The 62463-nt window shown below is 46.9% G+C and overlaps 1 protein-coding gene across 2 annotated transcripts; it reads left to right on the plus strand.

The window, feature by feature from the left end:
* The first annotated feature begins 17223 nt into the window (after positions 1-17223).
* LOC142496584 (lens fiber membrane intrinsic protein-like) lies at positions 17224-37428 on the plus strand. Of its 2 annotated transcripts, none has more exons than XM_075603249.1 (5): positions 17224-17340; positions 31629-31836; positions 33274-33420; positions 35842-35970; positions 36574-37426. In XM_075603249.1, exons 2-5 carry the CDS (start codon positions 31665-31667, stop codon positions 36630-36632), a joined length of 507 nt encoding a protein of 168 aa, XP_075459364.1. In that variant the 5' UTR covers positions 17224-17340; positions 31629-31664; the 3' UTR covers positions 36633-37426. The 2 variants fall into 2 exon arrangements, with proteins under 2 accessions (XP_075459364.1, XP_075459365.1); XM_075603250.1 differs by having other exon boundaries at positions 17237-17340; positions 31609-31836; positions 36574-37428.
* The last annotated feature ends 25035 nt before the right edge of the window (positions 37429-62463 follow it).

Below are 62463 nucleotides of genomic sequence, written 5' to 3' on the forward strand. Positions count from 1 at the left end.
GTCAATGCAGAAATGCCTTAAACTTGCCTTAAACTAGCCAGGTTATACCCAGCATGTAACCGGGCTAGTTTAAGGCAAGCTTTAGAATACTCGTTGTCTCGTCTGTATGTTGTTGTTCCTGTTTTGGTCCGAATTGCTGGGATTTGAGATTTAACTCTCAGACCTCTGAATTTGTTAGCTAATAATCTCTCCGCTTTGTTGCCCTTATCACAATAACGTTGGTTTGTCCTATTAGTTCTCTCCCTACTTCATCTAGCTGAATTTTCTTAAGATCTAATCTTGTTTTTTTATTGAGGGGTTCTTTTTGTGCTGTTGTTCTAATTCAGTTAATTTATCCAATATTTCTTTGTGTTGTTTTTGTTTATCTTTTTTCTTATACCGCTATAGAGATAAGATCTCCTCTAATAGCCGCCTTATGGGCCTCCCACAGCATTGCGGGAGAGGACACTGTGCCTTTGTTTATTGAGAACTATTCTATGAGTTTTTGTTTGATTGATCTCTCTATGTCGGGCGAATTTAATAGAGAGTCGTTTAATTTCCATGGATATCGATTATTTTTACTAAAGGGAAGAGAGAGCACTAATTCAATAGGAGCATGGTCCGACCAGGTTATTGTTCCAATGTTCGACTGGGCGGATGCCTGTAGAATATCTTTGGTACCCAGAAAATAATCAATCCTCGAGTAAGACTGAGCTGAGAAAAACGTATAGTCCCTCCGACCCTGGTGTTGAGCTCTTCAGATATCCATGAGTGAGAAACTCTTCTTTATACCCTTCAATGCTTTCTCATACTTCTGAGTTATTTTTGAATGGCTAACACCGGAGTTGTGGTTTTATCTAGATCGGGGCACTTATCATATTCATATCCCCCGCTACAATCATAGAATTTAAATCTTCCTCATCTAGTGATTCTAGTACGTTTTTTTAAGAACTCTGCTTGTTATTCGTTGGGGGCATATGTGAAAGGTTGAGTCCCAGCCTTTTTATTTAAAGAAGCAGCAGCATCAGACCCTGGGAAGAAGGAAAGAGGCTTTTGCTGTTCTCTGAACCTTCTTTTTATTAGGTATTCCACATTCAGGTGTACAACAACCTGTTCCCCCAGCGCGATGTCTCCTGCCACAGAGTAGCCAGCAATATCTGCATTAGAAAGTTTGCATCCTTTCACTGAAGTTCCACAGACATCCTCATATCACATAGCAGCACCAAGGAGTGCAGAAAGAGATGAACCTCATATCACATAGCAGCAACAAGGAGTGCAGAAAGAGACAACCTCATATCACATAGCAGCACCAAGGAGTGCAGAAAGAGACATCCTCATATCACATAGCAGCAACAAGGAGTGCAGAAAAAGAACAACCTCCTATCACATAGCAGCACCAAAGAGTGCAGAAAGAGACAACCTCATATCACATAGCAGCACCAAGGAGTGCAGAAAGAGACAACCTCATATCACATAGCAGCACCAAGGAGTGCAGAAAGAGACAACCTCATATCACATAGCAGCAACAAGGAGTGCAGAAAGAGACAACCTCATATCACATACACTGGCGACACACTTTATTCGAGCTCGGCTAGTCCCACGAATTCGGGTATACCCGGGTGTATTGAGGTTTGTGACTGTTTTCTGCCCGAGTGCATTGAGGTATTTTCCAGGCAGGGATTGAAGCATTTTATTCCCGCTGGCTGCAATACTGCACAGTATATATATATATACTGCATTACAATTCATGAATTTATGGCATCTGGTAGACACGCGAAGCATTGCAGCCTATTAAATCCTAATCATTATCATTTAACAGATCAGCCGCCCGTCAGCCAGGCATGAACCCAGGCTGGGAAGGCAAACGCAACGGGGCTTGTCAGAGGTGAGGAGCGGCGCATTCCAGGTATCTGCCAGGTACATACTGGGTATTTGCTCGAATAAAGTGTGTCGGTGCAGTAGCAGTACCAAGGAGTGCAGAAAGAGACAACCTCATATCACATAGCAGCACCAAGGAGTGCAGAAAGAGACATCCTCATATCACATAGCAGCAACAAGGAGTGCAGAAAAAGAACAACCTCCTATCACATAGCAGCACCAAAGAGTGCAGAAAGAGACAACCTCATATCACATAGCAGCACCAAGGAGTGCAGAAAGAGACAACCTCATATCACATAGCAGCAACAAGGAGTGCAGCAGGCCCCAGGGAAAGAAACCTCCTCCCTTTTATTACTGGTTAATTAGGACAAAACCAAATAAAGTAAATCACACAGGGGAGTTGTCTCCCACAACTTACACAATTAGCAAACATAATACACTTCACACAACATACAATTTTCTATAGCAAGCCCCAAAAAACAGTACCTTTCACAAACATCCCATGCATGTCTTTTCTCTGCAAAATAAATGACATTCAGTATCACTACTTTAATTCCCCACCCCCCATAACATGGTATAATCCACCCTGGATGGTATGCAGGAAGGAAACGCCCTTTTCCTTTTTAACAGAGACTGCCCATGGCTGTGTAACATCAAACTGTGTTTAACTCCAACCAGACCTGTATTGTACTGACTGACCTCAGGACACCACATTAAAGTTTAGTAAAGTTTCAGGTAAAGGAAACAAAAAAGATCGCTGGACCCAGCAAAAAGCAAAACAGAAAGAAAGAAAGGTGGTGCACTTGATGCCAGAAAGCAAACATGCATTTAACTTATACAGTACCATAGTACAAGCAGCCCTGTCACAGCATATACATTGAGTAAAGTTATCGGCGCCCCTGAAAGGGATCCTCGAAGGATTAGAAATCTGCCTTTTGGGTCAGTTATGATTTTACTGGCTATGAATGGAATATTATTTTTAAATAAAATGGCTACGCCTCTTTTTTTTTTTATTGAAAAGGACGCAAAATATGCTTGGGAGAAGATATGTTTAAATGTATTTGGGGGGGGGGTGGTGTTTGTATTGAAGTGGGTTTCCTGCAGGAACAGAATATCTCCTTTTGGTTTTCTTCAGTTCCTGCAGTGCTAGTCTCCTTTTCCTATTTGAATTAAAACCTTTAACGTTCATTGATAGTGTTTTTATTGAGGTTCTACTTGACATTTTTTTCCCCTTAAAGGTAGTTCTGGGTATAGCCACTTTCCCAAGGTGGTAGACTATTATTTTTAGTGGGCGGGCCCAGTGTGTTTCTTACGTTTTTGGATATAGATATAAAAAAATGCGCGCAATCTCAATAAAGTCCCTTGATTCAAAGTAGGTGGTCTCCCTCTGCAGCTTTCACTCTCCCGTGATCGGTGGAGTTGGAACGAAACATGTATACAAAAAGAAAGCGCAAAAAGGGAAAAAAACCTTCATGTGATGCTTCTTCAGGAGGTATCATATGACGCGAAATGCGTAGAGGCGACGTCATCATGCGGCGGGGAGCGGAAGTGACGACGAGTGCTCAGCCAGCTGCGGTTATTCCCTTACCTTGCATGGAGTGCGGCCTCTGTCCGAATCAGAAGTAAGCTGTGGTAACATCCAGCATTATCCCAGGGCTGTTTTTTCATGATTAGACCGAGGACCTTTTGATTGAGGGACCCCCCATTAGTGCTGTGTTATTGTGGTTTTTGGATATAGGCACCAGGGATGACGTATCATATATAACTGGGGGTCGAGCACAACAAAGGTATGGGGAGGTAGGGGGGGGGGGCAGGAAAGGACAGAAGTGGGAGAGAGAAATAAGAGAGAAAAAGAGTGGGGTATTTAAGACCCCTTAATCTGTATCCTTAGTCACCTTTTGTGACCAGGAGTTTGGGCTTATTGCCCTAGGGAGACTTCCCCTGCGCACCCTCCGTGGCTTTTGCACCTGGAGTCCGCCCACCATCCTCCAATTTTTTAACAAACAAACCAATTCTTAACTTTTTTTTTTTCAACCAAAAATGTTTTTATTGGGCACATGGTACATTCATTACAGTGGCTGCCAACTCAATGTCATACATACATGTAACCATGACTACTCATTTTTTATATATGAACCACAACTGACGTACTGGGGAGACGTACTGACGAACAGGACCATAGACAAGGAACATATTGGAAGGGGAGTGTGGGGGGGGGAAGGGAGAGGGAAAGTGTAGCAGTCCCGAGGTGTTTTCGGTTCTCCGGAGCATCGCAGGAAGAGCCCACTGTTGGTGGCCCCCAGGATGGGGTATCGATCCGAGGGCCCCGACCTTCATCTGCCCCTGTGACTATACTGAGGCTAACCATCCAGCCCATCCACCTGTCTGACCTAGCGTCGAGTCTCGTTTGATTAGTTTGTATACGTCTATCTAATCTAATATCTCCCCGCATCAAAGGAGAATGCGTCAATGACTATTAAAGCAATATGTTAGAGGCACTGACCCCTGGGATATCCATTTGGGCCAACCAAGGCGTCCAAACTTTTAGGAAATTTGTGCCGGTGTCGTTAACCAGACTCGTTAACTGCTCCATCCGACAGACATACCAAATTCTATTCCTGATTTGTGGGATATTGGGTACCTCGGGCTGCTTCCACAATGCTGCGATTTCACACCTCAGGGCGGTTGCAAAATGTGCAATTAATTTGTGCGCCGATCTGTTTAGCTCCGGGGTGCGTCTGGCCAGCAGAAACAACCAGGGGTCCAAAGGGATCGTGCGACCGAGAATTCTCTGAAGCCAATTCCTGATGTCTTCCCGTAATGGGATTAACTTGGGGCAACCCCACAGCATGTGCAGCAAGTCTGCCTGTTCTCCACATTGTTTGGGGCACAATGGGGAGTAATTTCTGACAAACTTAGATAATCGTATTGGGGTCAGGTACCATCTCATGAGGACTTTATACGCATTCTCCTTTAATGTGGTGCATATAGAACTTTTAGATGCTGCTGTAACGATATGGTTCCAGTCCTCGTCCTCTAACGTCTCTCCCAAGTCCCTCTCCCAACTGGTCCTGTAACTCAGCACCTCGTCTTCGTCAGTCGCTGGGGAGACTACCTCTCTGTATATACCTGACATAAGTCCACTGGTATCTGTCCCTCTGGAGTAGAGCTGTTCAAAGTTAGTGCGCTTAGGGCGATTTGGGAATTTAGAATAGAATGCTCTTAACTGGAGGTATCTAAAGAATTCTGAATGTGGTACTGCTTTTTCAGATTTAATTTGCTCAAAAGATTTTATTGATATTCGTCCCTCCAGGTGTAATAGCCGAGTGTAGCCTTTCTGTTTCCAAATTATAAAGTCTTTACTGTGCAGGCCCGGAGCGAAGTCAGGGTTCCCCAAAATTGGGGTCATCAAGGAGTGCTGCCGTGTAAGGGCAAATCTATATTTGCTCTTGTCCCATACTGTTAACGAGCTGTTGACCGCGGAGAGCGGGTTGCTTATGGTTTTATGCACCATTTTTGGCAGCCACATTAAGTCTTGTAGTGCCACCGGGGCACAACAGTCAGACTCCAGTTCCACCCAGCGCTTTAGTCTCGGGTGGGTGTGCCACTGGGTAATTTGGGATAATTGAGCCTCTCTGAAATACGATAACAAGCATGGTACCGCTAACCCTCCTCTTGTTGTGGGCCGAATAAGTGTGCTAGTTTTAATGCGGGGTGTTCTATTACCCCAGATGAATTTCCCCATTGCCGACTGCAGCCGGAGGATGTCTTCCCTAAATATAGGGATCGGTAGGATCTGAAATAGGTACAGAATTCTGGGGAGGAGATTCATTTTGAGAGTCTGGATCCTTCCGATCCAGGATATGCTGTACCCTGCCCACTTCCGGAGATCCTCCTTCAGAGTTCGTATTAGTCTGGGATAATTTGCTTTATATAGGGTGTCAAATTGCTTCGAGATATTTACCCCTAGGTATTTAATGGAGGAGGTTTGCCATTTAAAGTTAAAGTTCACCGTGATCAATTTTTCAGTGACTTTAGGTAGATTTATGTTCAAGGCTCCTGACTTTGCCTGGTTAATTTTGAACCCCGAGATTGCATTAAACTCCCCTAAAATACTGAAGACATTTGGCAGAGAGGTGAGGGGCTGTGATATTGTTAGTATCACGTCATCAGCGTACAGAGCCACTTTATGTGGCTGCTCCCCAATTTGGATACCTGTTATATTTGGGCTAAGGCGAATATGTGCTGCGAGGGGCTCGATGCATAACGCAACGAGAAGGGGGGATAGAGGACATCCTTGTCTGGTGCCGCTCTGAATCAGGAATTCCCCTGACGGGAAGCCCTGGTGCCTGACCCTCGCCGTCGGCCCCTGGTACAGAGCGAGAATTGCCTCCAACATTCTCCCCCCCAGGCCGAACTCTCCAAGCGTCTCTCTCAAGTAGGGCCAGTCGATTCTATTGAATGCTTTCTCTGCATCTAGGCTAAGCATCATCGACGGGATATGTTTCTTTTGTGCCAGATCTACCAAATCTATGATCCGTCTAGTGTTATCAGATGCCTGTCTCCTACAGATGAACCCTACTTGATTGGGGTGGACCAACCGCGGCAACAACTGGTTAAGGCGATTAGCCAGTAATTTGGAGAATTTTTTTGTGTCTGAATTAATCAGAGAGATGGGTCTATAGATTTTACAATCCGCTGGGTCTTTCCCCTGTTTGTGAATCACAGAGATAGATGCCTGGAGCATCGAGGCCAGGATGGGGGCACCGTCCATAAATGAGTTACACAATTTTAGCAGGTGAGGAGCTAGCAGATTACGGAATTTTTTATAATATAGATTGGAGAAGCCATCTGGGCCGGGGGCTTTGGATGCTTTCAGTGATTTCATTACCTCCAGAAGCTTCTCTATAGTGAAGTCTGCCTGTAGTGCGTCCCTCTCCTCTCTGGACAATTTAGGTAGTTTGGCCTCTTTTAAGAATGTCTTCAGGCGAGCCTGAGTGGTAGTATTGTGGACCACTTTCGCTCCATCATAAAGGGTCTCATAGTATGATTTGAATTCCTCTACTATTAATTTAGGGTCCGAAGTGAGATTCCCTTGTGCTGTCTGAATTGACTGAATTTGGGAGACCTGATTTCTGTCTCTGAGCTTATTGACAAGTAGTGTATCTGGCTTGCTTGCCTTTTCATAAAATTTCCGCTTGGACCAAGACAGCTCCTTCTCAGCACGGGAGGCCAGCAGTAAGTTTAGTTTAGTTTTAGTGTCTAACAACTCCTTAAGGGTCGTTGCATTTTTGTTATCTTTGTGAAGGGTTGACAGGACCGTCAATTCATTTTTCAATTGCATAATTTTTGCGTCCTTTTCCCTCTTCCGCTTGCACGCTATCCCAATGAGTTCTCCTCTCAGAGTTGCCTTATGGGCTTCCCAAAGGGTGGACTGTGAAATCACACTTCCCGTGTTCTCCTGAAAGTATACCCTGATTCTATCCCCCACTTTTTGTGAGATTTCGGGGATTTTTAACAATACATCATTGAGTTTCCAGTTCGCTCCTGGTCTGTCAAGACTGAATTTCGTGCACCGCAGCTCAATCGGCGCATGATCTGACCACGAATATCGTGGATTCCCGAATGGGAGATCTGTGAGACCATTCTGCTAGACACAAAGAGATAGTCTATCCTACTGTATCTGTCGTGGGGGTGGGAGTAAAATGTAAAACCTTTTTCAGTGTGGTGTTGCTCTCGCCAAACATCTAATAGATTATTGGTTCTCAGTCATCTGTTCCATGCTGCCCTAACTGTTGACCGGCTGTGTCCACCTGGGGTGCATCTATCGAGCAGAGGGTCCAGAGTCTGATTAAAATCTCCCCCTAGGATAATGCTCCCTTGTGCAAGTTTTCTGAGTACAGAGAAGAATCGCTCTAGGAAAGCCTCTGCGTTGTCGCTTGGGGTGTATACATTTGCAAACGTGACAGGTTGACCCCGTATTTCCCCTATGACAACCAAAAATCGACCGTTCTTGTCTTATTTGACGGTTTGTACTTGGATTGGCAGTCGGTTATGGAACAGTATAGCTATCCCCCACTTTTTTTTGTTGGCAGAGGCTGAGAACCATGTTTTGTATTTGTAGTCAATGTATTTCGGGGAGCTGGTTTTAGAGAAATGCGTCTCTTGTAACATTAGGATGTCGACGTCAGTCTTTTTATAGTCCGTCATAGCTAGTTTTCGCTTCCCTGGGCTATTAAAGCCTTTCACATTATGTGAAAGGAGTACAATTTCTCTACTCATGTGTAGTTACCCGCATCTCTCCTTGTCTGTTGGCTCCCTGAATCTTCTGGGTACGTGGGTACTCTCTAACCGAGGGGGGGCTCTCCGGGTTTCGGCTCATACTTTCAGCGTCCTGTGACTGCAACAAGGGGATACAAGGGGAGACACACTGGGGGAACACAGAAACACACATCACAACACATGACAAAACCTTTAATGAATGTCCGGCGACTGGGCGAGAGCAAGCTCCCCCAATCGCCTTCATTGCCCCTCCTGGGCGTTCAACCTGGGCGGAGTCTGGGATGGCCCTCCATCCCCCTCTCCCGCCCCGATTGGCTGGCCTAGTTGGGACTTTCATGGGCCACATGCAGGGTTTCCCCCCTGCGCCCAAGTGGAGACCCATGCTCAAGGCAGTCGCGGAGGACAACACCCTCCCCCCCCTCCATCGCCTGAGCTAGTCTTTATTGTAAAACAACACTTTATAATTGTTATTATAACTGCTAACCTTAAACTTTAATCTGAGAACTTGCCAGTTATCAACTTCCCTTACCCTCCCGTTTTCCTTCCCTTCGCTACTATATTCGTAAGCTTCTGAGCTATAACTCCCCGCTGCCCGAAGGTCATATGCTACCCTGTTCTAATTATGCTCCTATATATTTTTGTGTGGGTGGCCCTCTTGTGTTCCTATCTGTCTTATGCGAATATCCTTGGCCCGCTGTACCCTGGTGGGGGGCTATCCCATTTATCAATTGCCTTATCATTCTGTAGCCCGTGTCTTTTATTGTCTCTCGTCCTCCCTCCTCATCTTCTTCTTGCCGGTGCTCTGTGTATCGCCATCGCTGCACTCTTGGCCCTTGTCCGGGGCCTCGGCTTCCTCCTCCTTATGGCTCTCCCTTGTGCCCTGAATGCTGCCGGGTGCGCCGCGTGTGCCGCCTCCTCTCGCAGGACACCAGCGGCTCCCGTCGCCGTCTGCCGACGTCATCCGATTCTGCTCCCATGCCCCCTCCAAGATGGCGGCCGCTCCACTTCCTGTGACGTCCTTCCAGGGGACGCCATTTTCCTTAGTCAAGCCCGTGAAAGAGGACGTCCTCTCATCTGCTCTCGCGCGGGGTAAGCTCCGCTTCCTTAACGAAGCCATGCGGTCCGCCTGTTCCAACAGCACCATTATGGCCGGCGTGCGTTCCACTGCCATCGGCCATTTTCAGCATCAGGTAAGGGTTGGTAGCTTTGTATTTTGTTGTTTTTTCTCCCCCTTCTTTCAGCCGGTGCCCCGGGGCTCCATCGGGTTGGGGCCCACGTCGGGTTTAGTCCTTCAGCACAGAGTCAGGTATTAGCTGAGGGTTTCAGATCAGGGAGGAACTTTATGGGAGTGGCAATATCTCGTTCTAAAACAGGGTAAACCGTAACCCAAACTTTCTGCTCTTGTGGAGGTACTGGCGTACCCCGCAAATCTCTTCTGGAACTTCAGGGTCGCGGTTTGGTTTGGACGGGCCGGCTATCCTCCATTCTGGCTCCTCCTGTTGCTCCCTCCTGGGGCTTTTTGTCGAGCCCTTCTTCACCCCCAGTTTATTCAAAAAGTCCTCGCTCTCCTCGATCTCTTTCATCGAGATGGCCTTCCCGTTTTTTATGACCAATAGGCCAAACGGGAAGGTCCAACAGTAGCGTATTGCCCGGTCTCTTAGTAACCTGGTGACGGGTTGTAATGCCCTTCTCCTAGCCAAGGTGACCGGGGAGAGATCTTGGAACAGCTGCATCGTGGCTTCCTCGAACCGGCAGGAACCCTCAGCTTTAGTGCTCTTGAAGACCGCGTCCCTGGTCTTAAAGTAGTGCAGCCTGGCAATGACATCCCGCGGCTGCTCCATTGCCTCAGGGCGGTTTCTGAGGGCCCTGTGGCATCGGTCCATAGCTCGTTCAGCTTCTGGGAGGTCGGGAAGCAATGTCGCCAGCCATCTGGAGACGAACCCCTCCACGTCTGTGATAGCCTCAGGGATGCCGCGAACTCTTATATTGTTGCGGCGATCCCGGTTTTCGGCATCTTCTTGCCTGACTGTTATCTCGGATATTTGGGCCTGCATATATGTGGCTCTTTTGTCCGCTTTTTTAATTTGTTTCGTTGCGGTCACCATCTTGTTCTCAAGAGCCCCAGTCCGCTCCCCCAGGCCCTGTACTTCTTTCTTCAAGTCCTGCAGCCCGACATGGATCATAGTCTTCATGTCTTGGTACAGGCGATCAAAATCACATCTGCGGACTGGCATCTGTGCTGGCTCTGCTGGGGGGTCCTCCTCTCATTCCGAGTCAGAGCCCGCGGCTGATTCCGGCGCCATTGCTGCACCGGCGCTCCGTGGAGTGGAATGGCCGAGGTATTTGCGTAGATCGCCCTTCTTCTTTCTAGGGTTCAGCGGGGCCATCTCGGGGGTAGCCGCCGCCGTGGTTGTATATTATTTTCAGACTTTATTTAAAGCTTGTGCGTCGTTGTTTTACACTGTTAGTGGAGGTGGGGGACGGAGCTCAAATCCTATGCTGCCATCTACTCCAGCCTCGCGCATGCGCCTCAAACCAATTCTTAACTTTTGATAAAACATTTTCTAATATAGGAACTAAAGTAGAATCTTATCCCCCAATTGTGTATTTTTCCAACTCTTTTTTTTAACATAACTTTTTTAACTCTGTATTTTCTCTTGATTTAGGGGCTACATCGATCTTTCCCTCGGAAATAGTAGAAACCCTCAGAAATAGGACAGGGGGGGCGGAGGAGGGATGACAGGGGAGAAGGGGGCTCCAGGGAAGGGATACAATGGGGAGGCTGGGAAGAAACGAGAGTGACGAGGATGGGGAAGCTTGGGGTTCGGGGTAGGGGAGAGAAGAATGGAGAGGGGAAAGAAAAAAAACGGGGGGGGGGGGTGAGGGCCAGGATGGAAAAGAGAAGGGGGAGGCCTGTGGAAGAACCTAGGTAAAAACATCACATTGCTTTTGAAGTATACCTCAATGTGCTCTATGCAATCTAAAACACTTATAAAAGGGGGAGGGAGGGGGAGGAAAAAGTCTTTATTTTTGCTGCTTTAGTGTCCGGATTGTTTAGGGGGTTACTGAGCCTGAGTCCGGGGATCACCGCAGGAAGAGACCTTTACTCCTCAAAATATACTCCAGTCTGGCGAGCCCACTCTTCTTTTTTTTTAAACCAAGGAGACTGGGTGTGAGCTTTGAGAAATCCATTATTTTCCTTCCTGTGTCTTTACGGGAAGACTGTGGCGCTTTCAGCATTCACTGGTTCCACGCGTGAGGTTGGAGCGCCCTGTCGTGGATCCTGTGTCCTTGCTGGATGTTTGCGTCTTGATCTCTTCCCCTCCCTCAGTGGCGATTTTCCCCCTCGTTTTCTAGTTCTGAAAGGTAAGTGTGGCCGGGGAGGTAGGGTTGGACTGATGTGTATTTTTGTCACATTGGAAGTAGCTTTGGGCATCTTTGTCTGTTTTTTGTTGTATACATTTAGCCACGACCACTAGCACTTTTGACACTTATATACATACACTAGCTGAGAGACCCGGGACCAAAAACCAAACCCCCGTTTCCCCTCACCACCCCCCCCGTTCCACCTCATCACCCACCCCCCCTCTTCCCCTCACCGCCCCCCCCCCCCTGTTCCCCTCGCCACCCCCCCAACCCTGTTCCCCTCGCCCCCCCCCTGTTCCCCTCGCCACCCCCCCCCTGTTCCCCTCGCCACCCCCCCCCCCCGTTCCCCTCGTCTCTCTCCGCCTCCCCCCACCCATGCGCAGCTGTGGTCCTTCCCCCCCCCTGCGCTGCTCCGGTCCTCCCCCCCTCCCCCCACACGCAGCACACAGTGCCACACACACCGTGACAAACACACAGTGTCACACACACACAGTGTCACACACACACACACACACACACACACACACACACACACACACACACACACACACACACACACACACACACAGTGTCACAGATTCGACACACAAACACACACACACACACACACACACACACACACACACACACACACACCCAGTGTCACACACATACACACACACACACACCCAGTGTCACACACACACATACATATAAACACACACACAAATGTCCTCCAATGGGGGAGAGGTGAGGCCAAGCGGTGGGTGGTAGTGGTGTGACCGGGGGGAGGGGGGTTGGTGGTGGGGGAGAGGTGAGGCCAAGTGGCGGGTGGTAGTGGTGTGACCGGGGGAAGGGGGGTTGGTGGTGGGGGAGAGGTGAGGCCAAGCGGCGGGTGGTAGTGTTGTGACCGGAGGGAGGGGGGTTGGTGGTGGGGAGAGGTGAGGCCAAGCGGCGGGTGGTAGTGGTGTGACCGGGGGGAGGGGGGTTGGTGGTGGGGAGAGGTGAGGCCAAGCGGTGGGTGGTAGTGGTGTGACCGGGGGGAGGGGGGTTGGTGGTGGGGGAGAGGTGAGGCCAAGCGGCGGGTGGTAGTGGTGTGACTGGGGGGAGGGGGGTTGGTGGTGGGGGAGAGGTGAGGCCAAGCGGCGGGTGGTAGTGTTGTGACCGGGGGGAGGGGGGTTGGTGGTGGGGAGAGGTGAGGCCAAGCGGCGGGTGGTAGTGGTGTGACCGGGGGGAGGGGGGTTGGTGGTGGGGAGAGGTGAGGCCAAGCGGCGGGTGGTAGTGGTGTGACCGGGGGGAGGGGGGTTGGTGGTGGGGGAGAGGTGAGGCCAAGCGGTGGGTGGTAGTGTAGTGGATGGTCCTGCTAAGTGAGATTCCTAATCCAAGTGAGGGCAAGAGGTGCAATGTGAGGGGTGGGGTGAGGGGCGCGCGGGGTGCGTCCGTGGCCAATGACACAGAGGGAACTCAGGGCCAATCACACAGGGGGAAGACATATACACACAAACATTATGTGAGACTTATAGATATACATATATATTATGTGGTAATGGTTGGTGTTTCTCAGAGCTTGTTGGGTATCTGTGTGATTATTAACAGTGTGCAGCTGGTCTCAGCTGCTTATCGGAGGGTAGTGGCCCCTCCCCCCAAGGTTTAAGCTTGCCTCTCCCCACTTTCCAAGTTGGCAGCTCAGTTTCATTTTGCCAGGTTACGACAGATCCAATGTGATCATTCTTCCTGTAATTATACAGATTAATAAGAATTGTAACCCAGGGAGTGTTAGGACCTGCTAACGGTCCTGTCTTGAAGTTGGCTGCAGGCTTAAGACGCTTTGGCCAAAGGGTTAAATTAAATGACTCTTTTTTCAAGAGAATATATAGGTATTGCACTGTGTATTTGTGTCACATTGGAAGAAGCTTTGGGCATCTTTGTCTGCTTTTTGTGGAATATTATTTGTAATGAAGTAGGAACACTCCCATGACTTCCATGTACCGCCTCGGGAGCCCGGAAATCCGTCTGCAGAGGGGAAGCGACACTGAATACAAACAATTCCTCGGAGTACAGAGAGAACCAGTGTGCTCTTTTTTTTAAGACCTCAGGAGTGCCGGTTCTTCCTTTACTCTGAGGGATTGTTTGTATTCAGAGATAATATTACACAGCAAACAATTATAATAATCTCTTAAAGCACTAAATATTGCCATGGTGCAACAATACAGAGCGCAGTCTTTAAGGGATTCCATGTTTAGCTGGTGCACACACTGCCCCACTTGAGCTCTTAAATTGACATGATGAGGCGGCTTGGATGTGATGTGAATCAGGGTTATAACTTCAAAGCTGAAGAGACAGCTTGAGTCAGTGCTTGGCTTTTTGACCACACTGTACTAAAGGCAAAACTGTCAGACTTGTAGCCTGTTCAGGGATTTCCTATCTAGCAAAATATCAGTGAAAGAAGAACTACCCACGTAGGACCCACACAGTCAGGTGGAGCAGAAGTTTGGGGAGATTCTCCAAGGGATATGTCTGAGAGAGTTGGAGACAGTTGGAGAGAGAGAGAGAGAGTTGGAGAGAGAGAGAGTTGGAGAGAGAGAGAGTTGGAGAGAGAGAGAGTTGGAGAGAGAGAGAGTTGGAGAGAGAGAGAGAGAGAGAGTTGGAGAGAGAGAGAGTTGGAGAGAGAGAGAGTTGGAGAGAGAGAGAGAGTTGGAGAGAGAGAGAGTTGGAGAGAGAGAGAGTTGGAGAGAGAGAGAGTTGGAGAGAGAGAGAGTGTTGGAGAGAGAGAGAGAGAGAGAGAGTTGGAGAGAGAGAGAGTTGGAGAGAGAGAGTTTGAGAGAGAGAGAGTTGGAGAGAGAGAGTTGGAGAGAGAGAGAGAGAGAGTTGGAGAGAGAGAGAGAGAGTTGGAGAGAGAGAGAGAGAGTTGGAGAGAGAGAGAGAGTTGGAGAGAGAGAGAGAGAGAGAGAGAGAGTTGGAGAGAGAGAGAGAGTTGGAGAGAGAGAGAGAGAGAGAGAGAGAGTTGGAGAGAGAGAGAGAGAGTTGGAGAGAGAGAGAGTTGGAGAGAGAGAGAGAGTTGGAGAGAGAGAGTGTGACGGTAACTTTATGACAGGCTATAATAATACACCAAATAACTGGGTTGAACTGAACGAGGCTTAGATATAATAAAGTATATTTATTCCTTAGGTGAACACGGCAATATAGTACAATTAACAGACAAGAAGGTAATACTTACTTAGGGGTTGGGATGAAGAAGTATCAGATAGCAATTCTCCAGCGATCAGGTAACAATCAAGATGTAATCAGAAGACAAAGACTGTAGGATTGTCAACAGGTTATATACTTTTGCAAGTATAACCAGCCTCACACTGATAAGATCTAAAAGGTTGAAACATTTGGCCGTAAAGTGGGCAACAGACACTTTAAAATATTACCTATTAGGCAGGTCGTTTACGCTTATTACAGACCATGCACCCTTACAGTGGATGCATAGAAACAAAGAAAAGAACTCTAGAGTTACCCGCTGGTTTCTATCATTACAACCCTTCAACTTCACAGTGCAGCATCGGCCCGGCATACTGCACGGTAATGCGGATGCACTTTACAGAGTGCACAGTATCAGAGCATGAGCTGCTTCACTCGGTAATGTGAGAAAAGCGTAAATAAAAAACACAGTCTGAGGTTATTTTGAAACAGAATAACACGTGAATTTATTCAAGTCAAGTGCACAACGGAGACAGCTTCAAAACAAAAGCTCCCTAACAATAACACGGTATGCCATATATTTATACCCTAAAACCTAAAGCTCCACCCCTTTATGGGGGGGGCTTGCACGTCACGAAACATTACCTCATTTTGTAATACATAACAATACTAAAGCTGATGTCATTTTGTAATACATAATAATACTGAATAACTGTATGTAAGCTAAAAATCATTAAGGGGTTAAATGTGATGTCAGTTCTGCCACTTGGCACATTGTATGGGAAACAGTTTATCTTAGACTCTGAGCTTATCTCACGGGTTCTCACAACCTTTGGCCTGTTTACACTTTCAATTTGAAGCTGATTGGATGAGGAACGATCAATAAAGTCAGCTAAGAGCGAAAACATTCCTTTCTCTGCTTCACACGTTTGTTTATACAGAAATGAAACACAGAAATTAAGACTCACAGAGACAAGACAAGATGGCGGATTGAAATATTCATACAAAATGGCTTCATCCTAAATGCTGTTATGTTGTTATGCCAGACCCCCTAATGTCTCAACTTTGTCAAATGTTACGCTGGGGAGGGGGATATGTGACAGAGTCATAGATTCTGTATACATTATAAGGTAAGAGGTGGCAGTATGCCTGCTTTCCAGTATGCGAGGAGTTAACCCACTGATTAGGAAATCCACAGGTGATCCTAATTAAGTAAGCGCACCTGCTTTTAAAAGAGGAAGAGGAAATGCCTCTAGGGCAGCAGTCTCTCTCAGACACTGAGAGAGGACAGAGGAGAGCTAACAGACAGACAGACAGACAGACACAGGCTGCTCATATTTATGCTTTCCCGAGGGGAATAAAGCTCCCAGGTAAGGAGCCAACTGGTGTTACTGAACATTGTTGGTCTGGTCTAGATTAGCTAACCAGCCAGGTAGGTAGACTAAACTTTTGTTTAGTTAGTTCCCCTAACGGGGATAGGCTTTTGGTTTGATATTTTTTTTTACTTAAAGGGACAGAGCACCCATTGTTTTGTTATATTTTTGGACAATTTAAAACCACCAGCATATTATTTCACCGGAAGAATTGTGTTGCCTCCTCAATAACCACGGTCATACTGCCACAATATATTCTTATTTCAGGTTATAACATAGCAGGTGCTTCCATAATAATATGTCTAGGAATTAGCATTTATTTTATTATGTCGTTCGGGGTGAATAATTTTCTGGCGCATTTTTTTATGTTCACAATTCGTTGTCTACTCATGACCTGGGCTGCAGTCAGATTATGTATGAAATAAATCCACTATTGTATGTCACCTCTATGTCTTTTTTCAACCTCATCTACCATGTAACCTCCTGTCAGTTTCTCACCTTTCTGGTGCCATTATTATTGCAAGGACATTCAAGGTCAACATGAGATATACCTGCACAGAATCTTGGCAAAATCAAAATGAGTACTGGTGGCTGGGTGAACATTTGGAAATGATTCCTTCAGGTGTACAGATAAGAAGGAAGGGCAGCCCTCCATCAGAGATTCAATTAAATTCCCTGGTAAAATGGAGTAGCAAAGGAGGGAGGGGGAGTAGGGGGTATGATACCTTTTATTGGACCAACAAGTAGCTGATATGTTACAAGCTTTCGAACCTCTCAGGGTTCTTCATCAGGTCTACCCCCACCCTGAGAGGTTGGAGAAGCTTGCACACTAACTACTTGTTGTTCCGATAAAAGGTATCATATCCCCTACTCCCACTCCCTCCTCTGCTACTACATGGAAGAAAGGACCCAGCGACCGACTCTTCTTTGCTGGTAAAATGAATAAACTCTGCTATATTTTAACACGAGACAAAGGAGTAATTCACACATCCTCTCACATAGCCCATCAAATCTGTTAACAGTAATTAAGAGTAACAGCAGCACACGGTCAATTCTTTCAACTAGAATATGTCTCCCATAACTGGTAACCAAGCTGAGAATGGAGGAAACGCCATGAGTCACATTGGGGTTTGTATAAGGGAGGGGGAGTGTGACTATTTTTTTTTTGAGTGTTGCGTCCCTTAAAGTAGATATCCTTTCATACCCGTCTTCACATAGATCGTGTGATACAGCAATATAACATTATCTGGCAGACCGGTCAGGAAGCAGACACACGTGCAGCTCTCCCCTTTGAAAGGTAATGATAACCGTTTCATATTGTTAATGTTTCCTTGTATTTCTAATCGGGCTCTCAGTACTTCTGCAAAAACGCTGTCATTTTACCATGGGATTTAACTATTTCTGTGCTGGAGGAGCCTGCAGTGCATTGCAAAGAAATGTGTTCCTGCCCCTCTAGTACTGAAGTGGTTAATGGAATGAGCAGTGATAAAATACTAACTGCTTTTCACTACCTCTCGTCTTCCTCGTTTTCTTCCATTTTCAAGGTTGCAGCACTTTGCACAACCGGCTGATATTTGTAGGTTTCATGTCCAAGTGCAGAATGCAGCAGCCTACGTTAGTGTGTCATAAATAAAGGGGTATTTACCAAACTGGTGGGGGGCATTTAGCTGTTGCTATCGACTTTTACTCCACTTAGGGAGGCGCTACGAACTGCAGTTGTCAATTTTATTATGACATTGGGCCATGTGAAAAGACCCATTCTGAGGTGAAGGGAGGCGAGTGCGGGAGGAGGAGGTGGTGGAGGTGGAGTGAATTATGGTATTTTGTTTATGGCCAGCAAAAGATAGAAGAAATGAGTCCATGACGGCTATCTAACTGCTCCTATTAACACCCTCTACATTGCAAACAAACTATTGTAACATCACCGACACATTCATTGATACACTAGACATGTCGACTGCTCGGGTCAGACGAATGGGATAATGCCACATATGTCCTTCATCTCCAAATAGAGATGCTTGGGTTAGAATGAGTTGCATGACCATTTATTCAACAGAATGACGACTCCTGCTTATTTATACACAACTCGGTGCACACGCAGAGGGGAAGGTTTTCCAACGGGAGTAACCAAGGTGCCTGAGGTCTTTAAAATAAATGAAAAAAAATCATATCTCGTTGATGGCATCATCCATTACCATGTGGATAACGCAAGCTTCACGTGTTTCCTTCAATGCACAGATATTGTCAGAGGATTGCCAAAACCAATTGGAATATGACGGGGTAGAGCTATGTGTGAAATTGCAATAAATTGGCATTTAGAAATGAGCATATGGAATGAACACCTAATGATGCTCTTATTCTGGTTATTTCCGTGTGCTGCCTGTAGTGTTAAAAAGTGACTCAGAAACAGAAAGATGATGTAGCCCATCCCGTCTATACCGTTACTAGTTTGTTAGTCGCACAGTGGTAAAACCTGGCTTCCTGTCACTGCCGTGGTTATTGGGGGTCTGCAGAGTACGCACATATACTCAGCATGTGGTTTTCACGGCTGAATTTCCTTTATAATGATACGTTCTGCCTTTGCACATACACACACATATTGCTATCGGAACAAACCACAGCGTGTTGGCGTGTGTGCGATACCCTTTCCAAGCTACAGGCATACACACCCCCTGCTCAGGGAACCAGATACTGAGTGTTATATATCCCCAACATAGTGACAAACATCAAAATAAACCTCTAACTGAACATCCAAATAGAAAGATTGTAACTATCATTTCTTTAGCGAACTTGGCGAGGGCCATCCAAATAAAATGATAGTTTCTTTCCAGGCAGTGTGTTCCGCTCCCAGCCGCAGTTCCTTTGTCTGTCCACCGGGTGTGCTGCTGTTTCTGTCTGCTCTGGGTTTTCTTCTGTCTGTCCCTTCTTGGGTTCTCCTGTCCTCTGTCCCTGCCTGACTTTTATAGTTTCCTGTTTCCTGCTCCTCTTTGCCTTTTTGGTTTGTGTGCCTGACTACCTCTGCCTGATCTGATCCGTTCCTCTATTTGTCCTGCTACATATTAAAAGGTCCTTGCCTACAACTGGCTTGTAAAAAAGCACGTTCACTATGCTGCCTTTGTGCTACCGTCTGCTTTGCACAAGATGCTGGAAAGAAGAAGCAGGTTACGACTGAGAAGTGTAATTCTGATCCAGTCATTCTACCATGCTCACGTGGTCCGAACCAAATTCCTTGTTATGGAAGCCGTCGCCATCAAGATTCAGTCTGTGACTAGAATGAAGGAGATATAACCGCTATCGCACAATGAAAAAAGCATCACTGGTTATTGAGTGGTGTTCCCGCCTGAATAAATGAATGTACCGGAGAAAGAAAGAGGACACGGAATACCGTCAGAGCTGGTGAGACCTCCGTTGGTGGAGGCCAAGGTTGAGCTGCTGGAAATCGATAATGCTGAACCAGATGCAGACGGTCACGCAAGCAATAAGGAAGAGATGACAGCACAATGCCTGGGGAAATTCGTGGTCAAACTTGTGGAAGATGAGTTTGCGCGAAAAGGCCTCTGTGGGGTTATGGAGAATAATCTCCTCACTGATTCTTGTGGAGCACCTGATGTACCCGTTGCTGATTCCTATGTCTCTATGAGGAGCATAAATGCACCCCTCCTGGATTTCTCGTCAGCACCTGATGTACCCGTTGCTGATGCCTATGCTCCTGAGATAAGGATAAATGCACCTCTCTTGGATTTCCTTGCAGAGCCTGATGTGCCGTTGCTGGCTCCTCGAGCTCCTGCTGTGAAGACAAGCGCACTTTCTTCTGTTTACCCATCAGTATCGGATGTGTCCTCTGCTGAATCTGTAGCCCCCACTGCAAAGACAAGTTTGAAGCTCATGGATTCTCTGGCTTTTGTGTTAATGCATCCTGACACTCAAACTGTTCCAAGAGAGAATTGCATCCTTCTATCGGCCTTGTGATGGACTTATATAGCCTGTGCCTGTGGAGTCCCTTCTGCCTATCAACAAACCACCAGACGTGAGCCACCCAGAGTCGGCCTTTCATCATGGTCTCCCTGAAGAGCCTGTGGGATTGTCCGGAGAAAGCTCCTGAAAAGGGGTAGTAATTGTCACAGTAGACCAGCACTTTTAACACTTATTTACCTTTATGCGATCATTCACTGGACAAAACAATGTACTGTAGTTGAATAAAATCTGGTTTATTCAGGTGAAACCTGCAGACACACAATACAGATAGAATACATACTTACTGGGGGTCTGGAGTCAAAAACTAGACTCAAATTGGTGCAGGGGCGTCTGCTTCAGAAGGCTTACTCTGACTGGGACCTTGTTTCGAGATTCCTGGTACTCTTTCCGGCAAGAATACCCAACCGCTACCGCAACGTTAGATTTGTAGAACTTGGCTGCAAAATGCAGGACTTAGTCTCAGCTAGGCAGGCTTTCCCAGCTCCATAAAGGAAGCCGTTGCTCTGCTATTCGCAACAATGCAACTTTGAAAAAGCCCACCTGCGCCTCACCGACTCAAGCCTCAAGATGGTCTGGTTCTCTGATTGGGCCGTCTCCTTACATCCACTCCGCTATTTAGATGCCCAGGCTAACTGTATAGGCATTACATATGTAACATGGTAGTTCATTCTGCCTCTCTCTCCCCCCCTATCACATAAGCCCTAAGCAGTCTAGGCTGTGATAGGCCAATCCTGTGGACTTTTGACTCCCCTCATGCTCCCTTCTGAGTGACAGAGGTGTGGTGGTGATTCATGGCCTGTGTTAGCCTATCTGGTATAGGAACAGACCTTGAGCCCACCCCTTCTGGTTCCTCAGGAGGGAAGAGCCAGATTTAGAGGAGTCTGTGTTCACCCTTTGTAAGAAGCGGACGCAAGTTCCCTCATCTCCCTTCTTGGGAGTGTGAGAGGCCAGTCAGGCCGCAAGGCAATAAAACTTATTACGCTGCTTTATTAAATATATATCCCTTGGGGAACCTTATATATGTGTGGGGAATGGATCTGGGATACTTGGGCTCAAAAACCAGCATTCTGGGGGGACACCGTGTAACCCCTGTGTAATTCACCTCGCGTACCCGCAGACCCTGCCTGCACGTCGGGGAGAATAACGGGACTACCGATAACTTTGTCCCCCGAACTCCTACACAAAATCTAAATACATTTTGACCCAAATATCCCACCTAAAACTCCCTCTCCCTAAATACCATGTTTATCGGATAAAGGGAACAGGTAAACCACAAAACAGGTCAGGTTTTTCCTATACGTTACATTGGACTTCCATAACCCACCACGTCTTTATCTACGGATGCGTACCCGCAAATCGTACACTACTTGCGCGTTAAATATCAGTACTACCGGTATCTCCGGTCAGCAACACTTAACCTCCTGCTCCAAAGTCCCAGAGGCCCTGCCGCTATTCCCTATAAGGGACCCTATCCCCCCCCCTGCCGCTATTCCCTATAAGGGACTCTATCCCCCTGCCGCTATTCCCTATAAGGGACCCTATCCCCCCCTGCCGCTATTCCCTATAAGGGACCCTATCCCCCCCCCCTGCCGCTATTCCCTATAAGGGACCCTATCCCCCCCCCTGCCGCTATTCCCTATAAGGGACCCTATCCCCCTGCCGCTATTCCCTATAAGGGAAGCTATCCCCCCCTGCCGCTATTCCCTATAAGGGACCCTATCCCCCACCTGCCGGTATTCCCTATAAGGGACCCTATCCCCCCTGCCGCTATTCCCTATAAGGGACCCTATCCCCCCTGCTGCTATTCCCTATAAAGGGACCCTACCCCCCCCTGCCGCTATTCCCTATAAGGGACCCTATCCCCCCCCCTGCTGCTATTCCCTATAAGGGACCCTATCCCCCCCCCCTGCCGCTATTCCCTATAAGGGACCCTATCACCCCCCCCCTGCCGCTATTCCCTATAAGGGACCCTATCCCCCCCCCCTGCCGCTATTCCCTATAAGGGACCCTATCACCCCCCCATGCCGCTATTCCCTATAAGGGACCCTATCCCCCCCTGCCGCTATTCCCTATAAGGGACCCTATCCCCCCCTGCCGCTATTCCCTATAAGAGACCCTATCCCCCCCCCTGCTGCTATTCCCTATAAGGACCCTATCTCCCCCCCCCGCCGCTATTCCCTATAAGGGACCCTATCCCCCCCCCCTGCCGCTATTCCCTATAAGGAACCTATGCCCCCCCCTGCCGCTATTCCCTATAAGGGACCCTATGCCCCCCCTGCCGCTATTCCCTATAAGGAACCTATCCCCCCCTGCCGCTATTCCCTATAAGAGACCCTATCCCCCCCTGCTGCTATTCCCTATAAAGACCCTATCTCCCCCCCCTGCCGCTATTCCCTATAAGGGACCCTATCCCCCCCCTGCCGCTATTCCCTATAAGGAACCTATCCCCCCCCCCTGCCGCTATTCCCTATAAGGGACCCTATCCCCCCCCCTGCCGCTATTCCCTATAAGGGACTCTATCCCCCTGCCGCTATTCCCTATAAGGGACCCTATCCCCCCCTGCCGCTATTCCCTATAAGGGACCCTATCCCCCCCCCTGCCGCTATTCCCTATAAGGGACCCTATCCCCCTGCCGCTATTCCCTATAAGGGAAGCTATCCCCCCCTGCCGCTATTCCCTATAAGGGACCCTATCCCCCCCCTGCCGCTATTCCCTATAAGGGACCCTATCCCCCCTGCCGCTATTCCCTATAAGGGACCCTATCCCCCCTGCTGCTATTCCCTATAAAGGGACCCTACCCCCCCTGCCGCTATTCCCTATAAGGGACCCTATCCCCCCCCCTGCTGCTATTCCCTATAAGGGACCCTATCCCCCCCCCCTGCCGCTATTCCCTATAAGGGACCCTATCACCCCCCCCCCTGCCGCTATTCCCTATAAGGGACCCTATCCCCCCCCCTGCCGCTATTCCCTATAAGGGACCCTATCACCCCCCCATGCCGCTATTCCCTATAAGGGACCCTATCCCCCCCTGCCGCTATTCCCTATAAGGGACCCTATCCCCCCCCATGCCTCTATTCCCTATAAGGACCCTATCCCCCCCTGCCGCTATTCCCTATAAGAGACCCTATCCCCCCCCCCCTGCTGCTATTCCCTATAAGGACCCTATCTCCCCCCCCCGCCGCTATTCCCTATAAGGGACCCTATCCCCCCCCCTGCCGCTATTCCCTATAAGGAACCTATGCCCCCCCCTGCCGCTATTCCCTATAAGGGACCCTATCCCCCCCCTGCCGCTATTCCCTATAAGGAACCTATCCCCCCCCTGCCGCTATTCCCTATAAGAGACCCTATCCCCCCCTGCTGCTATTCCCTATAAAGACCCTATCTCCCCCCCCTGCCGCTATTCCCTATAAGGGACCCTATCCCCCCCCTGCCGCTATTCCCTATAAGGAACCTATCCCCCCCCCCCCTGCCGCTATTCCCTATAAGGGACCCTATCCCCCCCCCCCCCCCCCCTGCCATTCCAAGCTTATAACCCTACAGGGGACATTTCAATGGGAACATAGGTACAGGGAAACATAACAAGGTACATTACTAGACCCAAGAGCTGACTCTCAGCTCTTGACACGGTTTTTAGGGGCAGCCAGCCGGGATTCACCTTTATTATGAAGGCTGGCTACCCTCTACCCTCACAGTAATGTCTGGGACTTTCTAGACATTACACTCTCAGCCACAGTTCCTTTGTCTGCCCACCGGGTGTGCTGCTGTTTCTGTCTCCTCTTGGGTTCTCCTGTCTTCTGTCCCTGCTTGCCTTTATAGTTTCCTGTTTCCTGGTCCTCTTTGCCTTTGTTTTATGTGCCTGACTTCCTCTGCCTGATCCGATCCATTCCTGTATTAGTCCTGCTACATATTGAAGGTCCTTGTCTACAGCTTGCTTGTTCCCGTTTGTCCTGCTACCAGTCCTGTTCGCTTGTCCTGTCCCTGCTGCCTGCCCTGGACTCTCGCCTGTATCCCCGACTACGATGCCTGTGCCCTGCTGTTCCAGCCATCGAGGTCCTACCTGCACCTGGAGTCCGTGACACAGTGCCTTACCTCTTCTGTCCTCAGAAAACACAGTCCGCAAAGTGGTTCAGACATATGGAGATATCTTTATGCAAACAATATAACTTTGCTTCAGGCTCTCTTGCCTCTCATAACAAAAAAGATGCTGCCATGTGCTCAAAGGCAGGTGGATAGAAACACTCTGTAGAATCCTTGAAGATCGAGAGGGGGAGGGGGGAGTGTAAACAAATAGCAGCAATGTCCAGGGAGAGGAGGTGGGGTGGGGGGAAAAGCAAGGCAATGAGTAACCTCTTACCCCGCTGGACGTACCCTCTGATGTCCTCCTCCCTCACAGGAATGAAATGCAACAGTCTTGACAGAAAGGTTTCTCACTCATGGGCTGAACAGCAGGGAAATCACCTCTTGCTGATTCACACAGGCTCCATATTGAGTATCTGTCCTCCTTCACAGTCAGTCAGGTTGCACTGCACTTCCACAGTGTAAACTCCTCCTTCTCCTCCTCCAGAAAGGGTGCCTCCAGAGGCCAAAAGCATGCAGGATAGAAAACAGGCTCCAGGCACTCCAAAACGATCCAATTCTCTTCTGAGTGTAAAGAAAAAACTGTGGTCCCAGAGATGAGTAAAGATGAAAAAATATTTATTGCAACTGTAACGGATGTACCCCCACCCAATCTCATATTTGCCCCTATGTGAGGAAACTGTCCCATGTTACATGTAATGTAGTGTGGTGCACCTGCTGGCTTACAGGACTCCTGAGTCTCCCGCTTGATGGTATAGGGGAATACACCAGGACTGGCTCGTGAGGTAATGCCGAGAACTACTCACTTCGGGTACAGCACCTCCATCTCTTCCAGGTCCCCGTGACAGCAGGGAGCAGTCTCTGGAAGACAACCCCTGGGTGCAGCTTCTCCCTGAATGACTCCAGTCTCAGGCAAGAAGGTTCTTTCAAACAGGGCAATCTTTATTGACATCTTCACTGGCAGAGTGCCCATCATAGCGGCTGGTCTTTAGCCGCACATATTCAAGGTTGCCAACCTCAAGGAAGTCCCTGGACACCACTCCTAGTCAGGGCCCTAGAAGCTGTCCTTGCTCTTCCCTTACTCTCTAATAGAGTAAGGGGAATAGTCTGCCCACCTCTCCCCTAAGGGAGGGCCACAATCCTTGCCAGAGCCCTGTTGGGTCAGACAGTCACACATACTACAACTTCAACACTGCAACACTTTCTCACCCTCTAACTTTAGGAAGTTATGCGTACAATATAGCTCCAGTAGGCACCACCCCTGTGTCACTGTAAGTGGACACAGAGAATGATGTCACTTCCTTCACTACACATTACACCTCACAGGGGATGAGGGCAAACCTCATGATTACTCCTGGCAAACCTGCCCTCTTAACAGGGTTTACTGCACAGGAGGAGAGAGGCATGTAACCCCAAAATTACACAGGGCTACTGTGAAAGGTTGCGTCCCAGCCTTTATTTCAAGAAGCAGCAGCATCAGACCCTGGGAAGAATGAAAGAGGCTTTTGCTGTTCTCTGAACCTTCTTTTTATTAGGAATTCCACATTCAGGTGTACAACAACCAGTTCTCCCAGCGTGGTGTCTCCAGCCACAGAGTAGCCAGCAATATCTGCATTAGAAAGTTTGCATCCTTTCACTGAAGTTCCACAGACATCCTCATATCACATAGCAGCAACAAGGAGTGCAGAAGGGAACAACCTCATATCACATAGCAGCAACAAGGAGTGCAGAAGGGAACAACCTCATATCACATAGCAGCAACAAGGCGTGCAGAAAAAGAACCCAGGGAAAGAAACTCCCTCCCTTTTATTACTGGTTAATTAGGACAAAACCAAATAAAGTAAACCACACAGGGGAGTTGTCTCGCAAAACTTACACAATTAGCAAACATAATACACTTCACACAACATACAATTTTCTATAGCAAGCCCCAAAATAAAGAACAGTACCTTTTACAAACATCCCATGCATGTTTTTACTCTGCAAAATAAATGACATTCAGTATCACTTACTTTAATCCCCCCCCCCCCTCCATACCATGGTGTAATCCACCCTGGATGGTATGCAGGAAGGAAACGCCCTTTTCCTTTTTAACAGAGACTGCCCATGGCTGTGTAACATCAAACTGTGTTTAACTCCAACTAGACCTGTATTGTACTGACTGACCTCAGGACACCACATTAAAGGTTAGTAAAGTTTCAGATAAAGGAAACAAAAAAAAGATCACTGGGCCCAGCAAAAAAAGACAGAAACAGAAAGATAGAAAGAAAAGTGGTGCACTTGATGCCAGAAAGGAAACATGCATTTAACTTCTACAAAAGTGCAAGCAGCCCTGTCACATATCCCCCACTTTAAGAGGAAAACAGTCAGGATTTTTCTCCAACATACTTTTGCAAGAGACAGGGGTGCTGCAATTTTACTCACCTATACTGAGAAATAGGGAACTTCCGCCCTCCCACTCTTGAGGTTCCATGTCCAGGCCCTATATGAGACAAAACCACATTTACTGTTGTCAAATCTAAATACACTAAAGTTCCTGAATATCAATCTTGCTATTTCTCAGCACCTTCCTTCCTAGTTATTTCAGCCCCATATCGGGATAAATTATCTGCATTATGATGCTGACTTCCCGGACGGTATGATACCGTACATTTAAATGGTTGCAGGGCTAGATACCATCGGGTAACCCGGGCGTTTTTACATTGCATAATGTTTAGCCACGTAAGGGCATGATGATCGGTGACTAGTGAAAATTGCTGCCCCAACAGGTAACACTTCCAATGCCCACTTAATTGGCAGACATTCATTCTCAACCGTGGCATATCTGGTTTCTCTTGGATATAGCTTACGGCTTATATACAAAACAGAGTGTTCCACCCCTTCAACTTCCTGACTAAGTACTGCCCCTAGCCCCACCTCTGAAGCATCACAGTGTCCAATAAATGGTAACTTGAAGTCTGGACTTTTCAACACTGGTTCATTGCATAAAATATCCTTCAACTGATTAAATGCAGCATTACACTCTGGAGTCCAGGTCACCAAATTTTGTTCCTTATTCTTGGTTAAATCGGTCAGCGAGGCTGCTATGGATGAAAAGTTAGGGATAAACCTTTGGTAATATCCTACCAATCCAAGAAAGGATCTTACCTCCTTTTTAGTTCTAGGTATCGCTGCTTCCCGAATAGCATTCACCTTGCTCTTTTACGGTCGCACCTCTCCATTTCCTAACATGTATCCCAAATATCTAGTTTGTGTGAAACCCAGGGCACATTTCTTTGGGTTTATGGTTAACCCAGCCTGAGCAATCAACTCAACCACCTCCTCTAGATGGTTTAAGTGACTGTCCCAGTCTGGGCTATAGATCACTACGTCATCTAGATACGCTGCCACAAACTGTTCCCTCCCTACTAACAACCTATTCATCATTCTTTGAAAGGTCGCGGGGGCCCCATGCAAACCGGAGGGCATGGTTACAAATTGATAGAGCCCCTGGTTGGTGGCAAATGCTGTCTTGGGCCTATCTGACGCTTCCACCGGAATCTGCCAATAGCCTTTTGTAAGGTCCAAAGTGCTGATATAATGTGCCTTACCCACTAGATCCAAAAGCTCATCAATGCGGGGCATAGGGTAGGCATCAAAACGGGCCACCTCATTTAACTTTCGAAAATCTACACAGAATCGTACTGTTCCATCTTTTTTAGGTACCAACACTATTGGGGAACACCATTCTGAGGTGGAAACCTCAATAAGCCCCATTTCCAACATTTGTGCACTTCTTTTTCCACTATCTTTTTCTGCCTCACAGGGATACGATAGGGACGGGTATGGATAGGTCTTGCATCCCCAGTCTCTATCCTATGAACTGCTTGTGTAGTGCGTCCTGGCCTTTTCGTAAATACATGTGCATACCGAGTAACTAGTTTCTCTAACATATCCCTTTGCTTTGTTGAAAGTTCCTCCCCAGACGTTACTGCGTCTTCCTTACTTTCCAACTGCAATCTCTGATATGCCTCACCTGCCATATCAGGTTCACATTCTCTCAGGACCATCAAAGACATTTTTTCTCTCTCTTTCCAACCTTTTAACAAATTAACATGGTATATAGACTGGTCCCTTCTTCCTGGTATGCTTACTTGGTAGTTCACAGCCCCCTTTCTTTCCACAATGGTATATGGACCTTGCCATCTAGCTACCAGTTTATTCTCTCTATCGGGCAACAAGAGGAGCACTTTATCCCCAGGAAGGAATACCCTATCTCTGAACTTTTTGTCATACCACACTTTCTGGTGTTGTTGAGCCTCCCTCAAATTTTCATTAGCCAGATCCTGCATCCGGATAATCCTTTCCCTCATCTGGGTAATATATCCTACTATATTATCCCTCAAAGGATCCCGCTGCACCCAGGAATCTTTGATTAATGATAGCAGATCCCGGGGTTGCCTTCCATAAAGTAACTCAAACGGGTAAAATCCTGTTGAGGCTTGTGGTACTTCCCTGTATAAGAACAATAAATAAGGCAACCACTGGTCCCATTTGTTAGGCTGCTCACCTACCACCTTTCTAATCATCCTTTTTAGTGTCCCGTTTAGCCTCTCTACTAAACCATCAGTTTGGGGATGATATGGGGATGTACGTAGGGTGTGGATTCCCAACAATTGATACACCTCTTTCATTAAATTTGACATGAAATTTGATCCCTCATCATTGAGAACTTCAAGGGGGATTCCTACCCTTGCAAATACTTGAATAAGAGCATTCGCTACATTCTTAGCAGTAACACTGGGCAAGGGAATTGCTTCTGGATACCTGGTGGCGTAATCACATAGTACCAGTATATACTGATTACCTTTAGAACTTTTTTGTAAAGGACCCACCACATCCATGGTCACCCTGTCAAAAGCTTTCCCAACTACCGGTATAGGGATTAATTTCCCCCCGATCCATGAGGTTTACTGGGGCCACCTGTTGGCATATAGGGCAAGAGGCACAATATTCTTCCACATCCTTATGTACTTTAAGCCAAAAGGAATGCATTAATATTCTATATAAGGTCTTGTCTCTGCCCATACGACCCCCCATGGGAACATCGTGTGCCAACCGAAGAATCTCCTTCCGAAATACTTTTGGCACCATGACCTGCTCCACCTGCAAAGAAGACTGAGGATCCTTGCGTACCCTGGTTAATACACAATGCCGTAATACATATGATGGTATAGAAGTGCCAGGGAGTCTGCCGTGCACTTCAGTGCAATTACACAGATCTGGGAGTATCAGACACTGGAGTGATACGAGGGAGCTATGCAGGGCCACAGATTCAACCGGTGCAGGGGGATAACAATACTACATCACCTGCTCCTCCGGTTTGGGACCCACTCTCCTCGCCTGCTCCTGCGTGCCACCGTCGATATGAATCAGGAAAATGGTGGAGATTCGGCGCAACTGCGCATGTCTGAAAAAAGGCTCCCGGATGTCTCTTCAATAAACTTTATTCAACACACACCAGGGCTACACCAGCGTCTCCCCCTCAACGCGTTTCACCCTTACACAGAGGGCTTCGTCTCGGAGTGGGGAGAAGTGGTGACAGCCTGTTAAATACCCTAAAAGCCCGCGAAAGCAGAATAAAAGATTTAACCCCTTCAATACTTTTCAGCCTCTTCACAAGTGACTATGTCATTAAATCCTTATGTCTATGTTAATCACTTAGAACATTCTTAAGTCCATGTTGGTCACACAAAGTGCATAATCAAGACATAAACATATACAGGATAAGACTGTTTGGCTGCATATTCAAGGTATGTAAATATATTAAAATGCTGGTTTTTATATCCCACCGCTGTCACCGTATGTGAAAGGTTGCATCCCAGCCTTTATTTAAAGAAGCAGCAGCATCAGACCCTGGGAAGAATGAAAGAGGCTTTTGCTGTTCTCTGAACCTTCTTTTTATTAGGAATTCCACATTCAGGTGTACAACAACCAGTTCTCCCAGCGTGATGTCTCCAGCCACAGGGTAGCCAGCAATATCTGCATTTAGAAAGTTTGCATCCTTTCACTGAAGTTCCACAGACATCCTCATATCACATAGCAGCAACAAGGAGTGCAGAAAGAGACCAACCTCATATCACGTAGCAGCAACAAGGAGTGCAGAAAGAGACCCCAGGGAAAGAAACCCCCTCCCTTTTATTACTGGTTAATTAGGACAAAACCAAATTAGGTAAACCACACAGGAGAGTTGTCTCCCAAAACTTACACAATTAGCAAACATAATACACTTCACACAACATACAATTTTCTATAGCAAGCCCCAAAATAAAGAACAGTACCTTTTACAAACATCCCATGCATGTTTTTACTCTGCAAAATAAATGACATTCAGTATCACTTACGTTAATTTCCCCCCCCTCCATACCATGGTATAATCCACCCTGGATGGTATGCAGGAAGGAAACACCCTTTTCCTTTTTAACAGAGACTGCCCATGGCTGTGTAACATCAAACTGTGTTTAACTCCAACCAGACCTGTATTGTACTGACTAACCTCAGGACACCACATTAAAGGTTAGTAAAGTTTCAGATAAAGGAAACAAAAAAAAGATCGCTGGGCCCAGCAAAAAAAGACAGAAACAGAAAGAAAGAAAGATAAAGTGGTGCACTTGATGCCAGAAAGCAAACATGCATTTAACTTCTAAAAAAGTGCAAGCAGCCCTGTCACAGCTACACAACATACAAGGGTGAACAATAAAATACCTCCCAATACCTTGGGAGGTATTTTATTGTTCACCCTTGTATGTTGCAATAAATATTTTTTCATCTTTACTCATCTCTGGGACCACAGTTTTTTCTTTACACTCAGAAGAGAATTGGATCGTTTTGGAGTGCCTGGAGCCTGTTTTCTATGCTACTCTCTTGCCTCTCAGCCTGTCTTTTGGCTTCTGTCACTTAAAGAGCAGCCTGCAGCCGGAACACAGCCATATACTATACTGCATACAGTAACCTCTGAGTGTAGGTTGCAGGTACAGGCGGCTAGGTTCATGCAACACTGTCTTCTCCAGCCATTAGAGCTCCTGCTTCTTTCTCCCATTCAATAACCTCTCAGCACCAAAATGCTAACACCCCCCCCCCCCCATGCGTGTATGGTGCATGTATCTGGTGTGTGTGCATGTGTATATGCTGTGTGTGTGGGCCACCTGATTCCTTAGTCAATTGGTTGGGCATGTCCCACGGTCTAAAATGTGCCAGTTAGCCCCTAGAGGTTCTTGAGGTTGAGTTGTAACGATAAGCATTAAGTAAAGAAAACTGTGATGTGCTCTAACAAATCAAAACTTTACTTTGAAAGATCACACTAGATCAAACTCTGTCCAGTTCAGTATTTTGTTAATTGAAAACCTGGCCCTGTCTCACTTCTTATCCTTCCTCTTCTAAAAACCCATACCTCTATTTGAGAACATGACACCCCTGCATGCGCACCCCACCCCAAACTCCTTCACTAACCCCAGCTCCCCCACTGGACTCCCAGTAATCTTATTTTGTGCCCAGGTTTTCTAACAGCACGGTGGTCGCTGGTGTGAGAGGATGCTGTGCAATAACGTTTTGGGAATTATCGGCTCATGTCTCGGCTTCATCCTGCTGCTCACGGGGCTGCTGTCCGATTTTTGGTTGGTGAATTTTGGCGAGAATCCGTTTCATATGGGACTCTGGCAGGTGTGCTTCAGAGACCACTGCATGAAAGTGTCCTCAGGAGCTGGTAAGACTTCTTGTGCTTCTGGTGCTAAAAGACAATTCCTCGCCCAAATTATTGAGGAACCAGCTAGGGGAGGGGGGCATTACTAGATTTGGTAATATCAAACATCAAATATTCAAGTCCAGGAACATTTGGGAAACAGTGATCATAACATGGTCTCATTTGAAATAAATGATCAAAACAGATTACTTGGGTTCAACAAAGATCTTACATTTTAGAAAGGCAGATTTTAATAAGCTGAGGAATAATATACATGGAATACATTGGGATTACATTTTTGCCGGGAATAATGTAGAAGATAAATGGGCCGTCTTTAAAACATTGTTAGAAAAGCACACGTATCAGTGTATACCCCTGGGTAATAAGTATAAAGAGAAAATAGGGTCTGGTTACACTCACCTATTGGTTACATTTAGGAGCAGTGCTAGTGAAGGTGGGTGGTCCGCAAGCCCTAAGAAACTAAGGCTAACCCCCCAACATTGTGCTCTGTTCTCCCTGTATTACATCACTCTGCATATTGCATTCTGTATTCTTGCTAGCAGTGTTTGCCAGTTTTCTTGTTGTGAGTGCTGAGGTTTTAAGGAGATCCCATCTTCAGCATAGGTGACTCAATCAGTGATGCAGCTGAAGAGCCTGCTTCAGCACAGGTGGTGCAGTATTTTACTGAGTCACTGATTGAGCCACCTGTGCTGAAAATCTGACCTGTTGGGGGTCTTGAGGACTGGAGTTTAGAATCCTGTATTAGGGAGTCTACTTCATAGACAGGGAGAGTTGTGTAATACATAGACACAAACTCGCATACATACAAACATGCCCACAGACACAAACTCGCATACATACAAACATGCACATAGACACAAACTCGCATACATACAAACATGCACACAGACACAAACTCGCATACATACAAACATGCACATAGACACAAACTCACATACATACAAACATGCACATAGACACAAACTCGCATACATACAAACATGCACACACACTGACATAAACACATATACATTCAAATACATAGATACAGACACATAGTTATAAACACAACTATTTATACACACATCTATACATACACACTCCAACATAGATATACTTATACACAAATAGATGCATACACATACTGTACATACACAGATACATATTCACAAATATATAGGTATATCTATATACATATTTGGGGCTTACCCTGCATTACCACTCTCTGGCCAAGTTACTCAGAAATAACACACGATGGCTCAGCCTTCTGCCGGCGTGTATTAATGCTAGGTTGATACCTCGAGTGGTCTGAATATGTAGGGTAGAGAAAGTGATTGGACCCTGGTGTACGTGTGCCTCTGAGATGGTGTATAAGTGTTCAGCGAATGGGGTTCAGATACTGGCAGTGTGTGGGCTGGGGCCAGACTCGCACATCACACATCTTCCATGTTGTCTCCGCAGAGTATATTGATGCCACCCGGGGGCTCCTTATCATCTCCACTGCTTTGCTCATTCTTGGGTTGCTGTCCTCTGGTATTGCATTTGCCAACTTTTCCCTGGGCAGAGTCACCGGACCATTGGCAGCCAGCATCTTGGAATTCATATCAGGTACTTCACACCTACTAACTAACTCCATGTCAGGAGTATGATAATGGTCATGTCCTGCTAGCCTATTTCCATGTTTTTATTTATTTATAAAATGTTTTACCAGGAAGTAATACAATGAGAGTTACGTCTCGTTTTCAAGTATGTCCTGGGCACCGAGTTATAACAATACATGGTTACATTACATGACCAGAGGTTATACAGTCACTTCTCAGGCATTTCATTGACAGTTAGTGTTGGAAAATTGGGTACAGGGGATGAAAGGGCTGGTGAGTTTCAGATTGAAACAGAGAAGCTTTAACATCCCCAAACATTAGCAAATGGTTCACACCCTTTAGCTGCGCCAAAGGCTGTCCACCTTTGGGGTGACACAGATGTACACTGAGGGGTTCAGATTCAATGCAGCTGTGGTTTGAAAGTCCTTTGTCCTCCTGGGTCATTAATATTCCAGAGGGTGGGGCTGACGTAACAGAGCAATAAGCAAATGCAGATATTAACGCTTAGCACGCAGGTCCTGTGCAGAGGGGAGCAGTTCTTGGGGAACCCCATCAGGCGTCTGCCTTTGGGACAATGCAGATGTAGACTGAAGGGGTTCAGATTTAAAGCCGCTGTTGTTTCAAAGTCCTTTGTCCTCCTGGGTCATTAACATGCTGGTCTGTTAGCAACTTTGGCATCATTGAGTAAGATATCATGACAGACCTGCCTGGATTATTATCCCACAGTGGCCACATTTTCTCAGTAAATGGAACACACATTTGTCCAGTCACCACAGCCTGCTTTGGCTAGAATGTGTTGCTTCTTCCTCGATCCACCCTTTCCACTCTCACTCTTTAAAAACTCTAATGCGTGCCCTTATTCTCTCCCTTCTTGATTATTGCAACCTACTACTAACACGTGTACCTGTTTCGCAACTTTGTCCATTGAAATCAAATCCAAATGCTGCGTCAAGGCTCTGTTTACACTCGTCTGTTCCTCCCTACATCTCAGATCTCCTTCCTCGCTGTACACCGACTTATCTTCTGCGCTCTGTTTGTCGCGGTCTTCTTTGCATCCCTTCCACTTCCTTTTCCTTCTATTGTGTTTTTTTGTAAAGTGATGGATACGTTATTGGCTATATATAAATAACTAGGAAACGCGCTATTTTATACCGCGTTGTGGGATGAGTGAGTAAAGCTAATAGGACATAAATTCATAACATGGATGAAACACGGGAAAACAACATTCAAACGCCATAAATGTGTGGATTTTCTCATCAAATTGTCAAATTGACTTTAGTTAAAAGCGGTAATGTCCGGCCAATTAACTCTCGCACTATTGTGTTGTATGATACGAGCCTGTAAATAAGCAGCGTTTCCACTGACAGTCAAGGCATCGGCACCTAAGTCCTCCAGAAAGGCGGCGACTGTCTGTCGCTGCGATCACGCGCGGTCTGTCGCAGCGATCAAGTGCGGTCTGTCGCTGCGATCACGCGCGGTCTGTCGCTGCGATCACGCGCGGTCTGTCGCTGCGATCACGCGCGGTCTGTCGCTGCGATCACGCGCGGTCTGTCGCTGCGATCACGCGCGGTCTGTCGCTGCGATCACGTGCGGTCTGTCGCTGCGATCACGCGCGGTCTGTCGCAGCGATCACGCGCGGTCTGTCGCTGCGATCACGCGCGGCCTGTCGCTGCGTTCACGCGCGGCCTGTCGCAGCGATCCCGCGCTGTCTTGAAATCAAACAAAAATGTAGGTACTGAATATCACTTCCACTCACATGATTGCGACTTGAAAATAAATCCAGTTAACATAATATCACAAACTGTAAACACTTCCATGCAACAATCTCATTCACAACAAACTGTCTGAACGTTGAAAATAAAACAAAACATATTATTCGCAATAAGGCCGAGATGTAAGAACAGTTATACTGCACAATTCCAACACAGAAAACCGGCATCCAGGGGACCTGTGAAGAAAGTTATTCACATTTATTTACAGAATTAGAAGCAATAATCAAGGTTTCGGTGCCACATGGAGCTTTTTGAAGATAACGAAGCAGTGATACCTGTGTGCTAAATATACCCACCAGACACCAGGGGAAACATGTAAGGAGAAGGGGACAAGGAGGGATATTGAAAACGTTGGCAAGAGTCTAAGTGCAACTCAAATACCTATTGCACATTGAATAATTATCATTGCCACGGAGATGTCAACGTAAATGTATCAGAATTGGCCACGGCGTTTGGCCTCTTGCAGGGAGAACACAAACACAGACACACAACCAAAGTGGCCACCAAGTGCAGCTGATGTCTTCACTTCGCTCATCCGAGCATGCATACGTTATTCACTTGGCGTCAGCTGCCAGGTGGTTGATAGCAAGAGGTACATATGATGGGGCAACATGGTGAGATATTTATTGTGTTGTGACCCTCTTTGTATATTACAGCCGTCTTCCTTCTCATCGGAATGTCTGTATTCACTGGGGAGACTGCATCTTCGGTCAACCAGTCCTCCGTTAACTACCAGTGGTCTTTCTACCTGTCCTGGGCTGCGGTCCCCATCTTGGGCTTTGCAGGTGAGTTTTTCAAAGATATGTAGTCCCTGGCTGAGCTACGCCAGTGGTTCTCAAATGGTGGTCTGTGAGCCACTGGTGGTATCTGAAAACTTTATAGTCTCTTCCCTCCCTCTCTCCCCGGACAGGCTTAGGCTAAGATTATAGAACCTGCGCACTCGCGCGTGATGGATCCCATCGCCTCGCACACTCCTGCAGCCCCAGCGATCTGTGAACTCGGCTGCAGGAGACTGGGGAGGCGTGGCGGACGCGTTACAAAGCTAGTTCGCCCTCATTGGCGGACGTCACGCGGTCAGCGCTTGGAAATGCGGTCGCTATTGTGCGCATTATGTGCGCCTCCATTGAGATTAGGTATTTGTTCCGGCAGTGCGCACCACTAAGCCTTAGTCAGTCCCAGTTTTATAACCCTCTTTCCATATATTGATACTTAGTATATATGTATATTTTATTTACATTGCCTCCCATTTGTAGTTAATTGAGTCTATTGTGTAATGGGAACCAATGAAACGAGTCTGCGTCAGACCAGCCTGTTGGCAACCCCAGCTACGCGTGAACTTGGAAACCCCCTCTGTAATGACCTCTAACAGCTAACCCTTCTCTCACCAGCGATTTGCCACATCCTGGCCCACAAATCCTCACCCACGGCTGGATACGAAGCTATATGAGCCCATTGGCCCCTGCATGAACCCGCGGAAGATTCATCCATGTTGCTTTTTGCTTAAATGCTGCTTTGTAATTGTCTGTTATCCCACAGAAAGGATTATCTGATTCTCAATAAACTTCTCATTGCTTTCCAAAACTCTGGGCTGTATCATGCACAGATACAATATAATCATATTAATACTGCGTAAAACCCAAAGTACGAACATTATCACTACAATAGGAAAATGTACTAGGTGGAAGCTTCCTTGTGTTTCCGTATTTTAAATGAACTGTATTGGTTATATTGTTCCTTGGGATTATATTGTAACATGCTGGAAACATGGCTGTCAATAATAATAATAATAATAATAGCATTACAATATCATCGGTTTGGGGTCACAACCCCGTGTTTTTCTCTGTTAAGCAGGGCCGTCTTAACAGCATTATAGGCCCCCGGGCAAAGCAGTGCCCTGGGCCCGGCCTACACAGCAATTGTTGTCCCCAGCTGTTAATTGCCTCCGGCGAATCCGTTACAATATTCTGCTTCCATAACATTGCAAGCAATAAAAACGGCCACATTTCTCTGGCGAATGCAGACACGCCAACTCTCCACTGCAAGTCATCATTTTTCTCCTTCTACCGAGTTAGCGGGAGATTTGCATGTTGAGGCGGGCGATCGGAAAATTAGTGTTAAATTCTGGTCTGTGCATAGATTAGCATGGGGCCCCTGTGCTCGTGGGGCCCCCGGGCAACTGCCCAGCGTGCCCATGCGTTAAGACGGCACTGCCGTTAGGTATGGGTTCCTTGTTAGCCCAGTATAACAGTAGTTGCTGGTAGCAGTAGCTGATTGCTTACACTGGGTCAGTGTTTGGACTTAACAATTAAAATAACACAATTGCAGATTCATCTGTTGGTATTGTATGTCTTTATTTATATAGAGCCACTAATGTACATAGCGCTTCACAGTAGTAATACACGTGGTAATAAAATAAATAACAGATAATATAAATAACAGGTCATGGGAATAAGTGCTTTAGACATAAAAGTAACATTAAGGAAGAGAGTCCCTGCCCCGAGGAGCTTACAGTCTAATTGGTAGGTAGGGAGAACGTACAGAGACAGTAGGAGGGAGTTCTGGTAAGTGTGTCTGCAGGGGGCCAAGCTTTATGTATCATGTGTTCAGAATATCCACAGTGCTATACATATGCTTGTTTAAGCAAGTGTGTCTTAAGGTGGGTCTTAAAGGTGGACAGAGAGGGTGCTAGTCGGGTACTGAGGGGAAGGGCATTCCAGAGGTGTGGAGCAGTCAGTGAGAAGGGTTTAAGGCGGGAGAGGGCTTTAGATACAAAGGGGGTAGAAAGAAGACATCCTTGAGAAGAACGCAAGAGTCTGGATGGTGCATAACGAGAAATTAGGGCTGAGATGTAAGGAGGGGCAGAAGAGTGTAAAGCTTTAAAAGTGAGGAGAAGAATGGAGTGTGAGATGCGGGATTTGATCGGAAGCCAGGAGAGGGATTTCATGAGGGGAGATGCTGAGACAGATCTAGGAAAGAGTAGAGTGATTCTGGCAGCAGCAGTTAGTATAGATTGTAGGGGAGACAGGTGAGAGGCAGGAAGGCCGGACAGCAGGAGGTTACAGTAATCAAGACGGGAGAGAATGAGGGCCCGAGTCAGAGTTTTAGCAGTCGAGCAACAGAGGAAAGGGCGTATCTTAGTTATATTGCGGAGGAAAAAGCAACAGGTTTTAGAAATGTTTTGAATGTGAGGGGCGAATGTGAGAGAGGAGTCGAGTGTGACCCCTAGGCAGCGTGCTTGGGCTACTGGGTGAATGATCGTAGTTCCAACAGTAATGTGGAAGGAGGTAGTAAGGCCAGGTTTGGGAGGAAGTATGTGGAGCTCTGTTTTAGCCATGTTGAGTTTAAGGCGGCGGAGGGCCATCCAGGATGATATAGCAGAGAGACATTCAGAAACTTTGGTTTGTACAGCAGGTGTAAGGTCGGGTGTTGAAAAGTATATTTGTGTGTCGTCAGCATAGAGGTGATAATTAAACCCAAAAGATGTTATTAGGTCACCTAGACAGAGTGTATACAAGGAAAAGAGAAGAGGTCCCAGGACAGAGCCCTGGGGTACCCCCACAGAGAGATCAATAGAGGAGGTGTTAGCAGAAGAGACACTGAAAGTACGATGGGAGAGGTAGGATGAGATCCAGGATAGAGCTTTGTTCCGAATACCAAGAGTATGGAAAATGTGAAGGAGAAGAGGGTGGTCCACGGTGTCAAATGCTGCAGAGAGGTCGAGTAATATGAGCAGAGTGTAATGACCTCTGTCTTTGGCAGCATGGAGGTCGTCAGTTATTTTAGTGAGGGCTGTTTCCATGGAGTGAGCAGTGCGGAAGCCAGATTGTAGAGGGTCTAGGAGAGAATAGGTGTTGAGAAAATGGAGCAAGCGAGAGAATACAAGACGATCAAGGAGTTTAGAGGCAAAAGGCAGGAGGGAGACAGGTCGATAGTTAGAAAGACAGGTAGGGTCAAGCTTGCTGTTTTTGAGTAATGGTATGACTGTTGCATGTTTGAAGGAGGATGGAAAGGTTCCAGAGCAGAGGGAGGAGTTAAAAATGTTTGTGAGCGTAGGGATTATAGTAGGAGCAAGAGGTTTTAGGAGATGGGAGGGAATGGGGTCAAGAGGGCAAGTGGTAGAGGGAGAAGAGGCGATCAACAGCGACATATCCTCCTCTGAGACAGTGGAAAAAGAGTCAAGGAAGGCAGGAGAGTTAGGAAGAGGTGTAGGATGGGGGGAAGAAACAGAGGGGATGTTCTGCCGTATGGATTCCACCTTTTCCTTAAAATAGTCAGCAAAGTCCTGAGCGGAGATGGAGGAAGGAGAGGCAGCTGAGGGTGGTTTGAGTAGAGTATCAAAGACAGAGAACAGTCGGCGTGGGTTAGACTTGTGCAAGTTGATTAGTGAAGAAAAGTAGGCTTGTTTAGCTTGCGAGAGGGCAGAGTTGAAACAGGATAGCATAACTTTGTAGTGAAGGAAGTCTATGAGAGTATGAGATTTCCTCCAGAGGCGTTCAGAGGAACGAGTGGAGGAACGCAGCATGCGCGTGTGGGAATTTAACCAGGGTCTAGGGTTAGATGGGCGTGTGCTGCAGAGAGAAAGCGGGGCATGTAGATCAAGAGAGGAGGACAAGGCAGAGTTGTAGTGCCTGACCAGGTTGTCAGGGTCTGTAGCAGAGCTGAGAGAGGAGAGGGAGGAGTGTAAAGTGGACTCAAAGTCAGGTAAGTGAATAGAGCGCAGGTTTCTGCAAAACCGGGGGTAGACGGAGGTGGAGAAGGGGAGAAGCGAGATAGAGAGAATGAGATGAAGTGATGGTCAGAGAGAGGAAAAGGGGAAATGGAGAAATTGGAGAGAGAAGTTTTTAGTGAAAACCAGGTCTAAGTAGTGGCCATCCTTGTGGGTGCTGGCTGCAGTCCACTGTTGAAGGCCAAAAGAAGAGGTTAGAGAAAGAAAGCGGGAAGCCCAAAGGAGAGAGGGGTCATCAATGTGGCAATTGAAGTCCCCAAGGAGAAGAACAGGGGAGTCTGAGGAGAGAAAGAAAGAGAACCAGGATTCAAAGTGAGAGAGAAAGGCAGAAGGGGGATAAGTAGAGGTAGGTGGGCGATAGATGACCGCCATGTGGACAGGGAGAGGAGAGAAGATCTTGACTGTGTGAACCTCAAAGGAGGGTAAAGCAAGAGAGGGGGGAATAGGAAGGGTTCGGTAACGGCAGAGAGAGGAGAGCAGGAGCCCCACGCCCCCACCACTGCCATCAGGGCGCGGAGTGTGGGAGAAGGAAAGGCCACCATAAGAGAGGGCAGCTTCCAGAGCAGAGTCAGACTGAGTGAGCTAGGTCTCAGTTATAGCAAAGAGAAGCAGGGAGTGAGAGAGAAAGAAGTCACGCACAGAGAGGAACTTGTTAGAGAGGGAGCGAGCATTCCAAAGGGCACAGGAGAATGGGAGAGAGGAGGGAGGGTGGCAGGGGATGGGTATGAGGTTGGAGCGGTTAACACCAGAAGGAGTAGAAGTTGGATGTGTGGAGGCGAGGACGAGAGCAAGTAGAAATAAGGCAGGGACCAGGATTGGGAGAGATATCCCTAGAAGCAAGGAGAAGCATGGAAAGAAAGAGAATGTGTGAGGATGATTTGTAGGGGTGTGTTTTAGTGAAGGGGGTATAGCTGTGTGGTGACAGAGGGCGCAGGTAAGAAAGGAGTTCATGTGAACTGAGAAGTGGGGAAGAAAGGAGAGATGGAGATATATGAATATAGTAAGAGACATAAGGAGACTGGTGGAAGGAAGTGGTGTGTTTCAGCCATTAATGTGTCACACAATATATATATCTTTGTATGACACGCAATGAAAGGGTTAAGTCCTACACTCCATACAATCTTGTGGGTAGCAGGTAAGACCTGTCCCTTGTGCTTGTAGGCTCTCCCAGGAAGGTTATGGCTATGCGTTACAGCTTATTTCACTTTTGGAAGGGCACTTATTTTTGTACATAACATATTGTTGTAGCCATGTATCCTTTTGGCTACTAATCTGCCCTACCTAACACACAAAGGCCTAGTACCAACGCAGGCAGTGTTAGGGTTAAATCTATGCCCATGCTGCTGCAGCAGTAAACAACTCCCTTGAGTGACAGGGGGTGGGCCTATGGCCTGTGTGCTGACCTATCAGGGGCTCAGACGTAGAACCCTCCCCTGGGTACAAAAGAGGCTGCAGAGATAAATTTACTAGGTTATTGGAAATGTGGAGCCAGGGCTTTGGCCACCTTCCATCCCCACCATCAGGGGGTAATACCCCTTATTCCACCAGGGGGTATGGGAGACAGGGATAGACCTTTGGGGCCTCAAGCCCGGGGGTTGAGTCCAGGACAAACAGAGCAGCAAACTGCAAGGTGATCTTCTGCTGGGTTATGTTGGGTCCAGTGGGAGTGAGTCTCTCTTGCTAGGAGAGTATGTTGTGTTGCTGTATACGAAGAAATAAACACCAAGCTCCTGTTATTATACTCCTGCCTGAGGCTGCAGTTTATCAGGGGGAGAGCAAGAGGGTTTTCCTGCAGGAACTGCACCCGGTTCTGCCGGGGCTTGCTGGAAATGGAGGCGCTGCGCCCAGAAACAACCGAGGATATCCTGAAAGCCTGTCCTGTCTTCCCCACTAACATCGGCGGACACTCAGTATCCTGTAAGCCACACAGGTGAGCAGCATAAGGACACCCGGTAACAGTGAAATCTCCCTTGGGGTGGGGGAACACCTGTTACATGTATATCTTTATGTAACCCCCCCTTGCCCAGCTCAAAATGAGATGTTGCACAAGGATAGTGTAGAAAGGATTAATGCACAGACTCTTACTACCTTCTCTCAGGGTGCTGGTGTCCGGCGGCTGCTTGTTGTAAGCTCAGATGTAGAGGGGAGATGCTAATAAAGGGCGGCAGGAACTTTATGGCACAAACAGGACTGGTTTTATTGACAGTCATTCTTACACACAGCTTCCCTGGGATCCTTGTGACCAGGGAGGTACACACGGCTTTTGTTATCCTTTTCATAGCTTCCATAGTGGCAGGAACATAGCCTCCATTAACTCAATACCAGAAGTTTTTTCCAGACCCCTACCAGGGCTAGGTTCAAGGCGTGCCTTAAATCCAGGCTCTCGTTACCCGTCATCCTGCGCAGGGTCCCTCTAGCCCCTACAACTGGGGGTCTTGTGTGCCTAGGCGTGGAATCGGCGTTAGAGCCAGTCCAGTGTGGTACTCCCCCCAGTGAGTCCCGGTTCTAGGGCTCCCACGGACTTCCCTCCTATGGCACAGAATGAGAGGTGGCATTTCCACTGGATAATCGTCCTGCTATGGAATACAATACAGGTGACCATTCCTTCATACCTAGCAAGGTGAGACCCCCTCCTCTATACCTGCTGGGATCTAAGGCCAGAATCCCCCACCCCCCAATATGTATACTTAATGGTGACAGAATGGTTCGCCATAGTTACAAGGCAGTGGGTTGGTTCCTTTACGCTACTCCCACCCTTGATGACAGAGTAGACGGAGCTTACATTTCAGTTAGACTTATTTGTAACAATATTTGAAAGGTTACTACTTCGCAACATCCCCACAATAGTTAACCCTTTACAAGCAAAATAGTAAGCCCAAACGGGGGCTTACATATGTAGCCCTGTGTAATTTTAGGGTTACATGCCTCTCTCTTCCTGTGCAATAATCCCTGTTAGGGCAGGTTTGCCAGGAGTAATCATAAGGTTTGCCCTCATCCCGTGATGTGTATTGTGTAGTGAAGGAAGTGACATCATGCTCTGTGTCCAATTACAGTGACTCAGGGGTGGTGCCTACTGGAGCTATATAGTATGCAACACTGCGTGAATTTAGTGTGTGTGTGTGTCTCATCCCACCTGAATGAGACTGTCTGACCCAACATACTGCCAGGGCTCTGGCAAGGATTGTGGCCCTCCCCTAGGGGAGAGGTGGGCAGACTATTCCCCTATTAGAGAGTAAGGGAAGAGCAAGGACAGCTTCTAGGGCCCTCACTAGGAGTGGTGTCCATGGACTTCCTTGAGGTGGGCAACCTTTATGACGAGCGGCTAGAGACCGGCCGCAATGATGGGCAGTCTGCCACTAAAGATGTTAATAAAGAATGTCCAACATGAAAGAACCTTCTTGCCCGAGACTGGAGTCATTCAGGGAGAAGCTGCACCCAGAGGTTCTCTTTCAGAGACTCCTCCCTGCTGTCGTGGGGACCTGGAAGAGATGGAGGCGCTGTACCAGAAGTGAGTAGTTCTCAGCATTACCTCATGAGCCAGTCCTGATGTATTTCCCCATATCACCGCGGAAGACTCAGGAGTTCTGTAAGCCAGCAGGTGCACCACACTACATTACATGTAACATGGGGCAGTTTCCTCACGTAAGGAGCCAATGTGAGATTGGGGGGGGGGGGAAACACCGTTACACACACATATACATATATATATATCTATATCTGCATAAACAGCGGGGTACAGTGACCCCTATGTACTGTACCTGCTTATGAATGAGCGGGTGCAGGAGCCTGGCTGCCACACCCTGCAGAGCTGCCGTCCCACAGACCTCCAGGCCTGGATAAGGTAATAAAGACTGCTGCCACTTCACACACGCTGAGACTGTGCACTGGCCGTGCATTGTGTTCTGCTCCCCTGATGTGGAGACCTCCTCCCTGTCTGATCTCCCTGCCCTGACGGAACCAGCAGGAGACACCGACGCCCCCTGGCTCGTGAATCAGCTGCTGGCGGAAACTGGCTGCAGCAGATTGCGGAGCTGCTACCTCGCTGAGTTGACTTGAATGCATCAGAGACTCTGATACGTAACCTGAACATCTCACTAGGTTATCAGTAAACAGGCGAGCTGCGCACAGGAACAAGTGACAGGTTCCATTGCAAATAGATTTTAAGACACAACAACTCGTGATCGCCGACTTGTGTTTCTGAACGGTATTGCAGACAACGCCATTTCTGCCCGCTTTCCGGCCACGGTTAACCTAGGTTAAATCGCGTCTAACTCGCGTGAAAAATTGTTGAAATCTCACGGCAGGGACCGGCTCGGCTCAGGTTGCTGCGCGGCAGAGAAAAGGCCTCTACATCTGTATACCCTACCCCTCACCCTGTGTGACCCCCCTCCCCCCCCCAGTGATGTCACAGGAGTGACAGGGCAGAGTGGTGGAGTGTTATAAAGGGGAGGGAAGCTCCGTTTAGAGACCAAAGAAGGTGCTGAAAAAAAACACATCAGAACACGTAATAAAGGAATAATGTATCAAATAAATAAAGGGATAATGTATCAAATAAAGGTATAATGTATCAAATAAGGAATAATGTATCAAATAAATAATGAATAATGTATCAAATAAATAAAGGAATAATGTATCCAATAAAGGAATAATGTATCAAATAAATAAAGGAATAATGTATCAAATAAATAAAGGAATAATGTACCCAATAAAGGAATAATGTATCAAATAAATAAAGGAATAATGTATCAAATAAATTAAGGAATAATGTATCACATAAATAACTAAAGGCATAATGTATCAAATAAAGGAACAATGTATCGAATAAATAAAGGCATAACGTATCAAATAAATAAAGGAATAATGTATCGAATAAATAAATGAATAATGTATCGAATAAATAACGGAATAATGTATCGAATAAATAACGGAATAATGTATCAAATAAATACAGTGATAATGTGTCGAATAAATAAAGGAATAATGTATCAACTAAATGTATCCACGAGTGTAGTGATAAGTGCAAACACTACCACCGCAGAGGCTCAGCAGTGCAAATACAATGCAGCCGAAGTGCTGGATGTGTGTGTGCAGGGTACCACAAACCGGGGCAGTGGGATCAGAACCGGGGGGCATCAGCAGCAGGAGAGCAAACACAATAACACGTCAGAAACAGAGTCTCAGTATGTACTGGTAATCAGCCTGTCCGTGAGTATGCTATGCAGCTGTCATTCCCTGTGCTGGAGAAAATGCCAGTCCTGTTCATGGGAATGGAGATGAACTCTTCTCTAGCACTGGGAAGCAGCTGCACAGCACATTGACTGGGGGATAACAGGGATATTTCTCAGTCTCCCACGTGTGCGCTTGGCCCCTTCGCTGTGTGGCTAACCTCTGGCAGTGATAGGTACTCTGTCCCTTTTCTCCCTTTCAAGATCCTCTTAGGTTTTACAGTGAGAAAAAACCATGTCACTGGTTACAAGTGTGTATTATGACATCAGCAGCATGTCACATATCTATGACACGCGGTGTATAAGTTGTCTGGTTGCTGTGTATGGTTGGCATTGCAGGCAGAGCATTTCAAGGCTGTGAGAATGAATAATCAGAGACCGACCCACAGCTTCCAGGCACCGCTGAGACCCGGGTAAGAACTGGCACTGCACCTCTCCAAGGCATAGCGAGGGCACCGACTGTGAATAATGCACTTCTTAATAAGCCACTCCTACTGTGTCTGTAACCTTCCCAACATAGCACTCCGATTGTAAGCTCTGTGGGACAGGGCCTCCCCTTGCCTTATGTTGTAATTTACCTTACATAGCACTGAAGAATCAAATAGTGGGGAAATAATTAGTAGCGCAATACTCTGCAGACTCATGTAGCAGGGGAGAAGTAAATGGTGCAATGATCTGCAGTGTTATGTAGCAATTATTAAAGAGTGAATTGAGCATGGTCTGCAGGACCAAGAGCAAGAAAAACATGTAGAGTCATGTAGATAAATAAGTTTGTGGGGAAAAGCTGAGCAGGTCTTTATTCTTAGAATGTGGTTAATAATTAATAATTAATAATAATAATACAATATGAGGTTCCCTCAGGCCAGAAAGGTCTCCGTCTATGAATTCAGAAACATAACCATCCTGTACTGATTTATTTTATTTGATTTATTTATATATATATATAAATGAGCACACAATGTGTCACTTTTTGCCTGGAAAATCCATTCACATGGAGCCCATTTAAGCAAATGTATCGCCGTTCACACAGCTTTTAAGCACAGCATGGGACAAGCAAAGCAAGTCAAACCACTCACAGACATGCACTACGTGTGCAGGTGTATGATGCAGAATCAATGTACTACGGGGTCCATGTGAATGGATATTCCAGGCAAAAGGTGACACATTGTGTGCTCATATGCATGTCATTTCCCAGAATCCCTTGCTGCAGTGGAGCACTGTATGCTAGGTGATAATGGCTGAAAGGCAGGGTTGCAGACCTGTCTATGACATGTGAATGTGCTCACAAGTGATATTCTTTATTGGTTATATGCAAACGGTGGAGGTTTTTTGCTGCCTTTTTCACCCAACATAACTTAAAACATATATACACATACATACATACATACATGTATATGTTATAGACCCTAGAATTGCCCCATTTATTGTTTAGAGCAAACACAGGAGCGGTAATGCCAACTAAACTAAATGTATAATCCCATACTACGGGTACAGGTGTATGGTGCGGAATCAATGTACTACGGGTACAGGTGTATGGTGCGGAATCAATGTACTACGGGTACAGGTGTATGGTGCGGAATCAATGTACTACGGGTACAGGTGTATGGTGCGGAATCAATGTACTACGGGTACAGGTGTATGGTGCGGAATCAATGTACTACGGGTACAGGTGTATGGTGCGGAATCAATGTACTACGGGTACAGGTGTATGGTGCGGAATCAATGTACTACGGGTACAGGTGTATGGTGCGGAATCAATGTACTGCGGGTACAGGTGTATGGTGCGGAATCAATGTACTGCGGGTACAGGTGTATGGTGCGGAATCAATGTACTACGGGTACAGGTGTATGGTGCGGAATCAATGTACTACGGGTACAGGTGTATGGTGCGGAATCAATGTACTACGGGTACAGGTGTATGGTGCGGAATCAATGTACTACGGGTACAGGTGTATGGTGCGGAATCAATGTACTACGGGTACAGGTGTATGGTGCGGAATCAATGTACTACGGGTACAGGTGTATGGTGCGGAATCAATGTACTACGGGTACAGGTGTATGGTGCGGAATCAATGTACTACGGGTACAGGTGTATGGTGCGGAATCAATGTACTGCGGGTACAGGTGTATGGTGCGGAATCAATGTACTGCGGGTACAGGTGTATGGTGCGGAATCAATGTACTGCGGGTACAGGTGTATGGTGCGGAATCAATGTACTGCGGGTACAGGTGTATGGTGCGGAATCAATGTACTGCGGGTACAGGTGTATGGTGCGGAATCAATGTACTGCGGGTACAGGTGTATGGTGCGGAATCAATGTACTGCGGGTACAGGTGTATGGTGCGGAATCAATGTACTGCGGGTACAGGTGTATGGTGCGGAATCAATGTACTGCGGGTACAGGTGTATGGTGCGGAATCAATGTACTGCGGGTACAGGTGTATGGTGCGGAATCAATGTACTACGGGTACAGGTGTATGGTGCGGAATCAATGTACTGCGGGTACAGGTGTATGGTGCGGAATCAATGTACTGCGGGTACAGGTGTATGGTGCGGAATCAATGTACTGCGGGTACAGGTGTATGGTGCGGAATCAATGTACTGCGGGTACAGGTGTATGGTGCGGAATCAATGTACTGCGGGTACAGGTGTATGGTGCGGAATCAATGTACTACGGGTACAGGTGTATGGTGCGGAATCAATGTACTACGGGTACAGGTGTACGGTGCGGAATCAATGTACTGCGGGTACAGGTGTATGGTGCGGAATCAATGTACTACGGGTACAGGTGTATGGTGCGGAATCAATGTACTGCGGGTACAGGTGTATGGTGCGGAATCAATGTACTACGGGTACAGGTGTATGGTGCGGAATCAATGTACTGCGGGTACAGGTGTATGGTGCGGAATCAATGTACTGCGGGTACAGGTGTATGGTGCGGAATCAATGTACTACGGGTACAGGTGTATGGTGCGGAATCAATGTACTACGGGTACAGGTGGATGGTGCGGAATCAATGTACTGCGGGTACAGGTGGATGGTGCGGAATCAATGTACTGCGGGTACAGGTGTATGGTGCGGAATCAATGTACTACGGGTACAGGTGTATGGTGCGGAATCAATGTACTACGGGTACAGGTGGATGGTGCGGAATCAATGTACTGCGGGTACAGGTGGATGGTGCGGAATCAATGTACTACGGGTCTTCCCCAAGGCATTTAAATTAAATGGGGGGGGACCACGCGAGGCCTCTGTAACTCACCGTGGGTAACTCACTGTGATTTAGCCGGCTTCGGGTGACGCGTCGCCATGGCAAGCGCCGTCAAATGACGCTGCAGGGTCATGTGCCATCACATCACGTCACATGAGCCCGCGGCTTCATTTGACGCTGGCAAAAAGGTATGGGGGGGGGCGCAGCACGGGGGGAGGAGGCAGGGGGGCACCGCTCCAAAGGTTTGTACACCACTGATATTTATGCACACAGTGTGATATACACACACAGACACACAGTATGATATACACACACAGACACACAGTATGATATACACACACAGTATGATATACACACACAGACACACAGTATGATATACACACACAGTATGATATATACACACAGTATGATATATACACACAGTATGATCTATACACACACAGTGTGATATATACACACAGTATGATATACACACACAGACACACAGTATGATATATACACACACAGTATGATATATACACACAGACACACAGTATGATATACACACACAGTATGATATATACACACACAGTATGATATATACACACAGACACACAGTATGATATACACACACAGTATGATATATACACACAGTATGATATATACACACAGACACACAGTATGATATATACACACAGTATGATATATACACACAGTGTGATATACACACACAGACACACAGTATGATATACACACACAGTATGATATATACACACACAGTATGATATATACACACAGACACACAGTATGATATATACACACAGTATGATATATACACACAGTATGATATACACACATACAGTGTGATATACACACACACAGTGTGATATACACACACACAGTGTGATATACACACACACACACACACCAACAAACAGTCTACCAATAATTCATTCTAGTTGCTGCCAATAACCTATTATTACATCATAGTCCCAAGTGAAATGTGTTAAACAACGATTAAAGAAAAAAACCTCAACAGCAATCTGATATATTATTGTAGAAGTGATTCTCACGTTACAAGAAGTCCTGCTAACGATCACATATTTACAGTTACATATAGAACAACAATAAATATCTATAATGTCAGAAAAGCCGTCAAAAAAAAAAAAATCTACATCCTGCCATTCTATATAATCGTGTTACTGTAATCCCAATAAACATAGCACCGCGGTGAAATAAATCGCAGACAGGAAAGGTCGTTCCCCGTCTGCATAGTCGCACTAGATCAAGTGTACGATAGCAAACCGGCTCTTACTGGGCTGACACATGAAGACAAAGCCCTTTGATACCAACGCGTTAAACAGCCAGATAAACACGCATAATGGCCCGTACCTACTAAGCAATGCTACGGCATGAGACCGCTTCCCGGGACCCTTGACTCCTCCAAGCGAATGGGAGGCAGGTGTCTGATGGCGTAACACCGCTTAGTAAAAATGGGCCACCATCTCTTGAGTGCTCCCATGAAAGACAATTTAGACGCTTGCTAGAGATCAGAATCACACTGAATAATATGAGGTGGGACGTGGCACTCCTCCCGTGGGTGAAATACTATGAGGTGGGACGTGGCACTCCTCCCGTGGGTGAAATACTATGAGGTGGGACGTGGCACTCCTCCCGTGGGTGAAATACTATGAGGTGGGACGTGGCACTCCTCCCGTGGGTGAAATACTATGAGGTGGGACGTGGCACTCCTCCCGTGGGTGCCGGCTTCAGTCTATCACATGTCTTTTTCATTTGAAGCACGTTTCTTAGCAAGATAAGGTTCCTGGAGAATTAGAGGCAGTAGGGACAATGCTAAGCGATACAGGTCATTATAATGTGTGTTAAGCAACTCCTGCCCCTCGGGGGCTCAACTTCAGTCCTCGAGACCCCCCAACAGGTCAGGTTTTTGGGAATATCCCTGCGTCAGCACAGGTGGCTAAATCAGTCCCTGCTTCAGCACAGGTGGCTAAATCAGTCCCTGCTTCAGCACAGGAGGCTCAACATTCTGAAGCTGGGATATCCTTAAAACCTGTCCTGTTGGGGGGGAGGGGCGGGGGTCCTGAGGACTGGAGTTGAGCACCCCTGTTCTATGCAACCAAACTCCATGCAATGTGGAAGGGGAAGCCAGGCGCACCAAGGAGACGCGAGCGGTGCATTCATAAGAAGGGAGAGCACCTGGGGTATCATGGGGGGCCCAGCGGCATCAGAAGTCAGTGGTTTCCAATGCTACTTTGTCTAAACACCCTTTATTCAAATGTAGCCTTAATATCTGTAAAACTTGATATATTCCAAGGAAGTGATCAAATGTGACAATAGAACAGAGCCGGGGAGCCTGGAGACAGTGTTGTTGTCATGGAAGGCTTAAAACCTGACCATGAGGGCTGGAGGTGGCCATCCCTGGTCTAATCGTTTGGCTATTGTACCGGCCCCTCGTGAAGAGGTTAAAAACGCAACTGATATTGGATATTGATACCCAGCTCCCAATCACTAACGATCCATTTCTGATTCCTGCTGGCAGTGTGCTGAGCGTTGTGCGTGAGGCCCAGAGACAGACGCACATGGGGGGCAGCACAGACATGTTCCCGCCTATCAGGCCCACAAGGTAAGAACCCCAAAACAAGGCCATCCAAATGGGTTGGAAAGGAGTGAAACATGGGCACAAAGATCTGCTGGACAATGAAGAAAGGGAAACCATCATCAACTACTCCCAATAACTCCTGGGCAAGGCAAACTTCCCAGTCCGAGGCTGATATCTGGGACCCTTGTAGAGTAACACCCTTGTTACCCTTGTAGAGTAACACCTCCCTAATCCCACATACCCGCTCCATCACCCTTGTAGAGTAACACCTCCCAAATCCCACATACCCGCTCCGTCACCCTTGTAGAGTAACACCTCCCTAATCCCACATACCCGCTCCGTCACCCTTGTAGAGTAACACCTCCCAAATCCCACATACCCGCTCCAGGTTACAGCCAACACAAGCTCAAGATGAGTACAGGAGATCTTCTCCTGCTACAGCGATGCGGAGACACACAGGGCTCGATGCACTATATAGACCAGGAGTGGTCAACTCCAGTCCTCAAGGGCCACCAGCAATGTCAGGTTTTAAGGATATCCCTGCTTCACACAGGTGGCTCAATCAGTGGCTCAGTCAACGACTGAGAAGGATTGGAGTTGGCCACCCCTGCACTAAAGTGTGGTAGACTTGATCGCATTGACTCCGATGGCAGTCTGTGTGCGGTCATTGGGCCTATCGCACCTTTATTAAATCTTTCCCCGAGAGGCGATCACACAGCATCAGTGGTACAGAAGCACCGTGACCTGCAACTCAAAGAGACAATCACAACACAGGGAAGCCTGGGGGAGGGACATAGTGGCACATACAGGGTTGCCACCTTCTACTGAAGGCCAACCTGGAGAAAAATGTATCTTACCTGCAAAGGCGTGGTGCGAAGGCGTGGTGCGAAGGAGTGGTGCGAAGGTGTGGTGCGAAGGAGTGGTGCGAAGGTGTGGTGCGAAGGTGTGGTGCGAAGGTGTGGTGTGAAGGTGTGGTGCGAAGGCGTGGTGCGAAGGCGTGGTGCGAAGGAGTGGTGCGAAGGAGTGGTGCGAAGGCGTGGTGCGAAGGCGTGGTGTTGCATCCTTCTGCATCTCCCCGTACAACTCCAGTGAACATGGCTGCGCGGCGTCACATGACACCGCATTGCCATGACAACAGGACACTGTGACGTCATAACATCACGCAGCATCATGTTGTCATGGCAACGTGACGCTGTGTAGCGCCGTGATGTCTTTGTAGCTTCTCGTTACCATGGCACCGGGGCGTCGCGTGACGCGGTGACATCACGTAGCATCCAGTTGTCATGACTGCGTGGCGTCAAATGACGCCCCGTTGCCATCTTCACAGTCATCAGTCATGCAGGAGAATGCCGGAGATGCCGCCGCACTACGCAGCACCCCACCGCCACCCGGAGATTAAGAGGCTTGTAGCCCCGAGGTAAGTGCCCAAAACCCGTATTCTCCAGGTCACACCCGGAGTGGTGGCAACCCTGGGTACATAGCGGGTGAGGTTACAGAAGACACATGTCCCTGGAGTTCAACCTATGTTACATTTAGATACTTATCCTATATTTGCATTTACAGTATATTGCCTCAGAGGAAGGCCAACTCCTTAGCAGCAGCAACCTGCCCTGCTCCCCTTTGTATTATGGGTCTGTCGGTACCAGCGCATATTGTCCCTGTGCTTTGGGTATAGTCAGAACACTGTTATCCCCCCGGCAGTGAGGGGTGTGAATAAGGAATCAGTACCGATGTCCTGGTTTGTCTTGCAGCCTGACCCCTCCAGTGAAGGAAACCAATCTGAACACGGAGCTGCAGCTGCCCACCAAGGAGGCGAGACCGGCGGAGGCTGCGAAGCATCCCGCTCCTGCACTGAGCATGGGGGCCACAGCAATGGCAGTCAGACCGGCGCCCCCCATACAGCTCCCGCCCCCCATCCAGCTCTCATCCCCCATCCAGCTCCCGCCCCCTGTACAGACCTCACCCTCCGCGCAGCTCCCGACCCCCGCGCAGCACCTGGCCCGTCGCCGGGTCACGAAGAGGAAAAGATTGCAAGGCAGCTCTGCGCAGACGCCGCGCCGCTACCCGCTGAGGGTCCGGAGAGCCCCTGACAGGCTGGTTCTGTAAAGACAAGCCCAGGGCGTATACACAAAGCTCATCTGCAGTGTATAAAGGAAGCACGTGTTCTATACGGCAACAGCAAGAATCTGCCTGCTTGTGTCATTGGGAGATTGGGACGCTGGCGCTGACTCTGCGCCGGATGTATACAGATAGACATACAGTATGCTATATCTATAGGTTCAATTCAACTAATCGGAGCACCACTGGGAAAGGGGCCTCAAATATACAACAGTAAGAAAGAACTCAACTCAACTCCAGTCTTCAAGCCCCCTCAACAGGTCAGCGTTTCAGGATTTCCCAGCTTCAGCACAGGTGGCTCAATCAGTCCCTGCTTCAGCACCGGTGGCTCAATCAGAGAGAGGCTCAGTACTGAGCTGGGATGTCCTGAAAACCTGACCTTGTTGGGGGTGCTTGAGGACTGGGGTTTAGCCCCCCTGCCTTAGAGATTGCACACATCCCATACATCCCATACATCCCATGCTATTTACTATCACTTTGTTTGTTCTCCATGCAGTGGGAGAAGCAATAAGGACAGTATAACATTGGCAGTGTGGGACCTGCGAGCCTTAGAGGCTTGATATGTTCTTGCCAAAAGATTGAACGAAATGACCCATACTTATGAGAAGAAAAAATATAGGAATGAACAAAATAACTTGTCATATTACATGTGCCGTGGGGAGTCTTTGTTTTCTCTGCATGGCAAATATCCTCACCTCCCAGCTTCCGGGATCACCTCCCAGCTTCCGGGATCACCTCCCAGCTTCCGGGATCACCTCCCAGCTTCCGGGATCACCTCCCAGCTTCCGGGATCACCTCCCAGCTTCCGGGATCACCTCCCAGCTTCCGGGATAACCTCCCAGCTTCCGCGATCACCTCCCAGCTTCCGGGATCACCTCCCAGCTTCCGGGATCACCTCCCTGCTTCCGGGATCACCTCCCTGCTTCCGGGATCACCCTCTTGAGCATTTTCCCTCTCATCCCCTTTTCAAACCTAATCATACTCTTTGCAGTGGCAATCTGATGAGTTGCACCGGTGAGTTATACACTCACAAGAGTTTCCAGTGAATTTGCCTGATATGTTTTACCTGATTATAAGAGGAGCACATGTCAGATACCCTGTGACTTGATACACCCCAATATATTATTGCACCCAGTATCTATTGCTCCACATATTCACTCCCCAATACACAGGCTGCCGAAAACAGTGGCGAATATATTGCACGGTGCTACATCAACACCAACAGGTATTCAAAATGAATTTTGTGTGTGTATTTTATATCAAAAACAGGCTTGATACATAGATTATCACCAGCCTTTATACTGTGATATGGCTACTCCTAAGATCGGGAATCTGTTAAGGACGCTAGCATACTGTACATATATATATATATATATATATATATATATATATATATATATATATATATATATATATATATATATATATATTTATATATATATATATATATATAATGCTAGAAACCTTAGTTAGCACACATTAAGTAATGCTGTTTTAACAAAAGAAAATACTCCTAGCATTGATCATGTTTCCTCCCATTGAAAGGTGGAATTTCACTTTTATTTATTTCAAATAATTAGATGCAAATGAAAGCCTAAATCGGGGTTAGCCAACTCCAGGCCTCAAGAGCTACCAACAGGTCAGGTTTTCAGGATATCCCTGCTTCAGCACAGGTGGCTCAACCAGTGGCTCAGTCTTCAAGTAGTTCTTATATATATAGCACGTCAAAGATTGAGCCACTGGATGAGCCACCTGTGCTGAAGCAGGGATATCCTGAAAACTTTACCTGTTGGTAGCTCGTGAACCGTGGCCTAAATCATATAAGCCATGCCTAAGCACAGAGGTCCAGCACATGTACTGGTGCTGGATAAATGTAGATCTATTTTAAACTATAAGAGCCGCCAGAGATTCACAAAACTATCAATTCATCAAAAACACAAAACCAGAACTTTATCCAGGATCAATGTTTAAAATCATTACATTAACTGTCCCACGTACTGTAAACACAAGAGTAAAAATTCACTCCATAGTTGTATATAAACAATAATATGAATAATTAAACCACAAAGGACAGCAGAGACTATAGTATAAGGAGAGCAGTAATCTATACTATAATTCTAAATTCGATTCCGTCTGTTTGTTTGTATGTCCGAAGCATCGAAATCTCAGAAACGGCACCACGTAGCACAACAAAACTTTCACTGTACATTCTGCTGCGGATTTGTAGGTCAACACATCTATTTTGAGCTTCAATGTGACTTACCGCCCAAATTATGGACCTTCTAAGTTTCCCTCGGCTGTCCAGCAAATCTGTTAGAGCAGGGGGTGGGGGGCGTGGCTACTAAGGGAGGGGCGTGTCCTTGGCTGGATTGGGGCTGTGTGTGTGTGATGTCAGATGTGCGGGGGAGATGTTCCAGCGGGTGGGTAGATGTGCCGGCAGCGAGGGGACATGCCACAACAGCGCGGGGAGATGTGCCGCCAGTGGGGGGGGGAGGGGCCAGGGACATGTTCCGGCAGTGGGGGGAGACACACAGACACACACATATACACACAGACAGACACCCACACATATACACACATACAGACAGAGACAAATCTCACCCACACTACATCCAGCAGCAGGGGGGTCCGGGGAGATGTGCCGGAAGTGGGGGGAGGAGGGTGGGGCCAGGGACATGTAATCAATATTATATTCCCCGGGCGAAGCTGGGCACAAAAGCTAATATAGTACAGTATAAGGAGAGCAGTAATATAGTATAAGGAGAGTAGTGACATAGTATAAGGAGAGCAGTGACACAGTATAAGGAGAGCAGTGACATAGTATAAGGAGAGCTGTGACATAGTATAAGGAGAGCAGTGACACAGTATAAGGAGAGCAGTGACACAGTATAAGGAGAGCCGTGACATAGTATAAGGAGAGCAGTGACATAGTATAAGGAGAGCAGTGATATAGTATAAGGAGAGTAGTGACATAGTATAAGGAGAGCAGTGACATAGTATAAGGAGAGCAGTGATATAGTATAAGGAGAGCAGTGATATAGTATAAGGAGAGCAGTGACGTAGTATAAGGAGAGCAGTGACGTAGTATAAGGAGAGCAGTGATATAGTATAAGGAGAGCAGTGACATAGTATAAGGAGAGCAGTGATATAGTATAAGGAGAGCAGTGACACAGTATAAGGAGAGCAGTAACACAGTATAAGGAGAGCAGTAACATAGTATAAGGAGAGCAGTAACATAGTATAAGGAGAGCAGTGATATAGTATAAGGAGAGCAGTGACATAGTATAAGGAGAGCAGTGACATAGTATAAGGAGAGCAGTGATATAGTATAAGGAGAGCAGTGACATAGTATAAGGAGAGCAGTGATATAGTATAAGGAGAGCAGTGACATAGTATAAGGAGAGCAGTAACACAGTATAAGGAGAGCAGTAACATAGTATAAGGAGAGCAGTAACATAGTATAAGGAGAGCAGTGACACAGTATAAGGAGAGCAGTGACATAGTATAAGGAAAGCAGTAACATAGAATAAGGAGAACAGTGACATAGTATAAGGAGAGCAGTGACATAGTATAAGGAGAGCAGTGACATAGTATAAGGAGAGCAGTGACATAGTATAAGGAGAGCAGTGACATAGTATAAGGAGAGCAGTGATATAGTATAAGGAGAGCAGTGAAATAGTATAAGGAGAGCAGTGATATAGTATAAGGAGAGCGGTGACACAGTATAAGGAGAGCGGTGACACAGTATAAGGAGAGCAGTAACATAGTATAAGGAGAGCAGTGATATAGTATAAGGAGAGTAGTGACATACTGTAGTAAGGAGAGCAGTAATATAGTATAAGGAGAGCTGTGACATAGTATAAGGAGAGCAGTGACACAGTATAAGGAGAGCAGTGACACAGTATAAGGAGAGCCGTGACATAGTATAAGGAGAGCAGTGACATAGTATAAGGAGAGCAGTGATATAGTATAAGGAGAGTAGTGACATAGTATAAGGAGAGCAGTGACATAGTATAAGGAAAGCAGTAACATAGAATAAGGAGAACAGTGACATAGTATAAGGAGAGCAGTGACATAGTATAAGGAGAGCAGTGACATAGTATAAGGAGAGCAGTGACATAGTATAAGGAGAGCAGTGACATAGTATAAGGAGAGCAGTGATATAGTATAAGGAGAGCAGTGAAATAGTATAAGGAGAGCAGTGATATAGTATAAGGAGAGCGGTGACACAGTATAAGGAGAGCGGTGACACAGTATAAGGAGAGCAGTAACATAGTATAAGGAGAGCAGTGATATAGTATAAGGAGAGCGGTGACACAGTATAAGGAGAGCGGTGACACAGTATAAGGAGAACGGTAACATAGTATAAGGAGAGCAGTAACATAGTATAAGGAGAGCAGTGACACAGTATAAGGAGAGCAGTGACATAGTATAAGGAAAGCAGTAACATAGAATAAGGAGAACAGTGACATAGTATAAGGAGAGCAGTGACATAGTATAAGGAGAGCAGTGACATAGTATAAGGAGAGCAGTGACATAGTATAAGGAGAGCAGTGACATAGTATAAGGAGAGCAGTGACATAGAATAAGGAGAGCAGTGACATAGTATAAGGAGAGCAGTGAAATAGTATAAGGAGAGCAGTGACATAGTATAAGGAGAGCAGTGACATAGTATAAGGAGAGCGGTGACACAGTATAAGGAGAGCGGTGACACAGTATAAGGAGAACGGTAACATAGTATAAGGAAAGCAGTAACATAGAATAAGGAGAACAGTGACATAGTATAAGGAGAGCAGTGACATAGTATAAGGAGAGCAGTAACATAGTATAAGGAGAGCGGTGACACAGTATAAGGAGAGCAGTGACATAGTATAAGGAGAGCGGTGACACAGTATAAGGAGAGCAGTGACATAGTATAAGGAGAGCAGTGACATAGTATAAGGAGAGCAGTGACATAGTATAAGGAGAGCAGTGACACAGTATAAGGAGAGCGGTGACATAGTATAAGGAGAGCAGTAACATAGTAAATGGAGGTGTCTGCAGTCCTGGGGTTACAGTGACATCTAGTGGCTGAACAGGCCACATCAAACACTACCAATGAGAAACATTTCATGGGTTACATATTGGTTATTATGCCAATTACATTTAAAACAAAGTGTATAAGCATATTTAAATATCTTATCTTATAGTGAATTAGTTGGTTGTCTTGGTGTGGATAAGGGAGGGTGGAAGGTGTGATAGAAATTTTCGAAATGCATCAAAAGGTTAAACAAGGTACGGGAGGAAAACAGTATTTGAGAAAAACAGAAGTACACCAGGCCCGTCAATACCGGTATCACCTCTCTGGGCGTGTATGTGTATACCAGTATTACCTCTCTGGGCGTGTATGTGTATACCGGTGTTACCTCTCTGGGCGGGTATGTGTATACTAGTATTATCTCTCTGGGCGGGTATGTGTATACCGGTATTATCTCTCTGGGCAGGTATGTGTATACCGGTATTACCTCTCTGGGCGTGTATGTGTATACCGGTATTACCTCTCTGGGCGTGTATGTGTATACCGGTATTACCTCTCTGGGCGTGTATGTGTATACCGGTATTACCTCTCTGGGCGTGTATGTGTATACCGGTATTACCTCTCTGGACGTGTATGTGTATACCAGTATTACCTCTCTGGGCGTGTATGTGTATACCGGTATTACCTCTCTGGGCGTGTATGTGTATAGCGGTATTACCTCTCTGGGCGTGTATGTGTATACCGGTATTACCTCTCTGGGTGTGTGTGTGTATACCAGTATTACCTCTCTGGGCGTGTATGTGTATACCGGTATTACCTCTCTGGGCGTGTATGTGTATACCGGTATTACCTCTCTGGGCGTGTATGTGTATACCGGTATTACCTCTCTGGACGTGTATGTGTATACCAGTATTACCTCTCTGGGCGTGTATGTGTATACCGGTATTACCTCTCTGGGCGTGTATGTGTATACTAGTATTATCTCTCTGGGCGTGTATGTGTATACCGGTATTACCTCTCTGGGTGTGTATGTATATACCGGTATTACCTCTCTGGGTGTGTGTGTGTGTATACTGGTATTATCTCTCTGGGCGTGTATATGTATACCGGTATTATCTCTCTGGGTGTGTGTGTGTATACCGGTATTATCTCTCTGGGCGGGTATGTGTATACCGGTATTACCTCTCTGGGCGTGTATGTGTATACCGGTATTATCTCTCTGGGCGGGTATGTGTATACCGGTATTACCTCTCTGGGCGTGTATGTGTATACTAGTATTATCTCTCTGGGCGGGTATGCGTATACTAGTATTATCTCTCTGGGCGTGTATGTGTATACCAGTATTACCTCTCTGGGCGTGTATGTGTATACCGGTATTATCTCTCTGGGCGGGTATGTGTATACTAGTATTATCTCTCTGGGCGGGTATGCGTATACTAGTATTATCTCTCTGGGCGTGTATGTGTATACCGGTATTACCTCTCTGGACGTGTATGTGTATACCGGTATTATCTCTCTGGGCGTGTATGTGTATACCGGTATTATCTCTCTGGGCGTGTATGTGTATACCGGTATTACCTCTCTGGGCGTGTATGTGTATACCGGTATTACCTCTCTGGGCGTGTATGTGTATACCGGTATTATCTCTCTGGGCGGGTATGTGTATACCGGTATTACCTCTCTGGGCGTGTATGTGTATACCGGTATTACTTCTCTGGGCGTGTATGTGTATACCAGTATTATCTCTCTGGGCGTGTATGTGTATACCGGTATTACCTCTCTGGGCGTGTATGTGTATAGCGGTATTACCTCTCTGGGCGTGTATGTGTATACCGGTATTACCTCTCTGGGTGTGTGTGTGTATACCAGTATTACCTCTCTGGGCGTGTATGTGTATACCGGTATTACCTCTCTCTGGGCGTGTATGTGTATACCGGTATTACCTCTCTGGGCGTGTATGTGTATACCGGTATTATCTCTCTGGGCGTGTATGTGTATACCGGTATTATCTCTCTGGGCGGGTATGTGTATACCGGTATTATCTCTCTGGGCGGGTATGTGTATACCGGTATTACCTCTCTGGGCGTGTATGTGTATACCGGTATTACCTCTCTGGGCGGGTATGTGTATACCAGTATTATCTCTCTGGGCGGGTATGTGTATACCAGTATTACCTCTCTGGGCGTGTATGTGTATACCGGTATTATCTCCCTGGGCGGGTATGTGTATACCAGTATTACCTCTCTGGGCGTGTATGTGTATACCGGTATTATCTCCCTGGGCGTGTATGTGTATACCGGTATTACCTCTCTGGGCGTGTATGTGTATACCGGTATTACCTCTCTGGGCGTGTATGTGTATACCGGTATTACTTCTCTGGGCGTGTATGTGTATACCGGTATTACCTCTCTGGGCGGGTATGTGTATACCGGTATTATCTCTCTGGGCGGGTATGTGTATACCGGTATTACCTCTCTGGGCGGGTATGTGTATACCGGTATTACCTCTCTGGGCGGGTATGTGTATACCAGTATTACCTCTCTGGGCGGGTATGTGTATACTGGTATTATCTCTCTGGGCATGTATGTGTATACTGGTATTACCTCTCTGTGCGTGTATGTATATACCGGTATTACCTCTCTGGGCGGCTATGTGTATACTAGTATTACCTCTCTGGGCGGCTATGTGTATACCAGTATTATCTCTCTGGGTGGGTATGTGTATACCGGTATTATCTCTCTGGGCGGGTATGTGTATACCGGTATTACCTCTCTGGGCGTGTATGTGTATACCGGTATTACCTCTCTGGGCGTGTATGTGTATACCGGTATTACCTCTCTGGGCGTGTATGTGTATACTAGTATTATCTCTCTGGGCGTGTATGTGTATACCGGTATTACCTCTCTGGGTGTGTATGTATATACCGGTATTACCTCTCTGGGTGTGTGTGTGTGTATACTGGTATTATCTCTCTGGGCGTGTATATGTATACCGGTATTATCTCTCTGGGTGTGTGTGTGTATACCGGTATTATCTCTCTGGGCGGGTATGTGTATACCGGTATTACCTCTCTGGGCGTGTATGTGTATACCGGTATTATCTCTCTGGGCGGGTATGTGTATACCGGTATTACCTCTCTGGGCGTGTATGTGTATACCGGTATTATCTCTCTGGGCGGGTATGCGTATACTAGTATTATCTCTCTGGGCGTGTATGTGTATACCGGTATTACCTCTCTGGGCGGCTATGTGTATACTAGTATTACCTCTCTGGGCGGCTATGTGTATACCAGTATTATCTCTCTGGGTGGGTATGTGTATACCGGTATTATCTCTCTGGGCGGGTATGTGTATACCGGTATTACCTCTCTGGGCGTGTATGTGTATACCGGTATTACCTCTCTGGGCGTGTATGTGTATACCGGTATTACCTCTCTGGGCGTGTATGTGTATACTAGTATTATCTCTCTGGGCGTGTATGTGTATACCGGTATTACCTCTCTGGGTGTGTATGTATATACCGGTATTACCTCTCTGGGTGTGTGTGTGTGTATACTGGTATTATCTCTCTGGGCGTGTATATGTATACCGGTATTATCTCTCTGGGTGTGTGTGTGTATACCGGTATTATCTCTCTGGGCGGGTATGTGTATACCGGTATTACCTCTCTGGGCGTGTATGTGTATACCGGTATTATCTCTCTGGGCGGGTATGTGTATACCGGTATTACCTCTCTGGGCGTGTATGTGTATACTAGTATTATCTCTCTGGGCGGGTATGCGTATACTAGTATTATCTCTCTGGGCGTGTATGTGTATACCGGTATTACCTCTCTGGGCGTGTATGTGTATACCGGTATTATCTCTCTGGGCGGGTATGTGTATACTAGTATTATCTCTCTGGGCGGGTATGCGTATACTAGTATTATCTCTCTGGGCGTGTATGTGTATACCGGTATTACCTCTCTGGACGTGTATGTGTATACCGGTATTATCTCTCTGGGCGTGTATGTGTATACCGGTATTATCTCTCTGGGCGTGTATGTGTATACCGGTATTACCTCTCTGGGCGTGTATGTGTATACCGGTATTACCTCTCTGGGCGTGTATGTGTATACCGGTATTATCTCTCTGGGCGGGTATGTGTATACCGGTATTACCTCTCTGGGCGGGTATGTGTATACCACGAGTGGTAACTATATGTGGACACTCAAAACCAGCATCCCTGCCTGAGACGTGACGGAGCTTCAGTGACGTCATCAGAGTTCTGCCGAGAGCTGGATACACAGACTCAGCGAGGAACCGGCGTTGCTTCTATCCAATGGGACGTTTAGCAGCGGAGACTCTGGAGACAGCCATCCGGGAGACAAAGAGTTCTGTCTT

Source organism: Ascaphus truei, chromosome 6 (genome assembly GCF_040206685.1).
Source record: "Ascaphus truei isolate aAscTru1 chromosome 6, aAscTru1.hap1, whole genome shotgun sequence".
NCBI lineage: Eukaryota > Metazoa > Chordata > Amphibia > Anura > Ascaphidae > Ascaphus > Ascaphus truei.

Coding starts and splice junctions, on each gene's coding strand:
- LOC142496584 (XM_075603249.1), top strand. CDS start 31,665: ATGCTGTGCAATAACGTTTTGGGAATTATCGGCTCATGTCTCGGCTTC. Junction 31,837..33,273: donor GAAAGTGTCCTCAGGAGCTG/GTAAGACTTCTT, acceptor TTGTCTCCGCAG/AGTATATTGATGCCACCCGG. Junction 33,421..35,841: donor CATCTTGGAATTCATATCAG/GTACTTCACACC, acceptor TGTATATTACAG/CCGTCTTCCTTCTCATCGGA.